A 72,089-nucleotide genomic window follows, 5' to 3' on the forward strand; every position below is an offset into this window, starting at 1 on the left:
CAGATGATTCGGAGCTATGGCAAACCATGAATCTACCCTTCGAGGAATCCACCAGTTGAACACCTAACCGGGCCAACCTATGTACATCGCGAACTAGTTCCTTCTTCTTATCTTCTACATGAGCCACACTACCCATAGTCATTTGACTTAAGGCATCGGCAACTACATTAGCTTTTCCAGGGTGGTAAAGGACACTCATATCATAATCTTTTAAAAGTTCCAACCACCTCCTCTACCGGAGATTTAAATCTCTCTGACTAAACACATATTGGAGACTCTTGTGGTCAGTGAACACATCAACATGGACCCCATATAGGTAGTGCCTCCAAATTTTCAAGGCAAAAACTACCGCCGCCAATTCTAGATCGTGGGTCGGATAATTCTTTTCATGAACTTTGAGTTGCCTTGAAGCATAGAAAATAACCTTGCCATTTTTCATAAGAACACATCCCAAACCCACTCGAGAAGCGTCGCAATATACTACAAACCCATCAGTACCCTCTGGTAAGGTCAACACTGGAGCGGTGGTGAGTCTGTTCTTTAACTCCTGGAAACTCTTCTCACAAGCCTCAGACCACTCGAATTTGGATTTCTCTTGAGTCAAGGCAGTTAACGAAGAAGCAATGGATGAGAAGCCTTCAACAAATCTTCTATAATACCCGACCAAGCCCAAAAAGCTTCGTATATATCAGTGGGACTTAGAGGTCTAGACCAATTCTTAACCGCATCGGTCTTCTTAGGATCAACCTATATACCCAGGCTTGACATTATATGACCGAGGAAAGCAACTGACCTTAGCCAAAACTCGCACTTGCTAAACTTAGCATACAATTGTTGGTCTGTAAGGATTTGCAAAACTATCCTTAATGATCCATGTGATCTCCCTCACTCTTAGAATAGATTAAGATATCGTCAATAAAAACGATCACGAATGAATCAAGATATTGTCAAAACACCCCATTCATAAGATCCATAAAAGTTGTCAGAGCATTGGTTATACCAAAAGACATCACTAAGAATTCAAAGTGACCATACCTAGTTTGGAAGGCTATTTTAGAAATATCAACATCTCTCACCCTAAGTTGGTGATAACCCGAACGTAAGTCAATCTTCGAAAATAACTCGCCCCTTGGAGTTGGTCAAATAAATCATCAATTCTAGGGAGTGGGTATTTATTCTTTATAGTGACCTTGTTCAGCTGGCGATAATCAACACACATCCTAAGGGACCCATCCTTCTTTTTCACAAATAAGACCAGTGCACCCCATGGAGATATGCTTGGTTGAATAAAACCCTTATCTAGCAAATCCTTGAGTTGAGCTTTTAATTCTTTCAATTCAGCTGGGGTCATTCGGTAAGGAGGAATAGATATGGGTTTTGTATCTGGTATAAGATCAATGCCAAAGTCTATTTCCCATTCTGGAGGAATACCGGGTAAGCCATCAAGAAAACCTCAGGAAACTTCCTCACTATAGGGACCGACTCTAAAGGAGGAGTCTCGAACTCAACGTCCTTAACCCTTACTATATGGTAGATACAACCCTTAGAATCATTTTACAAGACTTTAGACACGAAATGAATCGACCTCTAGGAATTGAATTTCCCCCTTTCCATTCAAAAATGGGCTCATCCGGAAACTAAAACTTTACTACCCGAGTTCTACAATTGATGGAGGCAAAACAAGTATGCAACCAATCCAACCCCAAGATGACATCAAAGTCCAACATAGCTAACTCTATCAAATCAACCAAGGTGGCTCTATGGGGTAAAGAAATAGGGCAATTCCTATAGACTATTTTTGCAACCACTGAGTCACCAACTGGGGTGGAAACTAAAAAAGGTTCTATTAGAGTTTTGGGGAGTACATCAAATTTCATAGCTACCAAAGGTGTAACAAATGATAGAGTAGAACCAGGGTCTAACAAAGCATAAATATCAATGGAAAATACTTGCAACATACCGGTAACAACATCTGGGGATCCCTCTTGATCACTTCGAGACTGAAGAGAATAAAAGCGACTCTTCTTCGGAGCATCCGAATTAGAACCACTTGGAGGGGATTGATTTCCCTCTCTTCCCTTGGCCGAACGGGTTGGACAATCTTTTAGTTGATGTTCCTCCTTTCCACATCTATAGCACACACCCTTACCTACAAGACATTTTCCCCCATATTTTTTACCACATTTGGCACATATAGGTCTTTTCACATAAGAACTACCTGCACTACCACCCTGGGTCTTAGGAGTAGGCACCCTTTCTTTGTTGACATTAAAAGCACTAGTGGTACCTTGATTAGAAAACCTCTTCTTCAACTTTGGTTTGCCTTGTACCTCAAATCTTCCCTTAGACGAATTGCTATCGTCTACTCTTGTCTCTTCACTTCTCTACCAGCCTGCCTGAGCTTTTCTTCCTCAATTTGTTCGGCATGAACCATAAGGCGTGAAATGTTCATGCTTGGAATGAGCATTGCCGAACGACACTCGTTCACCACCAAAGAAGATACCCCCATAACAAATTTGTTCATCTTGGCCCTCGAGTCTACCACTAAGGTTGGAGCATATTTAGACAATTGTGTGAACTTAAGGCCATATTCTTTAACACTCATACCCCCTTGGCGAAGGTTGATGAATTCATGCATCTTTCTCTCTCTCTCAATTCTAGTGGGAAGAACCTAACAAAGAAAGCCGATATGAATTCTTCCCAATCAATCGGGCCCTCTCTCACAGTGCTCTCCCATTTCCACTGTTCATACCAAACCTGAGCTACATCCTTCAGCTAGTTCCTATCAAATTCATCATCTTATTATTATTAGGGAATATTAGCCCTAACTGACATAGACCATGTGAGCTATATGGAATCTGGTCTCATATAACCCCACACTGAAAGAAGGCGTTATTACTTGCCGAAGGTAGAACTAATCATATTTAGCTTCTAAGTGGATCCACTAGCTCAGTCCTATGTTTGGCACATAGTTGTAGGATAGGGAGATTGCAACTAGAAACCCAACCTATTGCATTAGCGGAGGAGCTTCCATCTCATGAGTTTACTATAGATGACCTAACCTATTGCATTAATGGAGAGGCCTTTTCCTCATTGTCCATATCCACTCGGTACTAAGCATTATTTCCCCATTATAAATAATTAGTATGGAATTGTATCTACATGTGTGAAGTCCTACTTTAATCTTCGTTTAATACAACTTACTAAATAACTCATAGATTCATTTAAGTGAGAACTACCTTTCACCTTAGAATCAACATATTAGGGTGAGTAATTTTCAACTCATTATTCATAGTGCTTTAATGAGAACTAACCCTTTAATCAGCACAACCACATCATCCTAGACAATTTATACATAAACATGTGTAAGGATAAGGGAAATTAGTCTTCCAACAACACCTCAATTCACACAATAGGCATAGGATTCTCACCTTTCAAATGAGTTCAAAAGTTCATCAATAACTATCAACAATCATGAACAATCCTTCACAATTTACCCCTTGCAAGGTCATGAACCAAGTCTCACACTTACATTTAGGATATACTATCATCAACTTGAATAAGGCAAGGTTTCATAACCAAATTTACATGACCACAATACATAATAGAAATCACTTTGCATCAATACCTTCATTTCATGAAATTGGGGTCATGGGGAAGTTCATGAGTTCATGGGGAGTTTTACTATAAAATCACCATTAAAACGTCAAATCATCCATAATATACAATCAAATAACATAATGAAAATGTTTTTAGCAAGAACCCATGACTAGAATGAAAACCTTAGTTTTAGAACAATAAAACCCATTTTCGAAATTGAGTTGAGAGGACTTCATGGAGGAAAGTATTCCATGAATCAAGGTTCCCATACCTTAATCGAAGCTTTCCCACGAAATTGGAGTGAAGAGTTTGGAACTTGAACCCTAACCTTGACCTTCTTCTTTGTTCTTCAATGGAGGAACTTCTTAGTGAGAAAAGAGAGGATTTGGGAATTTATTTTGAGAGTTTGAGTTAGGTCTTGAAAATAGATCAAAAAATGACTTAAGACCATATATAAACCCCCCCCTAAAATGCCCAAAACACCCCTCACTTCATTTGGACGAAAGTAGGAAATCATTTAAATGACCTTCGTTATATGATCCCGCCCAGGTGTCACACCCATCTTCACGGACCGTAGCAAGGACTATGAATCGTGGTCTTGCTCGTGAAGATAAGGAAGTGGCCTCCACATATGGCCCTCACAATTCCTTGCCCAAGTCATCTCCACGGGCCTATTCACGGCTCGTGAAGTAGACCACGGTTCGTGGCCACGCCCATGGAGTTTGAGGCAATGGCCTTGCCACTTTGAGGCCAACTTGGCCATTTTTCTAAGGCAACTTCACGAGAGCCTCCCTTGGTTCGTGGTCAAGACCACGGACCATGGTGATAGCCGTGAAATTGAGGCAGTGGCTAGGGAAGTTGGAGGCCAAATTTCCATGGCCAAGGCATAGCCACGCCCACCTTCACGAACCGTGGTGAGGACCACAACTTGTGGTCCTTCTCGTGAAGGCTGGGGCAGTAGCCAATGGCTAGGGGCTGCCTTGGCCTTTTGGTTTTGGCTTGACCCCTTCCTCCTTGGCACTAGTCCCATGGCCTTTACCCCTATACTCCCATTTCAAGACGTTCATCCCATCGTTAGGCTCTAGTGTAATCTAGCATTTTCCGGAATGTCACAACAACCCAACCTACAATGCAATGCATACAACCAAGGAGGAACTATCTTCTCCAAGCTAGGACATTCTCAAAATATCATTAAAGGGGTGAAACTAACTACATCAGTCCATTATGCATGAAATGCACATATATAAGGAGGAAACATCAACTCCAAGATAAACATACTTATATGCATCATAACGAAGTAGGAACTGCATCTAGCAACCCAATATGTATGAATTTTCAACATTACTCATTTTCAAAGAGGAACTACCTTCTCCAAGCTAAAAGCATGCTCAACACTATCTCATGGAGCTCATATGCAATTCGATCTCAAAATGCATAGCTAAAGCATGTTAATCAATTCATCTTATGAAGTCTATAGGCAACTCATACTCAATGCTCAACAACATGAGGAAAATCAATCATATAAACTCATTTTCTTTCAAAACACAAGTTTTCATGAAAATGCATCACATAAGGAAATCATGGAAACACTTAAAAGCACATGACTCCCCAAAACAAGAACAAACCAAGAGGAACTCATTACCTCAAGCTAGGATAGGAGTAGCAGGAAAGATATGAGGATATCAGGACATTATATCGGCCTTGGCCTCCCAAGTAGCACCCTCAACTAACTGATTCATCCACACTACTTTCAGGGAAGCTATTTCCTTGTTTCTCAACTTCTTAACTTGCCGGTCCATAATCTCAATCGGAACTTCCTCATAAGAAACACTTTCATCAACTCCCAACCTTTCTAGGAGAACTATGGATGTCGGATCTCCAACACATTTCTTAAGCATAGAGACATGGAAAATAGGATGCACTATTGCCAACACATTTGGCAAACCTAACTCATAAGCAACCTTATCAACACGCCTCAAAACCTGATATGGGCCTACATACCGAGGACTAAGCTTTCCCTTCTTACCAAACCTCATTACACCCTTTATGGGTGAGATTTTCAAGTAAACCCAATCATTAACATCAAACTCTAGATCCTTTCTTCTCACATCGGCATAAAACTTTTGCCGACTTTGGGCCATTTTCAACTTTTTCCCTTATAAGTTGAACTTTCTCCATGGCTTCTTGTACCAATTTGGGACCTATTAGGGAAACTCCACCCACCTCAAACCATCCTATATGAGACCTGCACCTCCTACCATATAAGGCCTCAAATGGAGTCATATCAATACTTGAGTGATAACTGTTATTGTAAGCAAACTCAATCAATGGCAAATGGTCATCCCAATTGCCCTTAAAATCAATCACACAAGCCCTTAACATATCTTCTAGAGTTTGCATAGTACGCTCCGCTTGCCGATTCCTTTGGGGATAAAAAGTCGTGCTAAGCTTAACCTTAGTGCCAAGCCCCTTTTGGAATGACTTACAAAATTGGAAATTGAATTGGGTACCACGATCGGAAATAATGGACAAAAGCACTCCATGTAACCTTACCATTTCTCTCAAGTACAACTGGGCATAGTCCTCCGTCGAATAAGAAACCTTGATGGGAAGGAAATAAGCCGATTTCATCATCTGATCTACTATCCCCCCCAATCATTTAAATCAATAATGAAAAGAACGTATGATAATTGAAGAAACCTAACACAATTGGGGAATTCTACCTTTTGAAATAGAGAAATTTGGGAACTCCATGGATAAAAGGAATCCATGGATGAAAACTATCATACCTTGAATAAAAAAGCTAGCCTTCAATGGAGAAATTGAGACCTTCACTTGAAACCATAGGTTGAATCTTCTTATTCTTCAAGTTTCTAGAGAGAGAAATATTTGGAGAAGAGATTTTGTTTTCTTTTGCGAATTTGGAAGAATGAAGTGATGGGTTATTTTAGGGGTTGAAAAATCTTATATAGGTATTTTAGTAAAGAGAAAAATGATGTAGTATAGGAACTAATTAATTAGGAAAAGGCCTAACTACCCCTAAACTAACTGTCAGATGTCACTGACCTACCAACCAAAGGACCCAGTCGATGGACCGTATTCTGACCCACGGCTCGTCCTGGTGGACCATGGATGATGGTCAGAGACTTTTGGTCGACCTACGGACCCCAGGAACACGGACTGTGGACCCACCGATAGTCTGTAGGTCCAGTAGTGGTTCCCACCCATGACAATTTTTGAGTGGCCAATCCACGGACCCACCTAGGGTCCGTGGTTCAATCCACGGGCCGTGGTTGGCCATCATGGATGGCACCTGGAAATGCTGAAATTTGATATGGTGCCCTCATTCGGATTTGGGGTGTTACAATTGGCTTGAGCCATCATGGCTTGAGCCAACACTTGGAAAGCAGGCCTAAATTACGAATTGGTCACTTGTTTGGCGAAAGGGTCGACCGGGACTTGAGGAGCTTCTTGAGGGGCTTGAGGAGCTTCTCGTTCCATATTCTCATTTACATTCCTCCTGATGTATGCTCTTCGAGGGGCCATATCCTGAAAAGCATTGAATAAGGGTTAGGGATAGAGACATATAGAGTTACACTCTATCACACGACTATAGTGTAATGAAAGAAATGGAGTTTCCTAAACATCTTATAACTTCTCATTCAAAAATGTGGTGTGCTTCACACTTATGAAAAAAATACTTGAAAACATTACTCAATGTTTTAGAAACTCATTTGAGGAAAATCATTTCGAAAAGGGACTCAAAAACAGTTTGCTATCGCCATTTTACTAAGTTCTTGGGTTCTTGAAGATAACCCAAATTTCTCATTTCAAAAGCTTGATTTGAACACATAAATCCATAAATAATAATGGGTAATTGAAGATTTAGAGTTAAGAATCGTTAGCCAAAAAATTTTCCTCAAAAACCTAATTCAAATCGCCACCCTAAAGCTCCCAAAACACAAAAATGATGAAAAGAGGTTTATGGCAGGCAAAAACCCTCATAGATGTCGCAAAAGTTCCCCGCTAAAAGCACATCTCTAAAAAATGTGAAGACTTCTTTGATGCTGCAAAGCTCGCTTAAGCAAATAGTCTCTCACTTAAGCGATTGGTCTTTGCAAAACCGAGGCCTGCAGACTCCAGCAACTCAACCAACTCTCAAAACATCTAAAGGACCCTCGAGATTCATTCGGAACCCCGTACACACAAACCACATATGATAATCAATTATACTCAACGTTTTGGACTCATTGGAACTACTAACATATGAATTTGATGTCTCCTTGACTCGAGTTTCGTGAAAATCATAAGAAACTAACACAACGCCTAAAGAGGCTAAAAAAAAGCTAGAGGCCTCTTAAAAATCAACCAAGACCTTAACTAGGCCTAAAATAATCCCCCAAATCCAACGGAGCTCTCGGAATTCTTATTTGAGCATCTTATACCCAAATGTTTACCAAAGTCAACCCGAAGGTTAAATTTTCACAAATTCACTACTTAGGACCTCAAATCCTCAAAAAGAAGCTGAATCAACCAACCGACAACTCTCACTGATCAATTTTCATCTTTCGGGACTGATGGAATCGGCGAAATTCCATTCCACACTCGAAACTCTAATAGACTCTAAAAACCACTTTTAAGCAACTTAGCCTTTCAAAAACGCAAGCTTACCAAATTCTCAACTCTTAATTTAAAGTTCAAAACCAACTTTTCAAAACTCAAACATAGAAGACTAGGGGTTCATATTGTGACGGAAAAACGATAAATTTCAAGAAAAACAAAAAATGACCAATCGGGTCATTACAAGTACCCCCCCCCCCCCTTTTAGTTTTTTCTTTTTATTAAATTTCCTTTATAAAAGTTTTTTTTTTCTACTTCATCTCAGCCCCCCCCCCCCCAAATAATAATTTACATATTAATTTATTTTTAAAAAAATAATTCTACCCCACTCCACCTAACTCTCCACTTCCATTTTTTCGTTTTATGTTAGATTTATACATATCTTTTTTAAAAAGTATTTTTTACTTGCCGTCACAGGATATTTTTTAAATTAAATTTTATTTATTTATTTTACATTCAGTACACAAGTAGAAAAAAATCCTAAAAATATATGTAAATATCCAACAAAAAATGAGGAAAAAAGAAAAAAAAATTAGGAGCGGAGGATTGAATGGGATGGGGTAGAATTTTTATTTTTTGAAAATAAAATAATATCAATTTTTTGGGGAAAGTGGGTGGTTGGGGAGGGGGTAGGGGGGAGGGAGAGGGTGAAGAACGAATTTTTAAAAAAAATTATAAAAGAAATTTTAAAAAATAAAAGGACGAAGGATTGTCCGGGGGAGGGTGGTATGAGGAGGAGGTGGAGTGTGGTAAGAAATATTGTAACACCCGGTATCCGAAACATACCAAAAATGCAGATCTTGAAAAATTGCAGGTGCAACCCACGGTTGCCATCCACGGACCGTAGATCAGACCACGGCCCGTGCTAGTGGTCTGTGGTTCACCACTGCAACCCCTCCCCAGACCCAGCTCAGAAAATCGGCTAAGTCTCGACCCACGGACAAACCCACGGTCCGTAGGTCAAACCACGGTCCATGGTCTGTGTCCATGGATCGAGGACCCCTTTACCCAGCCTCTGACGCAAATGACGGCCGACCAGCAAGGACCGTCGTTCGATCCACGGTCCGTAGGTCTGACCATAGGTGAGGGTCAGCAGCCAGTTAGAGGAAAATTGTTGATTGGGTCAATTTCAAATGGACATAACTCTTACAACAACAGGAATTATGTGTCCTATGACATATGATATGATAGATAATTGAATCCTCTTTCCAACGCCACCGAGTTTGCTTAAATACAACCTCAAAGTAAAAAGTTATGCTCGTTTTGGTAAAGCTATGTCGGGCAGACATGACCTACGACCCCAATCTACGGACCGTAGATTGACCTACGGCCCGTAGGTCCTGTCCATCGATCACTGCGATAGCAATTAAGTTAAGGGTCTGTCGATCTTTTCCTATTTCCTTGGACCCCTAAGCTACGTCATTTAGACCCTAAATTATGAGGTTTTAGTCAGTTTTAAGCCTAGAAACATAACTAGAACTTACCTAAGTCAAATCATTAATCAAAACTTAGAAAAATTAGAGCGTAACAGGAGAAGAGAAGTGAAGAACCCTAGTTCAAGAACGCAGCAAGGTTCCATCAGTTCCAGCCCCGAAATCTAAAGATTTCTCCATGGAATTCGTCACCAGGTATGTGGCATTTCACTAGTGGGTTCCTTTCAACAATTAGGTCCCTAGTTTTTAGTCAATTTCTTGATTCCCTTATTATGACTAGACCTAGGGTTTCTTGAATGTTAGAATTGTTGGGTTCTTAGCTGTCAGAATGATCCAAATCAGATTAGTATGTTAATATTAAGTTTATTGCATAAATTCCAGAACCCTAGCTATGTATTTCTTTAATTCTTGAATTACACATGCTAGGTCAGATATTTTAGTTATTCAGTAATACATGCCTCAGTTATTAATGCATCAATATCAGTTTAATTGTTGCATTCTCAGTTTGCATGTTCAGTTTGAGTTATCCAGTAACTTACATAGATTCAGTCATAATGCGTTCATTACTTAATCCATTGGGAGTAGTATAATACCCAGTTGGAATAGGGTTCAGAGTACCCATATAGTCCTAGAACTACGAGCCACGTAGGTGTAAGTCCCCTCTGTGGGCAATATCAGTTAGTGATCACGCCAGTCATGCCTCTATACCTTTAATCGGGTATATTGGGTCCTCTCGATGGGGCGTATACATCGGACTCCATATTTAGCTCATGTGGTTTTATTGTCGGTTATTAGTAGATCCCACAGTTCACTCAGATTGTATTGAATTGACCTCATTTACAGTACAGTTAGTATTCAGTTTCAGCATGTTATAAATTTGGTCATTGCATTCAATTAACTTAGTATTCAGCATCTATATCATGTTCAAATTATTTCATTGTTGTATTGCTTTATTCAGTTATATGTTATTTCATTGCTTTATTGTTTTATTAAGTTATATGTTATTTCAGCTTTACTCTATCATGCATGCTCAGTACCTTCCAAGTACTAACACATACGTGCGCTACATCTTCTCGTGATGTAGGTTCAGGTTCTCAACATCCAGATCACGCTTAGATTGGTTCCCGATCTTCAGTTCAACAGAATCAATGGTGAGTGCTCATTCTTCGAGGAAAATAGTCATGAGTTTCTTTTCAATATTTCTAGTCCTTTAGTTTCAATTTTGCTAGATCTAGTTGGGGCATGTCTCAACATTTCTAGTCAGTTTAGAGACTTATTTCAGACATAGTCAGATTCAACTTAGAATTGAGTTAATATCTTCTTTGTATTAAACTCATCAGTTTTCATTTATCTCAGTTATAGTATATGGGTATTCCCCATCTTTTCATTTTATTTATGATTTAGCTTCTGCATCAGTTTATTAACTATAGTATGCTTGTGATCATACCAGCAAGGTTAGCTTGGGTTCACTTGTGGTCTTAGGTCCCGTGTCCGCGTCCAGGGGGTAACCTCGAGGAGTGACAAACTTGGTATCAGAGCATTAGGTTTAAGAGTCCTAGGATGTCTGAAAAGCCGCACTAAGTAGAGTCCTTTTCATGGGTGTGAAGTGCTCCACATCTAATGAGAAGGAGGCTATGAAGTGTTTTAGGAAAACTTCACTTTCTTGATATTCTTATCGTGCTTTAGTATGATGTCCTTTCTAATCCATTGTTATGCGCTTAAGAGCATGCCTCATCGTAGAGCTTACACAAGGAATGCTAATGCACGCAATGCTAACGCAGTTCCTTTAGTCCTAGATCAGGAAGTTTCTAATACAGAATTTAGGAACGCCAATTCAGCTTTTGGCTTAGATATAACCAACAAGAACAATCAGCAGGTTCCAGTTCCTACTAATAGAAATGGTGGATCAGTGGCAGCTAGAGTTCAAGATTTTGTTAGGATGAATCCGCCTAAGTTTTTAGGGTTGCAAGTTGGTGAGGATCCACAAAACTTCATTGATGAGGTTAAGAAAATCTTTGGAGTGATGCAAGTGACTGGTAATGGTAGGGTTGAGTTGGCATCCTACCAGCTTAAGGATGTGGCTCACATATGGTACACTCAGTGGAAAGATCCAGAGGCTACTCTTACCTTTGTAACTCTCTTTATGGTAGTAATCTTAGGTGTCAGTTTAGAAACTCTCTCAGAACCCTTCTCAGTCTCTATTCCAGACGGTGACCCAGTTATATCTAGACGGGTATACATAAATTGCCCTGTCACAGTCTCCCAGAAAGTCACCTCAGCAGATCTTGTAGAGTTAGAAATGGTAGACTTCGATGTCATTCTAGGCATGGATTGGTTACATTTTTGTTATGCCTCAGTCAATTGTAGAACTAGGGTTGTTTGTTTTCAGTTTCCATATGAACCAATCTTAAAATGGAAGGGTAGTAGCTTAGCGCCTATGGGTCGATTCATTTCTTACCTTAAGGCCAGAAAGATAATCTCTAAGGGTTATCTCTATCATCTAGTTCGGGTTAAGTATTCTAGCTCTGAATCTCCGACTATTGAGTCAGTCCCTGTAGTCAATGAGTTTTCAGAAGTGTTTCCAGACGATCTTCCCGGAGTTCCTCCCGAAAAGAAAATCGATTTTGGAATTGATCTCCTTCCAGATACCCAGCCTATCTCTATTCCTCCTTACAAAATGGCTCCAGCTGAGCTTAAGGAATTGAAGGAGCAGTTGAAAGACCTTCTAGATAAGGGCTTCATCAGACCTAGTATTTTCGCCATGGGGTGCACCAGTGTTGTTCGTAAAGAAGAAAGATGGTTCTCTCAGAATGTGCATTACCTATAGGCAATTGAACAAAGTCACAATCAAGAATAGGTATCCCATCCCCAGGATTGATGACTTGTTCGACCAACTTCAGGGTGCTAGTCATTTCTCAAATATAGACCTCAGATCATGTTATCATTAGCTTAGAGTCAGAGATAGTGACTTTACAAAGACAACCTTTAGAACTCGGTATGGTCATTACGAATTTGTAGTTATGTCATTTGGACTAACCAATGCTCCTGCAGCTTTCATGGATTTGATGAACAGAGTGTTCAAGAAGTACCTGAACTTGTTCGTTATCGTCTTTATTGATGATATCCTCATTTACTCTAGGAATGAGGAAGAACATGCGAGTCATTTGAGAGTTGTTCTGCAAACTCTCAAAGATTGCTAGTTATTTGTAAAATTTAACAAGTGCGAGTTTTGGTTACAATCAGTTATTTTCCTATGGCATATTGTGTCTAGTGAAGGAATTCATGTAGATTCCCAGAAGATAGAAGTAGTGAAATAATGGCCCAGACCTACCTCTACTACAGATATCAGAAGTTTCTTGGGTCTAGCGGGATATTACAGACGGTTCGTGGAAGGATTGTCATCCGTAGCCTCACCATTGACTAGGTTGACTCAGAAGATGGTCAAGTTTTGATGGTCAGATGATTATGAGAAAAGATTCGCAGAATTGAAAACTAGGTTGACTACAACTCCTGTCTTGACTCTACCAGAGGGTTCAGATGGTTATGTGATCTATTGTGATGCATCCAAAGTCAGCCTAGGTTATGTGTTGATGCAACAAGGTAAGGTTATAACTTATGCTTCTAAACAACTTAAGGTACATGAGAAGAATTATCTAACTCAGGACCTTGATCTTGCAGCAGTGGTGTTTGCACTCAAGATTTGGAGACACTACTTGTATGGTGTTCATGTAGATGTGTCCACAAACCATAAGAGACTCCAGTATGTGTTCACCCAGAAAGAGTTGAATCTTCGCCAGAGAATGTGACTTGAGTTCCTCAAAGATTATGATATGAGCGTGCATTACCATCCAGGTAAGGCAAATGTAGTAGCAGATGCTCTTAGCAGATTATTCATGGGTAGTGTAGCACATGTTGAGGAAGAAAGAAGAGAGCTAGAAAAGGATGTTCACAGACTTGTTCGCCTAGGAGTTCGTCTTATGAGCATATTAGATTGTGGTGTAATAGTTCAAAATAGGGCAGAATCTTCTTTGGTAGTGGAAGTTAAGGAAAAGCAAGACAGCGATCTGTTATTACTTGAACTCAAGGGTGCAGTCCACCAACAGAGAGTTGAGGTTTTCTCCCAAGGGGGTGATGGTGTGCTTCGCTACCAGGGTCGATTATGTGTTCCTAATGTGGGCGAGTTGAGATAGCATATTCTTGCAGAAGCCCCATAATTCCAGATATTCTCTTCATCCAGGTGCCACTAAGATGTACCATGATCTGCGAGAAGTCTATTGGTGGAATGGTATGAAAAAAGATATAGTAGATTTTGTGGCTAAGTGCCCCAATTGCCAGCAAGTCAAGGTAGAACATCAGAAACCAGGAGGTATGACTCAAGAGATTAACATTCCTACTTTGAAGTGGGAAGTGATCAATATGGACTTCATCACAGGTTTACCTCGTACAAGCAGACATCATGACTCCATTTGGGTGATTGTTGATAGGGTTATTAAGTCTTATCGCTTTTTGGCGGTCAAGACTACAGATTCGGCGGAGGATTACACCAAGCTTTACATTAATGAGATTGTGAGATTGCATGGGGTTCCTTAGTCTATCATCTCAGATATAGGTCCTTAATTTACCTCTTATTTCTGGAAGTCATTTCAGAAGGGTCTTGGTACTCAGGTTAACCTTAGCACAACATTTCATCCACAGACGGATGGTCAGGCAGAGCGTACCATTCAGACCTTAGAGGACATGTTGAGAGCTTGTGTGATCAACTTCAAGGGTAGTTGGGATGATCACCTTCCTCTTATTGAGTTCGCCTACAATAATAGTTACAATTCCAGCATTCAGATAGCCCCTTATGAGGCATTGTATGGGCATAGATGTAGATCTCCAGTTGGTTGGTTTGAAGTAGGTGAAGCAGCCTTGATAGGACCAGATTCAGTCCTTTATGCTATGGAGAAAGTGCAACTCATTAGAGATAGACTTAAGACAGCCCAGAGTCGCCAGAAGTCTTATGCAAATGTGAGAAGAAGGGAACTAGAGTTCCAAGTTGATGATTGGGTTTTTCTGAAAGTGTCACCTATGAAGGGGGTGATGAGATTTGGCAAGAAAGGGAAGCTCAGTCCCAGATACTAGGCACTTACTGTATCTTGAAAAGGATTGGTAAAGTGTCTTATGAGCTAGAGTTGCCAACAGATTTAGCAATAGTGCATCCAGTCTTTCACATTTCACTATTGAAGAAGTATGTGGGTGATCCAGCATCCGTGATGCCATTAGAGAGCGTGGCTGTAAAAGATAGCCTTTCTTATGAGGATGTACCAGTTTAGATTCTTAATCGTCAGGTTAGAAGGTTGAGAAACAAAGAAGTCGCTTCAGTCAAGGTTTTGTGGAGGAGTCAGTCCGTAGAGGGAGCTACTTGGGAAGCAGAAGCAGCCATGAAGTCCAAGTAGCCTCACCTTTTTCCTTCCGATTCCATTCCAGCTTGAGGTAATAGTTCCTCTTCAGTTTTTCATTCATTCATGCGTTAATTCAGTCTTAGTATTTTGTTCCTTCAGTTAGCTTTGCATTTTCAGCGTATTTGCATGTTCTTGGAACTCAGTTCAGTCAGAAATCAGTTTCTAGTACTTAGTGGTAGGGATTGCAGCTTCTTCCCTCCATACTCAGCTAGTTTTGTCTTCATTCGAGGACGAATGGTCCCAAGGGGGAGATAATGTAACACTCCGGTATCTGAAACAGACCAAAAATGCAGATCTTGAGAAGTTGTAGGTGAAACCCACGGTTTCCATCCACGGACCGTAAGTCAGACCGGGACCCATGCTAGTGGTCCGTGGTTCACCACTGCAAACCCTCCCCAGACCCAGCTCAGAAAATTGGCTAAGTCTCGACCCATGGACTGACCCACAGTCCGTAGGTCAGACCACAGTTCGTTGTCTGTGTCCATGGATCGAGTCCCCCTTTACCCAGCCTCTGACACACAAGCGAAGGCCGACCAGCACGAACTGTCGTTTGATCCACTGTCCATAAGTCTAACCGTAGGTGAGGGTCAGCAGCCAGTTAGAGGAAAATTGCTGATTGGGTCAACTTAAAATAGCCATAAATCTTAGCACAAAAGTAATTATGTGTCCCATGAACTATGATATGATAGATAATTGAATCCTCTTTCCAACGCCATCGAGTTTGCTAAAATCCAACCTCTGAGTAAAATGTTATGCTCGTTTTAGTTAAGCCATGTCGGGCAGACTTGACCTACGACCCCAATCTATGGACCTATATTGACCTACTACCCGTAGGTCCCGTCCGTCGTTCACTCCGACAGCAGTTAAGTCAGGGGTCTGTTTGTCTTTTCCTATTTCGTTAGACCCCTAAGCTACGTCGTTTAGACCCTAAATTATGAGGTTTTAGTCAGTTTAAGCCTAGAGACATAACTAGAACTAAGTCAAATCATTAATCAAAACTTAGAAAAATTAGAGCGTAACAGGAGAAGAGAAGTGAAGAACCCTAGTTCAAGAACGCAGCAAGGTTCCATCAGTTTCAGCCCCGAAATCTAAAGATTTCTCCGTGGAATTCGTCAGCAGGTATGTGGCATTTCACTAGTGGGTTCCTTTCACCCATTAGATCCTTAGTTTTCAGTCAGTGTCTTGATTCCCTTATTATGACTAGACCTAGGGTTTCTTGAATGTTAGAATTGTTGGGTTCTTAGCTGTCAGAATGATCCAAATCAGATTAGTACGTTAATATTAAGTTTATTGCATAAATTCCAGAACCCTAGCTATGTATTTCTTTAGGTCTTGAAGTACACATGCTAGGTCAGATATTTCAGTTATTCAGTTATACATGCCTCAGTTATTAATGCATCAATATCAATTTAATTGTTGCATTCTCAGTTTGCATGTTCAGTTTGAGCTATCCATTAACTTACATAAATTCAGTCATAATGCGTTCATTATTTAATCCATTGGGAGTAGCATAATATCGAGTTGGACTAGGGTTCAGCGTACCCATATAGTCCCAGAACTACGAGCCACGTAGGTGTAAGTCCCCTCTGTGGGCAATATCAGTTAGTGATCACGCCAGTCATGCCTCTATACATTTGGCCGGGTATATTGGGTGCTATCGATGGGGCATATACATCGGACTCCATATTTAGCTCATGTGTTTTTATTGTCGGTTATTAGTAGCTCCCACAGCTCACTCAGATTCTATTGCATTGACCTCATTTATAGTACAGTCAGTATTCAGTTTCAGCATGTTATAAATTTGGTCATTGCATTCAGTTAACTCAGTATTCAGCATCTATATCATGTTCAGATTATTTCATTGTTTTATTGCTTTGTTCAGTTATATGTTATTTTAGCTTTACTCTATTCTTCATGCTCAGTACTTTCAAGTACTGACGCATACGTGAGCTTCATCTTCTCGTGATGTAGGTTCAGGTGCTCAGCATCCAGATCACGCTTAGATCGGTTCCCGATCTTCAGTTCAGCAGAATCAATGGTGAGTCCTCATTCTTCGAGGACAATAGTCATGAGTTTCTTTTCAGTATTTTTAGTCCTTTAGTTTCAGTTTTGCTAGATCTATTTGGGCATGTCCCAACATTTCTAGTCAGTTTAGAGGCATATTTCAAACATAGTCAGATTCAACTTAGTATTGAGTTAATATCTTCTTTGTATTAAACTCATTAGTTTTCATTTATCTCGGTTATAGTATATGGGTATTCCCTATCTTTTCATTTTATTTATGATTTAGCTTCCACATTAGTTTATTATCTTTAGTATGCTCGTGATCATGCCAATAGGGTTAGGTTGGGATCACTTGTGGTCCTAGGTCCCGTGTCTGCGTCCAGGGGGTAGCCTCAGGGCGTGACAAAAATAATTTAAATTTTATTTTTTTTATATAATTTGTTTTGGAGATAGTAATACTTTAGTCTTTAATTTTTAATTAATATTAATAGTTTATTATTTAATTTTGGCTTAAGTCATCCACATCCCCTTAACGTTGTCCACATATTTCACTTAGATACCCCAAGCCAATATTTTACCTATTGAATACTTTTAGCTTTACAAAATTTGTTCCTATTAAACACATTTTGATAATTAGCAAAAAAAATGTAAAAAGTGTGTAATGCACTTGCCATGACATGAAAGTTTAACTAATTAAATAATGATATGTGGCTTTGGTCCCAATATAAATATAATTAAGAAATTAAACTAAAATCCTAAACTATGTTGCCGCCTCCGACCTGCGCCGCCACTTCATCTCCACCCCCCCCCCCCCCCTTTTTTTAGAACTTAAATTTCTTAGATTTATTTTTCATTCTTAAGTATAGATTTGAGTTATGTTTGAGTTGATTTGGCAGAAAGAAAGAGTTGTATGGTGACTGTTTATCGACGAACAAACTAAGGGGGCAAATGTAAAAGTTGTGATTGATTGTTTGAAATTCTATGGAGAAAGAAAGATATTGATGACGATAGATTTGGAGAAAAATAAGGTGGTGTTGATTGTGGGGTGGGAGGGGGGGCGATGACTATAAAAATGGGAACACGACGATGGCCTGAAGAAGAACAAAAAGGGAAGAAGATGGGAAGTATGGGTATGGTGATGAAAGATCCGATAAAATTAAGGTTGCGTGGAGAAGAAGAATGACTGTAGCTCAACAAAAAAAAAAAGAGGAATGAGCTTCAATGGTGGTGACACCGACAATTGCAATAGCAGAAAGGTGGTGGCAATGGTGGTTGAGTCAAAGAAGAAGAAGAGACAATAATTTATTTTTATTTTTTACAAAAGGTAAATCTTTTTATATGCCTTTCACACTCTTCTCATGTGTGTATTACACACATATAGCCATGTCAACAAAAAAATATTTAATAGGTACAAATATCTTGTAGTGTAGGTGTTCAATAGGTATAAGGTTGAATTGGGGTGTCTAAGTGAATATGCGGACAACTTTAAGAGGTTGTGGATGACTTAGGCCTTTAATTTTATCCATTTGAAATGTCATGTGTCAAAGCTTTTTTCAAATAAAAGAGAGTACATTACACACTCCACTGAGGTGTGTTTGCCAAACTAATAAGTGGAGTCCGAAGTCAAAACGATAACTTTTTTCCTCAAAAAAACAAAAATGGTATATCAAAAAAAAATTAAACCAAAAGGGCGCGATGTCTTTTGAACAAAATTAACACCGTTTGTGCCATTAAAAAATTCGATTAATATCGCTGCTTCGACAGCATTGTTCCTCAATTTTTTTAAAAGAAAAAACTAAAATCACTGCATGGGCAGCAATTTCCTCAAATATTTTTCTTTTTGATTATGCATGTAGTGTTGGTAAAGTTTGCAGTTCTGATGATCAACTAGGTGGCAAAATACAATGAGATTCATTACAAAGGAGGGGAAAATCATGTAAATTTTATTTGAACTTTTCTTTGATAAATCAATAAGCAACAATTAAAAAAATTTGAGGAAAATCGCTGCAATTTCAGTTTTTCAAAAAACAAATTGAGGAAAAACGCTGCCCATGCAGCGATTTAAGTTTTTTCAAAAATAAAAAAGAAAATTTATTGACAAAATTGCTGCTCCATCAGAGATTTTAATCGAGTTTTTTAACAGTGTTTATTTTGTTCGAAATACTTCACTCCCTCAAGTGCGATTTTACCCTCTTGATTAAATTTTTTTGATATACCGTTAAAGCATTTTTAAGGAAAAAAGTTATTGTTTTGGCTCCGGACTCATAATAAGTGATAGTTAGGTATAAAACTCACTCCCAATAGTTTAGGTATGACACTAAAAAGAATATGGATAATTTAGGTATGTTTTTGACACTTATCTCTAAAAAAAACTATTACTTTAAAAAAAAAAAAAAACGAACCAAACCAACGTTATTTTTTTGTTTAGTTTGGTTTGGTTTTAAAATTTAAAAACCAACTAAATTGATTTGGTTTTGGTTTTAACCAACAACCGATCCAAACCAAATCATGAACACCCCTTAATAATTATGGTAGTAATGGTTGGTGGTGACAGTTGACTATGGTGATTGACGGTGGTGATGGTTGTGGTAGTTGATAATTGTTTCATCCACAGCTTCACCTCCTCAGGTTTTTCATACTATTCTTTGTAAAGCAAGTTGCCAAATGAAACTCAACAGGATTGATAAACGCTATACATCAGTATTAAGCTTCACCCCAGAAATACAAAACTATATCAGACGAATAAAAACATAATGGCAAGCCATTTCCAAATGCTTCAACAATATCTTTGTTTGGGAAGATACGTTTGAATGTATACAATCTATATAGCTAAACAAATTTCCTATAGGTTTGTCTAGTGAACTGGTGTTGTACAACCACAACTTTGATAATTTACAGAATGAACGCATGGAACTGCATTTAGTGATACAACCTGAAAAAGAAAAAGAAAAACGTTTGGAGCATTTCGGAGCTTAAATCACAGAGTTTCTTAGCATGTGTACATAAATGACAACTTATACATTATTAAGAAGGACCAAATATATCTGATGTCTGTATCTATTTTCTCGTTGCTGACTCCCCGGATTTCAGCTCTTTCTCCAACTCATCAAATTCCCAGTCACCAATCTCTTCTGCAGAGTAATTGCGATTTATCTGACCAAATTCAGATTCTAGCTTTGCTAACTCTGCTTCAGGGTCGAGGACCTCCTCGGTTTTGGCAGATGGTGTCTCATTTTCCTTTTTTTCCCCAGCTAGAACAGTTTCTATGTCCTGCTCCGAAGGTTGTGATATATCATCATCTACCCTTTCATGAGAAGAAGAGTTTCCCTCTTCAACAGGGATTTCCATTTCTAGGTTTGGTCTTTCAACAGATTCGAATTCCTGTCTAAGCTTCTCAATGTTTTCAAATAGCTCTTTTATTTTTGGATCATCTTTCCTAAAGAAAACGGCAGACAGTAATTTACTTTATGGAGCTTGGTATCCAACAAAAGATACTCCTTCCGTTCACTTTTACTTGTCACATTTCGCTTTACAAGAGTCAATTTGACTAAATCCTCGGAGGTCAATTGAACCAGATTAATTCAAATTTTAAATTCTAAATTCGGCTGTTCGAAAATTATATAAAAAATACTATAAATTGCAATCATTTTCTTACTTATACGATGAAAAAATACATTTTAAAATATTGGTCAAAATTCAACCAGTTTGACTCTCGAAAAGCTAAGCGTGACAAGTAAAAGTGAACGGAGGGAGTAATTAAAAGAAAACACCATAATGAATAGCCAAACCTGCAGATTTTCTCTTGTTGAGCGTAGAACTGCTCCCTCATATTGTCAACTACGCTAAAGGTGGTCACAATCTGCAGTTAGAAGAGATATACCTTGAGAATATCTAGGTTGCTTTTTACAAGGCACATGCAACAAAGCAAAAGGTAAGACCAATTCACCCAAAGATATGTTTGGACTGATTTTTAGAAGGTTTACTTATTAGATCGAAGTGGAAAAATTAGAAACACGAACAGATGAACATAGTGTAGGTTAGAGGTGACAATGATACAGTTTGATCAGTTATTTTTAAAATTTTCAGTTGATAAAGCAATTTTCAAATCATTTGAATGTACCAGTTTTTCTTCAAATTCTGTTTAGTTGGGGTAATTTTCTGCACAATGTTTCTGGAAAGATAAATAAGAAAGTCAATACTACTATGTCATCAAAAAAGAATGTCAATACTACTATGCTTTGGGAGGATATGGGCAACTAGGTTCAAGGGATTTCAGAAGACCAACAAATCTTTATACGGGAGATCTAAATGACCATGTAAGTAAAGACAACAATGACTTTGAACATGTACACGGGGGTAATGGTTATGGTACTTGAATAACGAAGGGGAGACTATATTAGAATTTGCTTTTGCTTATGAAGTACTGGTAGTTAACACATACTTAAAAATGAGAGATTCTCACTTTTTAACTTATAAGAGTGGGGGTAACAATAGTCAAATAGACTTTATCGTTATGAGAAGATGAGATAGAAGTACACACAAGGACTGTAAGGTTATTCCAGGAGAAGCTATTACCACCCAACATAGGTTAGTAGACTTAGATGCAAAGCTCAAGAGTACAGTGAAAAGGTGACGACATACAAACAACCATGAATTAGGTTGCGGTGAAGGGCACTAACTATTTACTGTTTCCAGAAAAAAAAAAAGGGGAGAAAGGAGCTTGGGACTTAAGAGGAAGACAGAAGGAAATGTCTAGTTGCATTAAAAAAGGTAACAACTGATGTATTACGTGTGTTAAAGGTCTAAGACCTCAACCATAGGAATCATGATGTTGGAACGAGAAGGTACAAAGAGGATTTTTTTTTTTGGTAATTAAAGTTTTTCATTTACCAAAATGGAGTCAAGTATCAAGTGTCTCAACGAAAACTGCAAATCTGGGCAGAAGGCCCCAGTTTGCAAAGAGGTACAATGAGTTACTAAAGCTAAAAGAGAGTGATTATAGGAAGTCGCCAAAAGTAGAGGGTGGGAGAATCCTCTGAATGATACAAGAAAGCTACAAGGGAAGCTAATAAGGTATTAGTAAAGCTCGAGGGGGAGCTCTAGATGACTTGCATCAAAATCTAGCGACACGAGAAGGGGAGAACAAAACTTATAAACTAGCATGACTGAGTGAGAAGAAGGATAAGGATTTAAACAAGGTGAAGTGTATCAAAAATGATTCTCAACAAGCGTTGACAGGGAATAAAGAGATCAAGGGATCAATAGCTCAACTCAAACCAAGAGAATAATATTTTAGACCTTCACAAGTTTGTAAATGATAGAACTTTAGCTATAATCCTAGAATTAGGCCGACAAAGGTAAAGGATGTCAACCAAAAGCTTGAACTATGACAAGCATTTCAGGGAGTAGTTTTTGGATACATAGAAGACTCAATACATGCATTGCATGTTTAGTCAGCATGAGAAGAGAAAAGTTGAGGTGAGACTAGATGGGATTACAACAACAAACCCTGTGAAATACCACAAGTGGGGTGAGACCAGATGAGATTGCGGTGCCAAAATGCAAACAATTTAGATGTCTAGGGTTGTTTCAAGAGAACGAAATGATAAATAAAGACGTTATAAGATTAAAACTTTGCAGAAGTGCTACAGGGGTGTCATGTGATAAATTGGAAGGCAAGTTCTATAGAATAACTACAAGACCGACAATGTTATGTGGTAATCAATGTTGGGCTGCTGAAGTCCAACATATCAACAAGATGAGTGTTGTAGAAATGCGGTGAGGATGTGTGGTCATACAAGATTAAAATGACCATATTGGCAGAAGGTGCAAGTAACACAAGTTGAGGATAAAATGTGAGTGGCCGCTTGAGATGGTTTCAGCATGCCCTGAGTCGACCTACAGATGGGCAGTTCATAGGTATGAAACTATAATAAATGAATATGTCAAAAGGGGACGGGGTAGATATAAAATCACATGAAAGGAAGTTGTCTTGAAAACCTACCAAACCTTGGTATCAATGAAGACTTGGCTAAAGATGGGCACAATGGAAGAGAACTTCTAATATTATTATTGTTGTTGATGATTGTCTTAATTAATTAGCATCATTTTAGAGGCAATTTTCCCTTTTCCCAGCATAATTACAGGAATAGAATATTTTTATTTTATTTTTTTGTAATTATTATCTTACCTTAACTAGTTATAGGACTCATTATATAGAGAGATTATGGATCAAAAAACCCCTAAGCTATCCCCTTTTTATTGGGATTTACAACAGTTGCATTTAAAAATGCATTTCTTCATGGAGAATTAGAATCCATTTGGATTAGCTAAAACAAAAAGTAGCTTTTAGGCACTTCAGCTTAAAAGCACTTTTTAAGTGCTGGATCTGAATTTAAAAAGTAGTTACATGTTTAGCTAAAAGTACTGAAGCAGAAAATAAGTAGCTGATGTGTTCAGTGAAAAAAGTGATGATAAGCACTACTTTCAGTCAAAATGACTAAAATGCCCTTAAAGCTGTTGTATTAACTGATTATTAAAAAATGTAATTCTAAATTAATATTAGTGAAAGTTAATTCATAGCTATTTCAAGTTCTCAATTTAATAAGATAAAGTTATTCTAATATATGAGTTTTTTTCCTTGAATCAGATTGTCATTGCACCGGCATATGTTCTCCAAGTGTAAACCTTATTTAATGAATTTTAAAATCGGATATAATTCCTGCAAGTCAAGCTAACATTATAAGTTCCTAAAATACCGATGTCTGCATGTCTCTAATGGGATACTATTTATGCTCTATAATGAAGACTTAAGAAGGAAGAAGTAGAATCTGGAGAAATAGAGAAGGAAGAAGTAGAAAAGGAAAAATCATTAAAAAATAGAGAAGTTCCATCTGTTATCAAATTTATAATTTATGCATTTTGATCTATTTTCTTTGAAAGCTCAATCTTTTTACTGGAATTCACAAAAAAGTTGCAGAGACTTTCGTCAAAATGAAGTAACCAAACCAGTGTTGTGAAAGGCAATTGCCTCGTCGCCAATGGCAAGAGGTGGCGAGGCTATCTTTAAAAGGTGACGCCATGGCGACAACGGCGAGAGGCGAGAAAGGAGAGAAAGTTGTCGCCTTTTGTATTTTCTTTTTAAAAAGGAAACCAATTCAGGGTTTTTAAAGTTCAAAGATAACTTTAGGATTTTCTGTCAAAATTTGAACAGTTGCACTCTTAGACTACGATTACAAATCCAATCAGACGACTCGACTAGACTTCTCTAGTGACTAGCCAAAGACTCCAAAGTCCAACCACTACGTATTTCTTCTTTTCTTCTTCTAATTTCTTCTTCTTTTCTTCTTCCTCTATTTCTTTTCATTTTCTTCTTCTTCTTCTTCTTCAGAATTCAAGAGTTACTTCTACCTCTGTTTTTTTTCTCACTGTTTTGGATGTTGTTCTACTTTTTTTCTCATTCAAGTTCTAGACTTTAGCATGTACTATCTATTATCAACTTTTGTTGTATTGATTGGCGCCGCACTTCAAAAAGGCGAGCACCTCACCGCTCGCCTCACCTTGTGGCGTGGCAGACCCTTATTGCCTTTTGTCGCCGTCCAAAACACTGAACCAAACCTACCAGACATGGACAGAGAGATAGGTGATTAAGACAACAATGTATTTTACTTGGTCAAACCTCAAGTGCTTTTACTCAAACTTATAGTTTTTGGCTCATTTCGAAATATTTTAGCTTAAGAGCGCTTTTTACGATTACCAAACACCAAAACAAGTCGGTTATTTTAAGCTGATTTGACCAACTTTTAAGCCAATCCAAACTCTTTTAAAGGAAGAGGTGTATATGGAGATCCCTCCTGCATTTGATACTAAACAAAGTCTTATAAAACTTGGTTTGACAGATTCTCCAAAGTGATGACCTATTTCAGTTACCAACAGAGCAATGTTGATCATACCCTCTTCAGATGACATCAAAAGGGTAAACTCACTCTTTTCACTATTTATGTTGATGACCCAGTAATGACAGGGCATGACAAAGAGGAGATGACCTGAATGAAGAAGTTGTTAGCAAAAGAATTTGAGAACAAGGATCTAAGGAAGTTGCAACATTTCTCAGGAATTGAGGTTGCAAGACCAAAAAGAGGAACCTTTGTTTCTCAAAGAAAGTTTATTTCAGATCACTTGAAAGAAGCTCAGATGATGGGTTGCAAGATAGCAGAATTGCCTATTGAAAGAAATCACAAGTTACAAATAGGAAGAGGGTCAGTTCATAATGAAAGATATCAGTGGTAGGCTGGAAAGCCCATTTATCTCTGTCACACTAGACAAGAATAATCTATTCAGCCAGATCATGCATAATCCCAGAGATCCTCATATGCAAGTTGTCTTTCACATTTTGTGGTATCTAAAATCTGCTAAAGGTTTGCTTTTCTCTAAACATGATCACCTCCGGATAAAGCTTTTACAGATGTGGATTCGGTTGGATCTTAGATGAAAGAAGATCTACATCTGATTACAGTTCCCTCATAGGAAGGAACCTAGTATTTGGAGAAGAGACAGAGTGTAGTTGTCCGATCTTGTGGGGAAGCAGAATGTAGAGCTATGGGCCAAACTGTCTGTGAGCTGTTTTGACTACAACAGATACTAGAAGATTGATATTGTGAAAAGGAAAACATTCCTTGTACTGCGACAACAAAACTATAATCAATGTAGATCACAATCTTGTTCAACATGAACAAACAAAGCAATATTGAAATTAATTAATAGGGTTTAGGGTTTAGGGTTTAGGGATTAATCAATATAGATCAGAATCTTTTTCAACATGAACCAGCAAAGCATATTGAAATTGATTGGCACTTCAACAAAGAGAAGGTTACTAGTGGTATCTTGAGTTCGCTTCATATACCGTCAGAAAAACAGCTAGTGGATGTAATTACAGACAGCCGCAGCAAAAGGACTTCTCATACATTGGTTTGCAGTTGGGCATGTGCGACATCACTGCTCCAACTTGAAGGGAGCATTGATTGTGTTAATTAATTAGCATGATTGTAGGAGACTTATATTTTTTCTTTTCCTGGCGTAATTGCAGGAATAAATATTTGCTTTATTGTAATTGATATTGTCTTTCCATAATTACTTATAGGATGCATTGTATATATACCTTCTTATGGGATGTAAAGACATTAAATATAAAGAAGTCTTTTCTTCATTCTGAAATTCTACAATAGTAATTGTTATTATTATATTTAACTTTTTTTTCACTTTTATTTTATTTAGTATGATAATGATTTGAAATGAGCTAAATGATGAAGTGGAGATTCATATAGCAACTATAACTTATTTGGGACAAAGGCATAGTTGTTGTAGTCAGGTTTGGTCCGATCAGTTTTGTTGATTCTAACAAATCCTTTAATGTCTCTATCATAACACTCTGGAAATCAGACAGCAACATAAAAGTGAAGGAATAACATGTAGTAATGTTTTTCTACCTTGGCTTCGTAGTCCAAGTATTCCTCCTCCAGATTTTTTCTAGGACTCAGTGATTTTGACCCACCAGATCCCACAGCAGAGCTGTCAGACAAAAGCAAAATAACCATAAGACTCTGCAACTATGTTGCTCGGACTCTTCAAAAATGCCAACGGGTACGTGTCGGATTCGCCAAAAGTAGTGTATATTTGAAGAATCCGAGACGGGTGCGGCATCAAAAGTGAAGAGTCCACGCAACTAAGCTCTGCAGTACATTATAGGCAACAGAACACAAAAAAAGAGGATCTTACCTGTCACCTAAAGTCTTCAAGTTTTCAACATATTTAGCAATGCGATCAATAGAAGGCCTCAATTCTTTCTGTGCAAGCGACAGATATGTTCAGAAAGATGTTCTGTGCTAACTGCTAAGCACAGGAAAAGAAACTATGATCATTTACCAATTTAATACCTCATAAAAAGAGAGGAGTTGCAATATCAAGTTCCCAAAATAAACCTCATGCTTTTCGAGTTCAACACTACAAAAGTAAGCACAAACCAAGAAGTCATTCAGGATAACATTTGACAAACTAAAACAGAGTTATACTTTAAGATTCTTCCGGTTCTGAAATCTGGAAGACTGATTGTGCAGTAAATCCAGTAACATACTTGACCTCTTTGTCTTTACTCTCTGTAAAGGAAGACTGAAGTGTCCATGTATCTTCCAAAAAATTAATCCATGTACTGAGGATATTTGCTTCAACTTTACAAGAGCCAATGGATTGTGTCAGCTCATCTTCCTACGAAGATGAAGAAATAGGTCATGGCAAGTGCAAGAATAAGGATAGGAGACACATAACAGGTATACACCGGAATAGGAAAAGCAAAGGAAACTAATGACAAAACAGATATTCAAATAAAAGACACACCCTGGTTTTCAAATGAGCAACAATCTGATCATTAGCTTCATAGAATTGGTCCCTCTCTTCTCGGACATTTTGAAGGCGTGCATTAGCTGCAGCCAGTGAGATATTGACCTGAAAGAAGAAACTCATTAGCCAGTACCAGAATGATGAACACTAGCACAAAAAAACAAAATGCTAATTCAAACAATTTGATCATTGAAACCAACCTTGAATCCCTTTCAAAACAACTCCAACTTGATAGAGATAGAGAACAGTAAACTAGCAAAAGTATTGCATCAACAGAGAGATGGTGCAGCCACTAATCATGCAAGTCATTAAGCTTGCGATTGCAATTCATGATTTCAAATCAGCATTTGGACATGCGATTTGGGATCGTGATTTGAAATCATGATTTCATATCCCAAATTCTCAAAAAAAAAAAAAAAAAACATGATTTGGGATTTTAAATCGTGATTTCAAGTGTTTTATAATACAAACTAGACACATAGTTTATATTTTGTAATAAATGATTCATAAATTGATAGATATATCATATATGGCACCTTCTCAGTACAAGACCATCTAAAGAAGACCCCATGTTTGATGCATGGGATGTAAATGATGCAATGGTGATGTCTTGGTTAGGGAACTCCATCCTTCCAAAACAGTGGTAGTGTTATGTTTCTAAGCAACGGTAAGGAAATCTGGGATGCAGGAAGGGGACGTAATCTAAAGTACATGATGCTATGATATTAAGACAACTTTCTGCAGCAAAACAGGGAGCTCGACCTGTCATTGAATTTTCTAAATTTTACAGGGATTATGGCAAGAAATGGACCTGTCATTGAATTTTCTAAATTTTACAGGGATTATGGCAAGAAATGGATCATTATCAATGCATTCAAATGGGTTGCAAAGATGATGCTGTGATTTCATTTTTTTTAAGCTGGTAACTTAAATGATGCTGTGATCATGAAGAGATTTATCGAAAAAGAAGGGATTTATAATTTTCTTGCAGGACTAAATGCAGAACTTGATGTCGTGCTAGTGTAAATCTTAGGAAAAGAAGACTTTCCATCATTAAACGAGACAATGGCCATTATATGGACAGAGGAGTGTTATGCTTGAAACTCAAATTAATGATCAATCAGTTCTTGTAGCAAAAGGGACAAGTTCAAGAAAATCTGGAGTTTTACAATGGGAGAGCATCATCAAGCCCGCATGTTCATTCAAACCGCCTATCAATATGTATCAATGGTACAATCTTTATTGCACCTAATGAAAATAAATATTGGTTCACCCGAGAGAGATGCTGGAAACTTAATGGTACTATGACAGACCTCCAAACAGAAATACTAGTGATGGAAACCAGGAAAACATAGCTATTAAGTGTGTTTTCATAGGATATTCTCCTTCTCAAAAAGGCTACAAGTGTTATCAACCATCATCAAAGAAATTCTTCGTTTCAGCTGATGTCACATTTGATGAGAGTGAATCCTTTTTTAATCATTCTTAGCATCATGGGGAGTCAATGAAGGAGAGGGACCTCTAGATCTATCACTATTTGATTTGTCTATTTCTAGTCGTGCCAAATCCTTACATGAGTCACTATTTCTTCAATCACCTGAGTCTCTAAATCCAAATGAACCCATTGAGTCTCCTAATCCGGATATAGATAATGGAATTCTAGAAAACAATCTACCATTGTACGTTTATGCCAAAAGAAAGAGGCTAGCTGATCAAAGTACTCATGAGTCATGTGCAATCATCTCCACAGGTTACTGCTCCTAATACCCATCCTGAACCTCTTGAACCATTAGAAATACCAAACAAAACGGATCATGAAGAAGCACCTAGCAAACCTATTGACCTCAACCTTCCCATTGCACTCAGAGAAGGAACCAAAACTTGCACAAAACCCTTTGAGCCTTTTCGTGACATATCAAAATATATTCTCAAGTCATAAAGCTTTTCTCTATAACCTCCACACAATTCCTATCCCCGAAAATTTGTATAAAGCATTAGACAACAGAGAATGAGAGAAAGCTGTGAAGATAGAAATTGAAACGTTGGAGAAAAACAAAACTTGGGAAATTGTGGAAATATTACCTAAAGGGAAAAAGTCGGTAGGCTGCAGATGGGTGCTTAGTGTGATACAAGTTAGCAAAAGGAGAATTAATCGCTGATGTGGGAAATTCTGTTAACAAGTCCAGAAGTTAGTTAGAACAGCTAGCACTGTTTTTTGTTTGATAAAAGAACAGCTAGCACTGTTAGATGGTTAAATTCTGTTATTACTGTAGCTGTGGATTTTAACTGTTTTAGCACTCTCTAGGAGTCTATAAAAGGATTGTATTAGATCATTGACATTCATTCAATTGATTGCTAATAAGATTGTTTTCTTCTATCTATATTTCTCTCTTTAGCTGAATTCTCGGGTTTAATCCCTGAACTCACTGTTCATATTCCTCGAGATTACTCCTGGAATTTGTTTCTTCCTGTAATTCTCTGTAATTGTATCAATTGGTATCAGAGCAAGCAATCCTTGGCATTGATTTGATGACGCGCAGCAAAAGTCAAGATGAAGCAGAGGACAAGCTTCACCAGATTCAGACCCAGTTACAGAAAGTGATGGAAGGAATGTCTATTATGAACGATCGCAATGCACAGGCTGATAAGGAATTGCTAGAAATCAGGGAAGCAATTGGGTATTTGAATCAGAAGGGGAAAGAAAAGGATCCAGCTAGGGCAGAATCTAATTCTGGTCGAGATTGTTTAGGAGAAACGCCGCAAGGAGCTCGATTCAATGATATGCATACCGGTAATGTTCCTAACTACAATAGTACGTTTTTCAATCGTTACTCTAGATTAGAATTCCCTCATTTTTCTGGTGGTGAGTTAAGAAGTTGGTTGTACAAAGTTGATCAATTCTTCTCCATGGATGAAATACCTTTTGAGCAGAGGGTGAAAGTGGCTTCTATCCACTTTGAAGGTGAAGCTATGGCATGGCACAGGTCCTACATTAGGTCTAGAAACTCGGTTTTAGATCCATCTTGGACTGAATTTGTGTTAGCATTGAATGAAAGGTTTGGAGAGGGTTTTGAAGATCCCATGGAAGCCCTAAAGAACTTGCAACAAACCAGTAGTGTGAGGGAGTATCAGGCTGAGTTTGATAGGTTATTAACTGGACTTAATCTCTCCAATGAAAATGCCATTAGTTGTTTTTTGGGAGGTCTGAAGAGGGAGTTGAACAAGTCTATTAGAATACATGCTCCAAAAACTTTGTTGCAAGCCTATAAGGTAGCTAGGTTGCAAGAGGAGGTGTTTGAAGCTCAAGCTCAATCTTGGGGAATCAAATCTTTTCCTAAAGTCCAAGGTCCTATATTACCCACGCCTAGCCATATTAAACCTCAATATTCCCAAAGAAATTCTTATTCCAATTCCACATTCACGAAACCCCTTGAATCTACACCTAATAGGATTAATAGATTCCCTAATAATGGTGTTACTAAAAGGCTATCGGCAGCAGAGATGGATGAAAGGAGATCCAAAGGGTTGTGTTTCTTTTGTGATGAAAAATATGTGAATGGACATAACTGCAGGGGAAGGAAGCAACTGTATCTGGTCGAAGTAGTTGAGGAAGAAGAATTAAATGTTGAAGTAAAAGAGGAACAGATAGAAGAGGTGTGGGAGAAGACGGATGAATTTATGGCTATATCATTACAGGCTTTTACAGGGGTCACTGGTTATCAAACCATAAGACTAACAGGATACCATGAAAAACAACCACTGCAAGTTTTGATTGATACTAGGAGCACTCACAACTTTATAGATAAACAAGTGGCTGCAAAGTTGGGTTGTCAGACTAGCTCTATTCAGGAACAATCTATAAGTGTGGCTGATGGTAGAGAAGTGCAAAGCGCTGCTATTTGCAAGAATCTTCACTGGCTATTACAGGGCACCACATTCTCTTCTGATTTTTTGCTTTTACCATTGGGAAATGTGGATATAGTCTTAGGAGTACAATGGTTGAATACATTGGGCAGAATTTTGTTTGATTTTAAACATAGGTCCATTGAGTTTGTTTACAAGGGCAAAAAACATGTATTAAGAGGGGCTAGCACTGGTCTGAAGTCTGTTAAAGCTAAGACCTTAGCTAAGGAGGGGCAGTTGTTCATGTTGTCACATGTACCTCAGACAGTAAAAGTATCGCAGTGTCACAGCATTCAAGTCATTCAAGGTGAGGGAATTTTACCATCATTTGCTGCATTAATTAGTCAGTACTCCTGCTTATTTGAATTGCCAACTACATTACCACCTCACAGAGGTTCTTTTGATCATAGAATTCCCTTCATTGACAAAGCAAATCCTGTTAACAAGAGACCTTATAGGTATCCGGGAATTAAAAAAGATGTCATTGAAAAATTAGTACAAGAAATGTTGGATCAAGGTGTGGTGCAACATAGTACTAGCCCTTATGCTTCTCCAGTAGTGTTAGTTGGTAAGAAAGATGGAAGTTGGAGACTCTGTGTTGATTATAGAGATTTGAATCAGATGACAATTAAGGATAAGTTTCCAATACCTATCATTGAAGACTTGTTGGATGAGTTAGGTGGAGCTGTGACTTTTTCTAAAATTGATCTCAGGGCAAGTTATCATCAATTAAGAATGGCTGAAGAGGATGCTTACAAAACAGCTTTTAAAACTCATGAAGGTCACTATGAATTTTTGGTTATGCCATTTGGCTTAACCAATGCACCTTCATCATTTCAGAGTTTGATGAATGCAGTCTTTAAATCATTGTTGAGGAAATCAGTATTGGTATTCTTTGATGATATTCTGATTTATAGCAAAGATATTAATGCTCATTTAGTTCATGTGGAAGTTGTATTTGATTTGATGAAACAATATCAGTTGTATGCAAAGATGTCAAAGTGTGCTTTTGCAGTGGATAAGGTGGAATATCTGGGGCATTTTATTAGTGCTGAGGGGGTGTCAACTAATCCCAAAAAGATTACGGCTGTGCAACATTGGCCAATACCAACTAATATCAAACTATTGAGAGGATTCTTGGGGCTTGCAGGATACTACAGGAGATTCATCCAAGGGTTTGGAAGCATATGTAGACCATTGCATGACTTATTAAAGAAGGAAGGGTTTGTGTGGACAGGTGATGCGACTACAGCTTTTGAGACACTGAAACAAGCTTTGATTTCTGCCCAGTACTTGCTATGCCAGATTTTTCCTTGCCTTTCGTAGTGGAGACAGATGCTAGTGGTCGAGGTATTGGAGTTGTGCTAATGCAACAGGGACACCCTATTGCCTACATTAGTAAATCCTTGGCACCGAGGCACCAGGCCTTGTCAGTGTATGATAGAGAGTTATTGGCACTTATTTTTGCTGTCACTAAGTGGTCTCACTACCTGTTGGGCAGATCCTTTGTGGTGAGGACAGATCAAAAGGCTTTGAAACATTTACTCCACCAACATATTCATACAGACTTTCAGGTGGTTGGCATATCAAAGTTGATGGCATTTGATTTTTCCATAGAGTACAAGAAGGGCTCTGAGAATGATCAAGGAAGCCTGATGCTGAGCTCTTAGCTATTTCACTTCTTAGTCCTAATGATACGTTGTACCAACAGATCAAGGACACTTGGACACAAGATGCTACATTGCGAGAGTTGATTATTAAGTTGTAGATTCGACCTTTCAAGTACTTTACTTGGTGCAATGACCAACTCAGATGGAAGGGTAGACTAGTAGTTGGACATGATACGCAGTTGAGGGATACCATCATTACCCTATGGCACACTACCCCTCAAGGTGGGCATTCTGGAATGGATGCAACTATCCAAAGAATTCAATCATTATTTTATTGGAAGTCTGTTGTTCAGGATATTAGAAACTTTATCCACAAGTGTGATGTTTGCCAACGGCACAAGTATGATGTTGCTGCTTACCCAAGGTTGTTACAACCCCTGCCCATTCCTGACGGGGTGTGGACTGATGTGTGTCTTGATTTTATTGAAGGTCTCCCTAAAGCTAAAGGCAAGGATGTGATATTAGTGGTTGTGGATCGGCTTAGTAAATATGGCCATTTCATGAGCTTGCAGCATCCTTATACTGCCCCAGATGTAGCTCAGTGTTACTTAGATCACGTTTTTAAACTCCATGGTATGCCTGTTACCTTGACGAGTGATAGGGATCCTGTTTTCCTCAGCTCATTTTGGAAGGAGTTGTTCACTCTACAAGGAGTTCAGTTGCAACGATCCACTGCATATCACCCCCAGACTGATGGGCAAACTGAAGTACTGAACAGAACTTTGGAAACCTATTTGAGGTGTTTTTGCTCAGACAAACCTCTGCTTTGGCCCTCTTATCTACCACTTGCAGAGTGGTGGTATAATATCACTTATCACACTGTTATCCGATGCACGCCCTTTGAAGTTCTTTATGGTCAAAAACCACCTATTCATCTCCCTTATTTGGTTGGAGAAGCTGCTAACGAGATGGTTGACAGGTCCTTGGAAGCAAGAGAGGCAATTATTGAGTTGCTTAAGTTTCACATCAGTCGGACACAACAAAGGATGAAGGACTTGGCTAACAAACATAGATCAGACAGGGTATTTGCAGTTGGTGACTGGGTGTATTTGAAGCTGCAACCTTATAGACAAGTTTCAGTGGCTGCTCGACCTTTCAACAAGCTCGCAGCAAAGTAATATGGCCCCTATCTTATTGACGCACGGGTTGGTGCAGTGGCCTATAAATTGTTGCTTCCTGTTGATGTGTTGATCCATCCTATTTTTCATGTTTCTCAGCTCAAGAGATGCCATGAGGTGCCTCGTGACATTTCTCATCCTCCAGTTCTACAGCTTTCCAAGAGAGGAGGTTGGTTAAGAAGGGTAACAAAGTTGTGTGTCAAGTGCTTGTCCAGTGGTTAGGTTTGGAAGCTGATCAGGCAACTTGGGAATATCTTTCTGAATTGCAGCATCGATTTCCCTCTTTTCAGCCTTGAGGACAAGTTTGTTCTTTACGGAGGGGTATTGATACAAGTTAGCAAAAGGAGAATTAATCGCTGATGTGGCAAATTCTGTTAACAAGTCCAGAAGTTAGTTAGAACAGTTAGCACTGTTAGATGGCTAAATTCTGTTATTACTGTAGCTGTGGATTTTAACTGTTTTATCACTCTCTAGGAGTCTATAAAAGGATTGTATTAGATCATTGACATTCATTCAATTGATTGCTAATAAGATTGTTTTCTTCTCTCTATATTTCTCTCTTTAGCTGAATACTCGGGTTTAATCCCTGAACTCGCTGTTCATATTCCTCGAGATTACTCCTGGAATTTGTTTCTTCTCTGTAATTCTCTGTAATTGTATCATAGTGTGAAATATAAGTCTGATGGGTCCATAGAAAGATTTAAAGCACATTTGGTAGCAAAGGTTTAAAGACAGACCTATATAATTGATTATTTGGAGACTTCTGCCCTAGTAGCAAAAATGAATACAGTGAGAATCTTATTACAATTGGCTGCGGTTTTTAATTGGAAACTACTACAATTTGATGTAAAAAAATGTTCTTTACATGGAGACTTAGATGAGAAGATCTATATGGAGGTGCCCCCTAGTTTTGAAAGCAAGAAGGGAATGGTGTGTAGATTGAAGAAGGCACTCTATGGATTAAAGTAATCACTTTGTGCATGGTTTGGAAAATTTACAAAGGTTATGATCAAGTTAGGGTATCGACAAAGTCAAGGAGACAACACCTTGTTCATACGACACTCAGAAAAGGAAAGGTGACAACATAATTAGCTAAGTAGCGCAGACTCTTCACTTTCGATGTCGCACCCGTGTCGGATTCTCCAAAAATACACTACTTTTGAAGAATTTGGCACGCATCCGTTTATATTTTTGAAGAGGTTGAGCAACATAAATTATTAGCTTATGTGGATGACATCATAGTATTTGGTGATGATTCAGAGGAGATACAACATTTGAAGATGTATTTACTCAAGGATTTTAACATCAAAGAGCTTGGGAAATTAAAGTATTTTTTGGGAATCAAAGTGGCACACTCAAAAATAAAGCATCTTTATTTCCCAAAAAAATGTGTTTGATTTGTTGAAACAAACATGAAAATTAGGGTGTAAACCAGTGGCTACACCAATTGAATATAATCATGGATGTGCAATGCTCCAGGAGATTCTGTGGTAGATAAAAGCTTGTATCAAAGGCTTGTAGGAAAATTGATCTACTTGTCGCACACACAAGGTCGGATATTGCCTTTGATGTAAGAATTGTTAGTCAATTTATGCATGATCCTAGAGAAATCCATCTTCAAGTTGTCGAGGATACTACAATATTTTAAAGGAAGTCCAGGAAAAGGAATAACATTCAAAAGAGGAGGAGACATGGTTTTAGAGGCTTATAATGATGTGGACTATGCTGGTTTATTAGTGGATCAAAGGTCAAGTTCTGGATATCGCATTTTCTTAGGAGGAAATTTGGTGACTTCGAGGAGTGAAAACAAAATGTAATAACCGGATCAAGTGCAGGATCTGAGTTCAGAACTATGGTTGTGGGAGTTTGTGAGTTCTTATGGTTAAACATAATTGTTGATGATTTGAAGATGAGATGGAAAGGACCTATGAGACTATATTGTGACAATAAATCAGCAATAAGTATAGTTCATAATCCTATACAACATGGTCGCTCTAAGCATATTGAGGTAGATAGACATTTCATCAAGGAGAAATTAGATAGCAGACCCATTTGCACGCCATTTGAATCTTGAAAAGATCAGGTAGCCGATGTTTTAACGAAAGGACTGCCGAACAATTTATGTACAGCCCCATATATGAATGTCTGCGTGAGATTATCACTATGAATGCAGAGCACAAGAGAAAATATTAGTGTTAGAGAGTAAAGGTAAAATGTGACCATTAAAGACACCTTTCATGATAAACCTGTACATGAAATGCACCAGCAAAAGAACTCATTCAATGCAAATTATAGTAACAATATCACCAAGGGAATGCCTTCTATCATCAACAAAGTACCTGTTTCAATTGAGCTTCAATCTCATCTCGTTGTTTCTTCAGTGTAGAAATCTCAGCCACTAATTCCTGAAAACACAAGCAAATGAACCCCAAACCTTTAGGCCAAGCAATCCCAGAAACCTATATTTGGCATATACTCTTCAACCACCACTGGTGCAAAAACACTTTGGTTATAACTTAACATCATGCAAAGATGTTACCTCCTCTATTTCACCAACTTCGCTAGTCTTCGCCACACGAAATTTTAGTGCCTCCTCTTTCTGTATTCTGTCAACAGCAAATAATTGTAATAAATCAAATCGCTATATAGATACACATTAAGAATTAAGTAGCAGCAAAAGCACTTCACCCAATTCATTATTAAGTGCTGTCATCATTCAACTTTTACTATCACTATTTCATAACTTTGATGTTATTTATCTTTAGTCAGAAATTTTCTCCTATCTATTAAAAAATAATCTTACCTTTAGTTAGAGATAATGTTCTAGTAATCTCCCTCTTCTGAGCATGAAAGGCATCAAAATTGATGAGAGAACAACCGAAACTAGAGTCTTCATACTCTCTAAGATCCTGGTATAAGTCTAGATAAATATCTTCCATGTTTCTCCAGATAACTAAATTCTTCCTTGAATGAGAATAGTATATTGAGATTAGTAGTACTAGTGATGTAAGCCTAGTTATAGGGCAAGCAGAAAAGTAATCAAAATCTGTTGTTTAATTATGAGGTAGAGATTCTGATTTTAATTTCAGTGGGAACTCGCGAGATACGACACAAGTATAAGAGGAGCAACTAGACATAAGCACAATCTTTCGAAATTTCAACATGTAGATTTACATGTATTTAAGCAACACCAGGAAATTAAGGTCTTAACTGATTATTCTTGAAATCAATCAGGATGAAGGTTGGACAGATATAGCAACAAAATCTTGAAGTTTATTCAGAAAGGGATTTACAGATCTATGATGGCAAAACCTGAAGAAAGATGAAGATGCACACAGGTGGAAACTACAGAAGAGAGGCCAATTAAGAAGGGTAGTCAAAAGAGAAATGCAAACAAAGCACCAAACCTCTGGTGGTGATTTAAGTGCAGAGCTCAATCAGGGTATGGACTTCAGCGAATAAAAGCATTAATGAGGAAAAACCAGAAAATATAAATGTAATGCAACAAAATGTAAATATTTAGACAAACAATAATTATTTGGACAAGAGAAAGAAAGAATTATAATTAAGCTATATAGATGCAATTAAATCATGTCAATGAAGTTCAGAAACCATCTTAAATTTGTTTATTTAGATGAAAAAAATGTATCTATAGGTTTTCTACTAAATTTTAAATTTCTTATTCTTAATCGCTAAAAGATCAACCGTGACGTTTAATTTAATTTATCACTTACTCAAAAATATGTTGTCTAGTGTTTCTCTTAAAGATTTGAGCCTATCAGTGAAGATGTGCACGATTTACCACCTTGATTCCTAATTAAAGGGCATACTAAGCGAAATGAAGCACAAAAAATGAGTTTCACAAAGTTTAGTAGTGATGTAAGCCTATTTTTAGGGCAACGAGAAAAGTAATCAAAATCCATTGTTCACAATTATGAGGCCGAGATGTAGCATTCTGATTTTAACTTCAGTGGGAACTGGCAAGATATGTCACAAGTGGAGGAGGAGCAACTAGACATAAACAAAATCTTCCAAAATTTCAACATGTAGATTAACATGTATTTAAGCAACACCGGGAAACTAAAGGTCTTAACTGATTATTCTTAAAATCAATCAGGATGAAGGTTGGACAGACATAGCAACAAAATCATGAAGTTTATTCAGAAAGGGATTTACACATCTATGAAGTGACCCTCATGGAAAATGTGGAAGTGAGGATTGATACACAAGTCATCTCCAAGAAAATAAGATTCAAGTATCTAGGGTCGATAATCCAAGAAAATTGGGAGACTGATGAGGATGTTACACATTGTATTGGAACAGGACAGATGAAAAGAAGGCACGCATCTGGTGTATTGTGAGATAAGATTATGATACCAAGCCTTAAAAGTAAGTTTTATAAAATGGTGGTCAGACCAGCTATGTTGTATGGGGCGGAATGTTGGCCAGTCAAGAACTCGCATGTCTAGAACATGAAAGTCATGGAATTGATAATGTTGAAAAGGATGTGTGAGCATATTAGGAGAGATATGATTAGGAACGAAGATATTAGAAACAAGGTGGGAATGGCCTCGTAGACAAAATGGGGGAGGTGAGGCAAAGATAGTTCGGGCATGTAAAAAGGAGATGCATAAATGCCCAGTGAGGAGGTGTGAGAGGTTGGTTATAGTGGGTGTGAGAAGAGGTAGAGGTAGGCCGACGAAGTATTGGGGAGAGATGATTATGACAGGACATGACACTAAGAGAAAATTTTGGAGGTCAAGATTAGCATAGAAGGTTAGTAGTTAGTCAAGCGTTGTCTAGTTTCCTTATCAGTATTTTTTTAGCACTCTCCTACTATCTTATTCTTCAATTTTGTTGTCTCCTTGGTTTCGGTTATCATATATCTGTTGTTTCTACTATTTTCTTCTCCATTATTTTCAGTATGACTTCTTCACTATTGTATTTGTTTTAGATAATTGATTTTTAATATGCTTCACTTAAGCCGAGAGTCTATCCGAAATAGTCTCTCTACCTTCTCAAGATAGGGGTAAGGTTGCGTACACACCACCCTCCCTAGACTTCAATTGTGGGATTACACTGGTATGTTGTTGTTGATATAAAAATTAAAGAGAGATGAAGATGCACACAGGTGGACACCATGGAAGATAAGTCGATCAAAAAGAGTAGGCAAACGAGAAAAATGCAAACAAAGCACCAAACTATGTTGGCGATTTATGTGCATAGCTTAACCAAAGTGTGGACTTCAGCGAAGAAAAGCATCATGAAGAAAAAACAAAAAATATAAAAGTAATGCAAGAAAATATAATATTGAGACAAACAATAATTATTTGGACAAGAGAATGGAAGAACTATAATTAAGCTATATAGATGCAATTAAATCATGTTAATCAAGTTGGGAAACCATTTTTAAAAAATATATATATTTAGATGAGAAAATGTAATTATAGGTTTTCAATGGCTAGCAATCTCATACTAAGTTTTAAATTTCTTTTTCTTAATTACTAAAGCACCACAGTTTTTACCTTTTTCAGGATTATATTCACAATAGAAAATGAGGGGTTGTTCTAAATGGAGTCATAAGACAATTTAAAATAAGACCTTAGAGAGAAACAATTAACTAACTATCTTGAGAACTTGCTCAAACATGAGTTTTTTTATATAACCTAGTCAATAGACAAATATAATATAATATAAAAAGCTTCCAGAATGTCTCATTGAAACAAGCAGAAATCATAATCTAATCCACCAGCAAGCCAAAAATGGTAACTCGACTAGGCTCTACTGTTAAACTGTTAGGGGTCGTTTGGTTGGGAATAAGTTATTCTGGGATTACTTATCCCGGGATAAGTTATTCCACCATGTATATGTGATAACTTATCTCATCAGTAAGGTAAAAATGGTGATATAAATAATCCAAGGATCACATAGTACCTCCAACCAAACACATGATAAAATAATCCTGCATTTTATCATGAGATTATTATATCATATACCTCACACCAAACGACTCCTTAAGAGTTCAAGCTGCAATTGGAGGGAATAAGTTCCCTTCTGTCATAAGTTGACAACTCACAAATCATTCAACCAAAAATAAAAAGCATTACTTTAAAGAACAATGGTGTTGATAAACTACTTTAGCCTAAATGAGCAACAAAATTGCATGTTATCTAGCAATAACCAGAGACGACAAATAATATGCCTGTCTTCTTGAAATACAGGATCAACCTTTTTGATTAAGCATTAAAAAGGTTGCACTTATATGTCCTATATATTTCAACGGAATTCATCTTTGTATAAGGAAGTGAAATCCAAACAACCCCCTCCCCCCAACTACACTATTTATTTTCCTTCTTTCCTTGGTTAAAGAATCAGCCTTTAGGCAGATTCCATTTTAATAACCTTTAATCCCATGACCAAACATGGGAATGAAACTATCATCTACAATCCCTCACAAAGATGATGCACTATCCCCCACCCTCCAAAAAAGAGGGTTGTTTGTAAACACAGTAAATTCTTGGGGTATAAAACTTTTTTTTTTTGATGAAATACTAAGAAATTTCATTGCTGGCATCAAGAAGATGCAGAATAGTACAAAAATTAGGAAGATAACAAAACTTCGTTAGCTCATTTACAAAAAAGACTAAACTAGTACCAGGAATCTAACAAAGTTCAAAAAGTTGTCAGATGAATATATGGGTGAAAGACTATGCCAACTACATAGATACATAAGACACCTAGCCTTAAGGGAGTGATTTGTAGTTGATAAACCTTCAGAACATCTGATGTGCCTGTCTGACCATATACGCCAAAAGATACTAGCAGGTATCATCTTCCAGATTGGCTTGATGGCCTTACCAACTCTCCAATTGCACCAGTATTCAAAGGCCTCTTTGGTGCTATGTGGCATTACCCAATTAATACCAAATATAGACAAAAACATTTTTGGTATATAAAACTTACAAGACACGGAAGTATAGCATATCTGGTTTGGGGAGACAACTCTAATAAAACTAACTTAGAAGCGAAGACCATACAGACCCTTAAAATAGACGCAGGTTTCCCTTTACCAAACGGAAACACAAATAAAATTGAAGATTGCAAGAAATGTAAACAAGGCCAAGATAATGATGCTCTTAGTGATGGGGCGAACAATTTGCCAATATACAAAAGAGACTTCCCTTTTTGGGTAAAATGTGCCACTTAAAAATGGTATTAACAAAGCACACGGACGCAGCAATTGAAATATTCACTTCCAACCTGTGGTCGGAGATCTTCTTTTCAGCTTTTCCGGTAGAGCTAGCAAGAGATTCAGACAAGACTTTCAGTTTATCAACCTGCAAAGAGTCAAATATTGCTTTAATCTTGCAAAAGATGCAACAAAAAATTGATATAAAAGAAGGGATGAACTTCGCTGAAAACAATGTGCCCTGTTACTCACTAATGTATTAGGGGATCCACCAATGTTCTTTCCACAAACAAATTTTTTATACCAAAACAAATTGCATGAAGCATGTTGCTTTCTAGAACTTAAAGGAATTATTAAGCTAAGCTGACCAAAATTATCTGTCAAAATAGGAATATAAGACAAGACGCAGCAAACAACCTAAGAAAATTAGTTGACACTGAAAAGATATGCTTGATACTCACCACAAAGAGAAAAGTCCCTAACAAATACACTGCCTATGTTTCATTTTATATTATACCGCTATCATTTGGGGAGTCAAGTAGTTTTTATTTGACTATGTCTCATTGCAATTCCGTTACTTCCTCATTGTACAAGCCCGTTACTTCCTCATTTTGCAAGCTCCCTTTATTATTTTTAATTTTTTCCATGACCGTGGTGTATGAGCTTGCTTTTGCGCACCTCAACTAATTACACACTGTACACCAAGACTAAAGATGGGAAGAATCACCTAGTGTTTTTTGTCTCTACTGAGTTCTGAAACCGAGACCTCGGGGTTCTCAACTACTTCATTGACCAATAGGCCACGCCCTTGGGTGCAGCTCCTTTTATTAGATTACCATCGAGATGATTTCCACTTAGGAATCGTATAAACTTTTCATAAACTCCTAAGTAAATGTGAGAATGTTCTTCAATAACCACCCTGAAAGGCATTGGCAAAGAAATCCTCCATTTCTTGAACTCTTTCAGGGGAATGGGGGTGTAAAATCTTGCTACGTGGCATTTTTACACTAGTTTGCAGGTGAATTTTTATTCATTCACGCGCCCCCAATACATAAGATACACCTGCTCTGCCAACGGGTTAAAATGGTGTATTTATAGTGATTGGAAATGGTTTCGTGGGAAAAACTTTAGGTGTCTACTTCAAAAAAAGGTCAAAATTTAGGCGGGAGTAAATGTATTTTCTCAAAAATTTATATTATTTTTAAAAAATTACGAGATCAATGTCTCATTGAGACAGCAAATTTATGGTTTGACCCTTGAACTCCAATCCCCTTAATCCTTCTTGAAAATGGGGAGTAAAAAGGATAGAATATGTTGAAGATGAAAAAAGTTCCACATTGGTGGTTAATGAAATGGGTGGTTTCACTTGGGCAATCCTCCTTCCTTTGAGCTAGCTTTTGGGGTGTGAGTTAAGGGTGGGCATAAGAATCGGAAAATCAAAAAATCAACCCAAACCGAAATTATTCGGTTTTTCGGTGTCGGTTCTTTGGTGTTTCAATTCAATGTCGGTTCTTTTTTTCGGAAAATTCAGTTCTTCAGTTCGGTGTAAGGGTCACCATTCCACGGTGCACCGAAGAATCAAAGTTTTATTAATTAAATATAAAATAATATTTTAAATAATATTAGTTATATATTTTGATTTTTTACCCAAAACAATTTAAGTTTGACCCAAACCATTTCAAAATTAAATAAATTTAAAATAATATTTTAATTTGATTTAATTGAAAAATATAGCCGTTGGCAGTGGCACACTGAATTTAGTAACCATACGAAATGCATTTCCTATGTATTCTTTTCCACTGACCTATTAACATGCATACAACCAAAATTAGAGATTAAGGTTTAGTATGGATATGGTATTTGCAAAGTTTGACCTCTACTTTTCCATTCTTGATGTTATTTGCTGAGCAAGCACAAGCATAAGTACTTTTAGGAAGTAGATAGATGGCTTGTCCCGCACTCCCGCTACGAAGAAATGGTGGAACTTAATACCCTCTTGTATATGGTGAACTATTTGGAGAGAAAGAAACAAGAGGTGTCTAGAAAATACTTCAGAATCAGTGCAAAAGATCAAATGGAATTGTATGAAGACTTTCTTTTTTTGGTGTAAAGAGGGTATAGAGGCTGCCGGACAGACTTTAGATTTTATTTCTTCTTTATAAGTTTAGTAGCAGCTTTCTTGAGTTGATTTCTTTTTTGGGGGGGTCACTGATGTAAATCTTTTTGGTGGTTGCCGGCATACCCTCATTGCTGAGGAATACAATTTTACCTTTATAAAAAAAAAGATAGTTGGCTTGTCCCGCTACAGTTTAAATTTTACAAGTTTACATAATTGTTGATTGTTGAATGTTGTTGTCTTGTAGTTGGCTGACTGTGGGTTTAAATTATTGATTTTGTTCTCATCTTATTTTTTATTTGCATCGAAAAATTGTTTTAGAAACACCGAATAAAACCGAACCTAAGTTGAAAAAACTGAACCGAACCAAACTAGGTATTCAGTGCACACTTTTTCAAAACCGAACTAAAATATGATAACACCAAACCGATCAACCGAACGCCCACCCCTAGACTATGAGTTAGGCCCAAGACCTAATTGTACATGGTATCAAAGCCGGACTCATCTCACCTGACATTGGGCCCTTAAATTAAATATGCCCACCCACCATATGTCCAGCCCTGGTCGTGAGATGGGGTGTTGAAAATTTAAAAAAATCCCACATTGGTGGTCAATGAGCTAGCTTTTGGAGTGTGAATTAGGCCGAAGCCCTTAAATTAAATATGCCCACCCACCACATTGTATCTTTATAAGGCTTGGGCAGTCCTCCTCTCTTTGAGCTAGCTTTTGGAGTGTGAATTAGGCCGAAGACCTAATTTTACAGAATAAAAGCAGCTAGTTGAAAAAATATAGTTGTATAAATAGAACACAAACCCCCACCGGAAAAAAGAATGGGTAAGACATAGAAAGGCATAAGATTCCTATGGAACTAAAAATCTTCATGAGAAAACAAATTTAACCGAAGGCATACACACCAATGGTCTAAAACTGACAATGTATGTCAGGAGAAATGATTTCAATGGAATCTAGATTGTACAAATATTGACATCACATATTATAGAGTGTTTGATTACCCGTCTGATGTAGCAATAACCAATAATATTTCAAATAAAAAGATGAGCATAATGCGATTTCCCACAAGATGGGAAACCATAGATCCTGTTTTTTTCAGAAAACTATATTTTAAAGTAACAGCTTAGAGTGGTGTACCTTCTGTACATGGACTTCAGGAGAGTCCCCATATTTAAGAGTTTTCTTCTTCAGTAAAAGCCCTTCTAATTTTGAGCAGACCCGAATATGTGCAAGTGCTTCTTTCAGAGCCTGTCAATAAAAAAGAACAGTCGTGTTAAATCACGTCTTCTATTTCTAATGACAAAACAAATCAGAAGTTTAACCTATTTAATGAAGTACTAAGTACTTTTTTCTAATTTAAGCCTCTTATCATGTCCATAGGAAAAAAACTCCTTAAATTAAGGCCATGGGAGAATTCTATGGTGATCTGAGAGTTGAGGCACAGGGGAAAGCTCTCTCTTGCAGTAACATCATATAAAATTATGAGACCTCATAAAGGTCTACAACTAAAACAAACCATGAATACTTTTTTTAATAAGTAAACCTAGTACCATGAAAACTTCATTTAAGTGAAGTGTTAACTTTTCCTTGAAAACAATAAAAGTGAGCAAAAAAGAGTTAAATCTGAAACCTGGAAAGGAGTTAAATCTGAAAACTAGAAAAGTGAGCTCAAATAGAGTAATGCAATACACGTATGTTATATCTCATGCATGTATGGCATCTAACTTACCACATTAGTAAAAGTCACAGACCATATTTGGAAATCTGAAATAGGAAGTATATTCGTGAAGAGGGTGTTAACAGACTCACAAGAGCCAGAACAGCAATGGAGGGGAACACCTGGATATCGCACACTTCCCTCTCATTAAAAAACAGGTCAATTTCATATATTTGCCCAATTACATTCTTCAAATACAGATTATGACAAGATAACCTATCTAAATTCATGAATTACATCCTCCAAGTAAACTTTCACAAGTTTCATAATATAAACTCATTTAACAATTCAATGTCAAATAGTTATACAATAATAGATTCTTTATAAAGTATACTACAACACTGGAGAGGAATACCTGAAAATCGTATACTTCCCTCTCCTTCAAAATCGTGTAATTTTCATATATAGACCAATTATATTCTTCAAATACAGATAGATATTTTTTAAAAGTATATATATGAAACGTTCACAAGTGTTAATAATGTAAACTCATTTAACCATTCAATATCAAATAATTGTATAATGACAGTTTCTGTAAAGTATGCTGCTATAATAACTTGCAATTCAAATTAACTTCTTCATGCCATGCTCAATTTGATTTTGCCACATAAAATGAAGTTGGAGAAAAGGAAACAACAGAACAGCAATAAGGTTGACCTCAAAAAAAAAAGAAAAAAAAAACTGGATAAATAAGCAATAAGGCTCACCTCTATTGAAGCAACACTCTCTTGAGACATCACTTCATGACCCTGACCATTTGGGTCCTTAGCTGCTTTTATTTCATCTAGTTTTTTCTTCAATGAGGAGACTTTCGCATCAATTCTGCAAGGAAGAAAGATGAATGATGCAATAATGTCACTTATAACCTCTTCCTGACATGTTTAAACATTTTTCAGAATGTATTCAGTTCAATGCTTATAAAAAGTTCACAAAAGAAGTTGGTTCTTTAACTGACTTCAGTTGTGAATTTCAAGTATGATATTTTTCAGATGTAAGTAGACCACAAACAAATGAAAAATCAGAAAATATATGAAACGGTTCCTTGTTCATGATTCAAGAAATTGACTATAACCACTATTCACAAATTGAAGACTTTCTTCCCTTTATGATTGACAATTTGAACACACTGATATGGCCATTTATTTTGGTATAAGCACTGATATTGCCAGTTACCCCAAAACAAATGCAAAATGGAATACCTTCAATTATTCGGTGTTCCATTTTCTTCATTTGCATTAATGGAAAAAGGAAGGGAACAAAAAGAAAAAAAGCAATAACTTAGAATGTTGTTTTTAACACATTATCATTTTCTCTATCATAAAGAACAAATGAGCATAAATCTTCCCCTCACCTAAGTAAGACCCTCTTTACTAATCGCATAAAACCACCAAATTGAAATCAAAGTTCATAATACATGGCATCTTTGTCTCAAAAATATTTGGCTCCTGATAGTTAAGTATCAAATACACAAAGATGTCAAGAAAAGAAGTGTCCTAACAAGAAATTACCTCCTAAGATCCGCATTAACTTTCAAGCCAGTGATAGCACTTTCTGCAAACTGGAGCAGCTCCTCTCGCTTTACCTGCCAAAAGAATATTATGTTTGCAAAGATAGTCAGACATGACAACAAGGATTAGTCTTTTAGATAACATTTTATTATAGAGATGTAAATATTGTTATAACATAGGAGACAATTTCAAAAAAGTTACATAAGTCAGAAAAGCAGATTAGGAAAAAGTGGACACTAGAAACAAGTGCAAAATTAGCTTTTGAGAAATGGAATGGAGAGGAGCAAATAGAACTGCATTAATTCCTTGAGACTGGTCAAGACTCAACAGCACATAAAAATATTTGCATATGGGCACAAGCAGATTGTACAACGAAGTATGACAAAGTCTGAAGATTCTGCTAGCGTTCCCACCCCTGTCAACTTTGATCCACAGACGGAAGTGACAGAAAGTGTGCTAGAAATGGGCAAATGAACCTGGAAGAGCCTAAGAATCTCAATGGCCTAGATGGAATACAAATAAAAACATTCAGAATGATCAACGGTGTGGTGAATGTAGGCATGCTAAGTAATGAACTTCAGACACCAAGACCATGGGGAAACTACAACATATCAGATAAATGGTCCATACAATGGCTGGCAAGAACTTCCTCAAATAGCCCTTATAATCAATAAAACAATACACAGAGGTTTCGAGGAGATCGAATTTTCCTTTTCCAGATGTCGAGTATTTGGTGTAACAGACATAAAGCTGGTAGAGATGTTATTTTTCGATGAAGTAAAAAGAGTTTTTTTGTGTTTGGGCGAAAACAGACGCAGATAGAGTACAAATAAAACATTCAGAATGCTCAAAGATGTGGAGAATGTAGGTATCCTAAGTAATGAACTTCAGACACCAAGACCATGGGGAAACTGCAAAATGTCAGACAAAGTGGCCATAAAGTGGCTGGAAAGAACTTCCATAAATAGTGCTTATAAGTATTGTGGGGCATCTATAATCAATAAAAGAATACACAGAGGTTTCAAGGAGACAGAATTTTCCCTTTCCACATGTCGAGTATTTGGTGAAACAGACAAAAAGCTGGTAGAGATTTTATTTTTTGATAAAGTAGTAGATTTTATTGATGTTTGGGCAAAACCAACCGCTTGTACAGATAAGGTATACCAAAGGTTGAAAATCTAGAAAAAGATGTGTTTTTTACAAAAGCCACCTGATCTTCTATACCTACATGGATCTCATGGGTGCACCAAAAACAATAAGGAAAAAGAGGCTACTCCTCGGCTGTACTGAATTCATCATCACCCCTTCAAAAGCTCTCCTATTTCTTTGTCTCCACACAACCCACATAAATGCTAATGGAGCTACATTTCCAACATTATGCCCTTCCTCCATCTGACACAATTCTTGTTGGACAGCATTACTTGGCATCACTTATTGCACTCCAAATCATATCAAACTTCCCACCATAATCTCGAGATAACCTGACAATGAAGAAGATGACCAACATCTTCACCTGAGCCCTTGCATATAAAATGCCAACTCACATAAGTGAACTTTCTCCTCCTTAAGTTCTCAATCGTCAAAGATCACCCCTCTAGTTGCTAACCAATTGAGAAAATACACCTTTCTCATAATTGTACGAATCCAAATCAAGCCATAAAGAAAGTCAATCTACTCCACAGTCCCTGGTCAACATCTTCTCACAAAGAGACTTGACAGAAAAAACTCCATTGTTCCCCAAACCCTATATCCACACATCATGTCCCTCCTGTGAGCATCCCTGTTTGTGTAGCAAATCTAACAAACTTAGGAACTCTGACTCCCCCAGTCTTGAAATTTTCACCTAAACAACATCAAATGAAAATTTCACCTAAACTTGGGGATGAAAATTTCACCTAAACTTGGGGGTTGTAACATTCTCCCACTGCCCCAAATGAAACTTCTTTCCCCATTAGCCAAATCCCTGAAAAAGTTCATTTGTGACCTTTCCAAAATTCCCACAACATTGGTTGGAGAATGAAACAAATACAAAAAGTTTGTGAGGATCAGTGTTATTGAAAGCACTCGCTTCAGCAGTTGTGTGAAGCGACGCGAGGCGAGGATCAGGCGCTTCAAAGAACTAAAGAGAGGCAAGTTAAAAAGCGCTCTCCTCAACAGAAGTAGCGTGGCGAATGTGAATGAAAAAAGCGAAATTTAAGGATTATTTTTAAAAAAAATTGCAACAGTCTTACATATTTTTTCAGTTCTTCCTGCTGCTGCTCTTCCCCAATTCTAGGGTTTCAAGGTAAGTTTTTCTCTTCTTTTATTCAATTTTCTCTTCTTCACTTTTTTAGACTTTTTTCTCTCTCTTTTCTCCTCTATTTCTGTTCCTTTTCTGTTCTCCTCTTTTTTTATTTTTTTTCTCCATTTCTTTTCTGTTCTGATTTTTTAATGATGTGTGTGTATTATGCGGGAAATCCCAAATTGGCAGTCAAAAAGGAAAAATCCGTGTGACTACCGAGTGAGAAGCACAAAAGGAAAAAGGAAGCAAGTTTAAATGAGGCATGGTCAACAGCAATTAAAAGACTTGATGATGATATAAATTTAAGGAAACAATATTCAAAGGACGATCTCAAATCTCGTCAACTAAGGAAGACATCGAGAATAATTGATACTGACATCAAAGTAGGAGGAGTCAAACGAATTTAGGAGGATTCAAACGAAAACTATCAAGAACTCTACAATCAAGGAAGAAGTCAAGAAGCAGCCTTCATTGATGGTCCTTCAATCTCGCCAGGAAAGAATCAAATCCAAAGCTGATCAACACCCAAAAGATTAAAAGTCAATCAAGACTTTACCTTATTCTTGGAAATAGGATTTCCCTTTCCTTTTCCAAGGATCAAATCTCTTGGGTTGCCTTTTCTTCTGAAGATCTCCAAATTAGATAAACATGTGCATCTATAAATGGCTCTAGAAGAACATAAGTATACAACACATCTGAACCATCTCACAAGCTCTGCTCTACTTTAGCAAACAATGTATTTTTGAGTGATCTACTGTGTACTTAAAAATAGAGAGGAGAGAAAAATATTGTTGGTGAGCTTTGTATCAAAAGATTGAAAAGAGAGAAAAAGAATTGAGTGTAGACTTAGGAGCTATACTATATAAGCACTTACAAGTTCAAGTTACTCAAAAGGTAGAAGAGTACACCCTTGCAACCCAAGGGGACTGGACTAACATCCATTCCGGATCCAACCAGTATAAAAAAAATTGGTGTCGTATTTACTTTCAGCACTTCCTTATCTGTCTGAAGTTATTTACTGCTTATCTATAAGATAGTTGACTGCTGAAAAAAGGAAGTCGAGAAGGAAAATATAAAAAAAAGTCAATTCACCTCCCCTCACCCCCCCCCCCCCCCCCCTCCTTCACTTTCAGTCAAAACTCAGGATGCAACCAGATTTTGAAGCTAGCCTCCTCATCTTCGATGACCATAGAATAGGTTCCTTGCCACCCTTCCTCACCATAATACTAGCTCTTGACAAATTATGCAAACTACACATAACATCTACAATTCTCCCACAAAGATTCTCCACCACTTCTTGAATAAGTCAAAACACCAAAGGTGAACCGGGAGACACACCAAATTCGCCACCAGTCCCCAGTTAATCATGGATCTTCGCACCAAATATGTTCTGCCTACCCTTCTACCTTTAAAAAACTGTCACCGGCTCTTAGCAAAACAGGTTGTTCTCACGCAGGATAACCGTATGAAGAAGGGCCTCGATTTGTGCTCCAGATGTTTTTTTTGTGAATGTGAGACAGAGACAATAAATCATCTCTTTTTACACTGTAAGGAGACAGAGACAATAAATCATCTCTTTTTACACTGTAAGGAGACAGTGAAACTTTGGCAAATTTTCATCAATAAAAGGGGCATCAGTTGGTCTATGCCAGGAAACATAAAGGAAGCTTTGGCATGTTGGAATCGGGATGGAAATCAGTCGGGGCACAGGGAGAGATGGAAGATTGTCCCAGCCTGCATTTGGTGGACTATTTGGCTGGAAAGGAATCAAAGATGTTTTGAGAACAAGAGCTGCTCTATGGAGAAGATGAAGCTGAAATGTTTAGCTCTTTTCTATTTTTGGTGTAAACATGAATATCCTCATGAAGATGAGGATATCACTAGTATGTTAGAATCCTTAAGGAGTTCATAGGAAAATAGCAACACTTTTGTATTTCTGATTGTAACTATTACTGGAATACATCCTGAGTATTCCTGTGTTTATAATACAAGTTACCTTTTCAAAAAAAAAAAAAAATTGTCACCTAACAATCCTCTACCCCCTTGAAGAACTTTTGCAGCTTGGCTCTTGTCTACAAAACGAAATAGGAACGGTGAATCACTGAACTGAGTGATCTTCAACCCATTAACTAGATCCCATACTGCAGCAACCCAGTTTCCTACTGCTTCTGTCGATGTCACCCATTTTGAGAAGGTCCCGACCAAGCAAGACTTCAAGAAACTCTTCCTTCTTTGAACATGTTTGCTTGATAGAGAGAACCAAGGTTCCTTTCCTGATTCTATCTTTCAGTATGTTTCCCCAACTCTAGAACTGGCCATTCTAGCATTTCTTTGAAGGACCTTTGCTCTAGCTTCCTTAATTCTAAAGGAGAAGTAGGAGCCCCTCTCTAGACATAACTCTTGACTCTGACTCATGCAAACTCTACACACTAAAATTCTCCAAGGAAAAGAATTCAAATCAAGTTACAAGATTTCTCATGTTCAAGAGGGAGAGGAGGCGAACTAATCCACAGAACTTCAATAACCTGGTTGAGATGTTATTAAGGAGATACAATTTCTTATCAAACCAAATGCAGAATGCCAGTACCCTCTAGGATAAAATGGCCTTCCATTTAGTTGGCATTATATTTTAGTTAACCAACCAACACCATATAATTTTAAATTATTAGATAAAGGGAGAAGGGTAAAAAATGCCCTTAAACTATGTGAAAGGAACAAAAATGCCCCTCGTTTATAGTTTGGCTCAAAAATGCCCTTACCGTCAATATTTTGGCTCAAAAATGCCCTTGCAGTCAATACTTTGGTCCAGAAATGCCCCTATAGTTACAAAATGGGTCAAAATGCCTTTTTCCGAATAAATATATATATTTTTTTCTTTTTAAACACATCTTCTTCCTAATTAATATATTATTAAGGAACACTATTTTTGTTTTCTTTCTTCTAAAATCACTTTAACAAATAAAAATGTAGGAAATATTTTTTTTCTTCTTAATCTCATTTTATCAATTAAAATAGAATAACTTCATGTACCCTTTCGACATATAATATATGTCATATATATAAGATTATAGTATATCCATCATTAATTTATATTTATATAACGATAAAAAATAATGACAATAAAATAAGAAATATTTTAATTTTTTATTTTTTTCTGAATTTAAGTAGGATAAACATTTGCTAATTTTAAAAAGAAAAAACATTATTAGAAAAAGAATGTGTTAAAAAATAATACTCCTATTTATTTGGAAAATGAGCATTTTGACTGTATTTAAGTGGAGAAGGGTAGAGAGGCGGGCCCATTATCCACCGAGTTTAGAAGGCTATGATTGGTCCAAAGGGCGGGTCACAGACCGATTTCTCGGTTATAAAAAAAAATAACATTAAGGGCATTTTTGGACCAAAGTATTGACGACAAGGGCATTTTTGGATGACACTACAAACAGATTGCATTTTTGTTCCTTTCGTATAGTTTAAGGGCATTTTTGAGCCAAAGTATTGACAGTAAGGGCATTTTTGAGCAAAACCATAAACGGAGGGCATTTTTGTTCCTTTCACATAGTTTAAGGGCATTTTTTACCCTTTTCCCTTAGATAAAAGATGTCTGAAATTGAACCACACAACAATTCTCAGCCTCAGCAAAACATAGTACTGCAGTGAAAAATATTGAACGTATACGAAGGCCCAACACTTCATCAAATGATTGTGGAATCAAAGTAGCACAGTCAAAGAGAGTAAAAAAAGTACATAGAGTTTCAATTACAGTTGTCTATTAATTTTATTTAAAATCAAGACGGTTTTCTATTGCTAAAAGATAGAAAGGACTGTTTGACTTTACCAATACTTCATCTTTGTAGCTTGAGAAAACTTTTGCCAGATCCTGGATACTGCTGACTATTGCATAGTGCACCTCTTTTCCTCCCGTGAGACAGAGTCTGCAGATAACTAAATACAGTTAATATCTTGACACTCAATGCCTATTCAACAGATACAACATAAGCCAGAATTTACTGAAGACACACTCATGGCCTGTGATACTGACTAAACTCACCCAAACAATTCAAGAAGGAGAGAGACTTCCTCTTCATTTGGCGCTTCAAGAATCTGAGTAACAGAAAAGAGTAAATTTGTCATTAACTCTCTTAATCAACAATTTCGAGAGCTAGATATCGACCAAATTATACATAAAAGAAAAGACCACAGACATTACAGAATCTGGAAGGATAAAACTAAAGACACCACTACTTTCCATAATAAAGCAGTTGTCTATATCTAAACTTTCATTATTTAAAAAGATGGATCAAACAACTACCAGAGGAATTAAAATTTGGAGAGATCACAGAAATGGAACTTGTGTGTGATCACTCGGTTCCACTTCACATTGCGTCAAATAGAGTTTTTCACAAGAGGGACCAATCACATAGAGATTAATTGACATTTTGTCAGAGAGAAGGAGCTCTTCGGAGACATCATCACAAAGTTTGTGCGGCCAAATAATCAACTGTAGATATATTCACAAAGTCCATTGCCGGTCCTAGCACCAGCTTGAGTATGAGGGTTAGGTCTCATGAGTACTCAGAATAAGAGTAAATATAGTATATTGCTTGATTTACTCATATTGTAATTATGTAGTGATTTTACTTCCTTTTTACAGCATGTATACATGGTTATTTAAACCCCAGTAGCTTGAGGGAAAAATTAAGCCATGTTTCTCTTTTATTTCTCTTCCTCTTCACACTTCGGAAAAAGGATGACATATACAGAATTGATAAATGAAACTAAACATGAATGAGCTTCTTTTGGCAAAACCAAGCAGGAACTGAAAAAATTTATTTACATACCATACATATTGATATGCCCTCCAAAGCTTGACTGTATAGAAAGACATCATGGAAGTTCATTGGCTCACCACCCATCTCCGTATCATAATAGAGAACCTATCAAATTGGAGACGGATTAGGCTAACTGTGTGAAACAAGTAAACTGGAGTGAAAAACCTTTCTGAAGGGTGAATCATGAGAATTCAATCAATAAATAAACAACAAATACCCATAAAAGAAAAAAATATTGTGATTGAGTTTACTCTCGATCTAAGCAACACAAGTACAAGAACCACATGCTAACTAAATAAGAGAGACAAGGTGACCACAATCAAAACAGTCTGAATTTAATTGGAATGATTGTTTTCACAACAAGTAGCATAATATATATAACATAAGGGTTTTCACTAAAACCAAACAAGAAAAGCAGAAACAATAAACAAATCACAACCAACAGAACTTGATATGCATTGTAAGACAACCAAAGACAATCTGATATCCATTCAAATTTGCGTCCAAAGGACACTTGTGGAATGTGGACAAAGAAGCTTTATCAAACATGCTCAGCTTCATCAATTTATGAGATGTCAGTCCTCATGGTCTGTGTACTTGATGCAATAAATATTACTGGATTGTATATGGTATAAGAATCATACTCCAGATAAAATCAGCTGATGAAGACATCCTAGAAGTATAAATAACAAACCAAGATCCAGTTGGTGATTTCGCAATCAAAAGCAGCATAAAGGATTGAAGGGAGTCTGACGCTCCTTGATATTTCTAAACCAGCAAAAGAGCCTTTTAGGGGACTAGTAGACGCACCATATCAAAAAGGAGATTAATTGACACAATGAACCAATTCCTGAACAGATTATTCCATGAGATAAACAGCACCAATGAATCTATGGCAAAACTACTTAAACGTACAATTATTTTACTTAATGCACATATAAATCCCAAACTGAAGAACAAACTAATTCTAGAATATTCAGATTTCCTTCTTACATGAAGACCAAACGGGAGAAATTATTTCTAGAAAGAGAAATTCCAAGTCCTGCTTCATCACAAAACAGAAAAGATAAAAGTGAAAGAGCTTGGAAGATCAATTTACTCACCAGAGATTGTTTTCTTGGATTCTCCTTTATTTCTTCGGAAGGATACTGCTGCTCGTTGATCTTTTCCTTATCTTCAGCAGAAACCTCAGTCCTCTTTTCAATTTCTTTAAGTACAGCTAACCACCTTTTCATCAATAGAATTCTCTCTGGTCCCCTACAAGAGACAGAAGCTTCTTCCAATCTTTTGACCGTCTGTTTGAAACTTTTGAAGTTCCTATTCCCCTGACATAAGCAAAAAATCATCTCATGAACTCTTTAGTTACACAGAAGAAAAACGCAAGCACAGGGAGCCCACGTATAAAACTTCACAGTTCCTGTAGTATTCCAGAAGTTCATAATGATGTTAAACTCCAATTTGAGCTCTGCTGTTTGTATTTACTTTTCTTAAGCAAACCTTAATTTTTAAAATTTCATTATACTTCAGCTATCATAATGATAAAAACAAGAGACAACTTGGTTTCCTTTTCTTTTGAGGACTATAATACAATAATCCTCTCTGCGGAAAAATAAAGCAGACAAGGATCGCTTAGAAAAACAAAATCATGGGAAGATTCTGATAATTGACGAGGTTATCGAAAGTCAAAAACAGAGAGAGGAGGAGAAAGATTTTTCAGACACTTTGGAAATCATGTACGTAGAGTCAGATCCAGTTCCACTCCAGATTGACATCAGTTCACAAGAGGAAGATATGGAAGCAAATGCAACTGAATGGGTTCAAGCGAACATGTTAAATTTGAGCCAGCTGTTTGGAGTTGATCTTAAGGGGTGTAGGAAGGAAGCACATGCTCTATTTATGAAACTTGATCAGAGGGAGAAGGAAAATGGGTCGGGGGAAAGTCAGAAAGTTACAAAGGAGAACAAATAGTTCCGAAAGAAATCAGAAATTTATTCTTCAATGTGAATTTCAAGGATGGATAGTGAGAAGTAGAGGTAGACCTAAGAAGTACTGGGAGAGGTGATTAAACAGAATATGGCGCAGTTGCAGCTTACCGAGAACATTACCTTAGCTAGAAAGGTGTAGAGGACTAGAATTATAATTGAAGGTTAGTATGTAGGAGTGATTTGTCTTGTTGCACTTACTAGTAGTCATAGGACTACTCTTCTAGTTTCTTGTTTGTCAATTTCTGTGACTATCTATTACTTGGTGTAGTATGTGTGTAGTAGTATTTTGTGGTAGTACTATTACGTTACCATCTGTTGTTTTGTTACTATCTATTGTATATTGTACTTCCATTATGTCTTTTCCTAGAGTGTTTTTGCCTTGAGCCGGGTCTATCGGAAACGGTCTCTCTCCCTCACCTCTGAGGTAGAGGTAAGGTTTGTGTACATTCTACCCTCCAGACCCCACTATGTGAGACTACACTAGTATGTTGTTTTTGTTGTCTTCTTATATCAGGTTTCCTCTATTCTTTGAGTTGTCATTAAAGTTAGATAATCTTCATAGATATTTATTTAGCCTGCTTTTGTTATACCCATGTACAATGAAAAGCTCTTTCCGCTGTCTTTCCTTATTTATTGCTACTGTGGAGTTACTACTTCAAAGGAGATACTCATTTCATTTGTATCATTGAGTTGATTTTTTAGCTAATCTGATTTTTCTTTTCAATAATGGCAGTGCCTGGCCAACTTGCACACACTCAACTAGTCTACTAGGTTATTGCTACCTCCCACTAGCACAAATACTAGGTGACTACCCAACAAGACTTAAACACATAGAAAGAGTTAACCTAGTGCCAGCTCTCCTACAACTTGAACCTTAGTTCACTCAGGTTATTGGTCCAACCTTTTACCAGTAGGCAACCATGTAGTAGCTGGAACGCTAGCTATTTAATTTATACTTCTTGTAATGTTGACAACATCAAGGTGAAATCTACATATAAATCAATAGTACTTACAAATAACTCTTGGATTAAATGCAATATCAAGTAGGACTAGAATTTTACTGATCTATACCGTTGCACGACATATTTTATAAGAAAAAACACTTTCAATCAAGAATCAAGCTTTGTTATATTGTTTTTCACAAGCGAGTGAACCCATCACCCTAATATCAGGACTTGCTTTTTGTTTTCCATTTTTGTTAAGTAGAGCAATTGATGAATGACAATTCATCAAATATTACTAAGCCTATTTTTTTAGATACACTTAGCTCTATTCTTGGGCAACATTAAACAATTCAAGTTTTAAGAAAAAAAATGAAACCAAAATGGAAATCAATGGTTCTACTAGTAAGCAACTTACACAATACATGGACGCACCTCTTTGTTTCCTCAAGCATCAACTTGAGCTTAGCTATCTAGCTCTCCATTCCCTGTTAATACTCAATAATTCCTTCACTTCAAAACGCCATTGTTAATGCCATGGTGTTATCTTTCAACTCAACCAACCCCTCCTCTTACTATCTCCCTCTTTCTTCACTATCTTAGATAGCTTCTTATGCAAAAAGCAGTCAAACAAGTACCCCTTCTCGCAGTCTTCCTCAAATCCTCCACAAAAACATTCATTGTAATAACCAGATTAAACTTACCCTTCCACTTCATTTAGGTAACCAAAGTTTGTCCTCCACGAATTTCTAGACACAATAACAACATACCCAGTGTAATCCCACAAGTGGAGTATGGGGAGGGTAGTGTGTACACAGACCTTACCTCTTCTTTAAAAAAGAAGTGTCTTCAATAGACCCCTAGACTAAGGAGCCTAAATTTGATTCTCTTCCTCTATCAATCTAACCCCTTAGACTTACAACCATCGTCCTCTCCATCCCTCATGCAACTCATGACGCTTCATCGTGCGGACTCACGTACCCACTACCAACCACAATTTAGGCTCCTCAATCAAGTCATTTGTGGAGAAGAAATGTGGGTCTAAATGATTATAAAGGAAAAGGGTGAGTTGAAATTAGTTATTCCAATGAATTTTCAATAGGAGGATTTGAAGAAGACTGCAAAAAAGAGTACTAGTTTGAGTGTGTTTTGCATAAGAAGTTATTCAAGAGAATGAAGAAAGAGGAGGATAGTGAGGAGAACTATTGATTGAGTTGAAAGGGAACAACATGAAATTATGAATGGTGCTTAAAAGTGAGATGTATTGTTGTTGATTGAACTCTATTGGATTCCACTTTTTGTTAGATCCTACAACAGTTGAAGATATAAAAATGGGTCTCCTTATATGATATCGAGCAAGCCTCACCTCATGAGCTAGCTTTTGGGATTTAGTCAGGCCGAAGGTCTATTTTATATCATGTTTTCAGAGCTCAAGTTCATCCCGATTTTTTGGTTTACTTGATGTTGGGCCCCTATGTCATTTTGTTCACGCTCCAAATTTCCAAGTCATGGGCATGCGGGGTCATTAGATCCCACATCGATGGGGAATTTTAAAACGGGTCTCCTCATATGGTTTTGGGTAATCATAACTTCAAAAGCTACATTTTGGAGTTGAGTTAGACCTGAAATTCATTTTCTGACTATTTGGCCTTAATTACTTCGGTAAAACTTGATTAGTTGCTCAAATATAGTTCTAAGCTTATTTATTTAAAAGAATTAAAAGAAAGCACTAAGGATAAAAACAAAAAATCCTTCTCAAAATATTATTCTTAGTGGAATTCCCCAAATGTTTAATTCACAAAATGTGTAAAACAAATAATCAAGTTCTGATATTAGGGACATGAGTACACACATCATTGAGTGAAAAATTAAAGAAAGTCGTATATCTGACTAGAACCTACATTTTTAAATTAGATAAAGGTCGCTTAGTTTAGATACAAGTTATGCAACGATTAGAAATACAGGAATTATTATAAAGGATTACTTATGAAGGGTTTAGTAATATAAGGATTGTTTTGCACGTATTAGTAATGCAAGTATTGTAATGTGAATTATTTCTTTGTTGAATATTTAGTTTGATTATCATATTAGTATATAGTATATATATTTAAAATACTTTAGTAAAATAAAATGCTTGTTAAGTTTAGGAGGTTTAGTTTTGTCATTTCAGTGTTTTAATCTAGGTATTATATAATGCACCTATTCTTACCCCACATAAAATGTACATAGATTCCTCATTAATTTACTAAGGTAAAGCTACCAAACAATGTATTTAGCTATACATGATTGTATGCCAAAATTAATTTCCTTAAAATGCAACCAAACAATGTACTATATTATGCTGATTTTCATAAACCCATTAACTCCATTGAAAGACAACCAATCGGCACCTAATTTGTGTTGTATAATTTCAAGACATCAACACAAAAGTATTAATAATATGGAGTGCTGGCTGTAAGGAAACAAAATTGGATAATGGAGAAATTACAATACGATCCTGGAGGAGTTTGGCGCCGTCTGCGACAGCTTGACCGGCTTGTTGAACAACGGAATCTGCGTAGTTCTTGACAGTGCGGGTGAGGTTGTTCTTGTTCCCAACCTCCACGGCTTTGCTCATGGCCGATTTGAACCACGACATTTTTTCAGTTTTGAACTCTGGTTATTCCAATTAGGGCTCTACAGAATATGATGCTACGGATGTCGATGGATCGCCAGAGAGAACAGAGACTAATGAAGCTAACTTTGTTCTGTTGTTGATATCCAATCTTATAGTGAAATGGAAAATTGGGAATGAAGATCGAGCACGGTGTTGCTCTTCTCTGCACAGCTTTGGGATAGGAAAACTGGCTTTGCTAAGACTGGACTTGGTACTTCTTCAGAGTCCACTATGGAAAATTCAATTTCTTCTGCAAATTACACTTCCACCACCTAAGTTCTTTTTTTATTATTATTTGCTTACCTAAGTTTAGAAAAATACACAAGTAAATTATTGTTTTAAAAAAAAAAGTGATATTGACTTGGTCAACTAAGATTACAACTTCAAGGTCTTAATCTTAATGGTTCAGATATTAGTCATTAAGTAGTTTAGTAGAGTGTATAAAAATAACGAAGAATATAGTGTATTATTAGTAACTAGGTAATTTACTCGCGCTTTGCGCGGGCATAAATATTTGTATGTTTTTGAACAATATTTCCAATAATCGATTGTTATTAGAAAAAAAAAAAGTAAATTATAGTTGGTTTTTAGAACATTTCAGAAGAAATTAAATGATTTTACATCATCACATATCTCAAGAATTGTATATATATAATTAATGATTAAAGATATCTTGATATGTAATCATTTTTATCTTTTACATAATTTATCATAATATTTGTTTGATGATATAATTGTCTTGTTAAAATTGAGTGATGTTTTTATGTAGCGATTAAACATCACTTTTTCTATTTTTTGTACATGAAAAATATAGAATTTGATAATTTTATGATTAGAATAACTCCTTGTAAAAAAAATTATGTGAAACTTTTCGATAATCAATATTAGTTATAAATAAGTTAAGATCGTTAAAAAATGTACACCACAACAACATAAATATTTTTTAGAGACAGTCTACTTGTCAGAGGTCATACATTCACCACTTTTCGTTATTGTTACTTTGTTACTGTAACAAAATTTATAGAAGGAGAAGAATAAATTTGAAACAACAGCAAAATAATCTTGTTGACCCTTTTAGAAATTCATTTTGCATTAAACTGTTGTTCTAAAGGCCTTTCTAAATGCTTCATCAATGCAACTTTATGATTTTTTTCAGAAATATCTATGTATAATTATCGCAGTATGGAAGTACAAGTAGATCAAAATGTTAGATTCTAGACTCATGTTAAAGAAATATTCTCGAACGTTAAAAAATTAAAAATGAGTCTAACCTAGATACCTCAAGCGCTCAGCAATGACTTGGGACATAAAGGACAACAAATGTATGTTAATAGACATATATTTTGTAGTTTAAGTTATTACTTTTATTTAGAGTATGTTTTGTTTCATATTGTTCAAATTAAGCTTGCCGAAAGTATTCATAACTCACATAAAAAATATTTAGAAGAGTCGAATGGGAAGGAAAAAAAGAAAAACATTAAACTAACAAAATGTCCTTCTTCATACTACTCCACCAATAGACTTCTCTCAAATTCCAATACATCTTTGTGGAACCCGGATGAATGGAGTATCTGGAGCTATGAGCTTCCTCCATAATCCTCTCTTGGAGTTCATCCACCATTGGCACACACAATCTACCTTGATATCTCAATACACCATCTCCCTCTTGTTCAAAAGCCATAACTTTCTGCTTATGAACATTTGCCTTCAATTCAAGAAAAATAGGATCTTGGTCTTGCTTTTATTTCACTTTTGACACTAAATATGATTCGGCCCCATTCATCACCACTACTCTTCCTTCTGTGGAATCCATTAGTCGGACTCCCAAGCGTGCAAGTCTATGCACATCTTTTGCTAAGTGGTACTACCCATAGATAACCTGCTCAAGGCATCAGCTACAACATTAGCCTTACATGGGTGATAAAGAATACTCATGTCATAATCCTTGAGTAACTCTAACCACCTTCGCTGTCTGAGATTAAGTTCTTTCTGGCTAAACACATACTGAAGACTCTTGTGATCAGTGAACACATCCACATAAACACCATAGAGATAATGACGCCATATTTTTAAAGCAAATACTACGGCAGCCAATTCTAGATCATGGGTTGGGTAATTCTTTTCATGAACTTTCAACTGTCTGGAGGCATGAGCTATAACTTTGTCATTCTGCATCAACACACAACCCAAACCAACTCTAGACGTATCACAATACACAACAAAGCCTTGGGTACCTTCTGGTAAGGTCAATACTGGGGCAGTAGTCAACCTCTTTTTCAATTCCTAAAAGCTTTTCTCACAAGCTTTAGACCATTGAAATTTCACTGTCTTCTGAGTTAACTAGGTCAAAGGGGATGAAATAGATGAGAACCCCTCTACAAACCTTCTATAATAGCCAGCCAAACCCAAGAAACTCCTTATGTCAGTTGGAGATGTCTAGGCTAATTCTGCACTGCCTCTATTTTCTTAGTATTAACTTTAATTCCCTCTCCAGACACAATGTGGCCTAAGAAAGCCACATACTCAAGCCAAAACTCGCACTTAGAGAACTTGACATACAATTCTCTATCTCTTAAAGTTTGGAGAGCTATTCTGAGGTGACTAACATGATCTTCTTCATTCCTCGAATAGATTAGTATGTCATCAATGAAGACGATAACAAACATATCTAAATAAGGCTTGAATACTCTATTCATAAGTTCCATGAATGTTGCAAGCGCATTGGTCAAACCAAAGGACATAACTAGGAACTCATAATAACTATAACGGGTCCTGAATGTTGTCTTTGGAATATCACATTCCCTTACCCTCAATTGATGGTAGCCTGATATGAGGTCTATCTTAGAGAAACAAGTAGCACCCTGAAGCTGATAAAAAAGATAATTTATTCTCGAAGGAGGATACTTGTTCTTGATGGTAACCTTGTTCAACTAGCGGTAATCAATACACATCGTAATGGAACCATCTTTCTTCCTCACAAATAAGACCGGAGCACCCCAAGGTGAGACACTTAGTCGAATAAAGCCCTTATCAAAGAGATCCTTCAACTGTTTTGTAAGCTCTTTCAACTCTGCTGGAGCCATTCTATATGGGGGAATAGATATAAGATGGGTATTTGGGAGAATGTCTATACTGAAGTCTATTTCTCTCTCAAGAAGGACTCCGGGTAGATCATATGGAAAGACTTCTGGAAATTCACTCACAACTGGAACTGACTCAATAGGAGGTGTCTCAACATTGGAATCCTTAACTAGAACGATAGACACAACCCTTGGAAACTAACTTTCTTGCCTTAAGGTACGAAATAAAACGACCCTTAGGCACTACTGAACTACTTTTCCACTCTAAGACTGGCTCATTAGGAATTTGGAACCTAACGACTCGAGTTCTATAATAAATGGAGGCATAACAGGCATGAAGCCAGTCCATACCTAGAATAACATAAAAATCTACCATGTCTAACTCAATTCAATCAGTCATGGTGTTCTTGTTATTGATGGAAGTGACACAAGCACGATATACTCACTCCCCAACAGGTGTTGAAACACAAAAGGGTTCACAGAGTTTCTCAGGAAGAACATCAAAATTATTTGCAACATAAGGGGTTACAAAAGATAAAGTTCTCCTGGGTCTAGCAAAACATAAACATCAAGAGTAAAGACTTTGATCAGACCAGTGACAATATCTGGAGAGTTCTCTTGCTCTTGGCGACTAGTGATCGCATAAAGGTGGTTTGCTCCTCCGCCAATACCGAAAGTAGCTCCTCTAGGTGCAGCCCTGTCTGGTGGAGCAACTAATGAAGATTGGGCTCTATTGCCCTGATTCCCATTACCTTGCCAGTTCTTGGGGCACTCTTTCATGAAATGACCCTCTTGTCCACACTTGAAACAACTTGTGGAGCCATCGCGACACTTACCCGAGTGGGTTCTACCACACTTAGCACATGCTGGAGCCCAATTACCTATTTGTGCCACACTACCCTGAGATTGGGCAGGTCTAGCCCTGAAGTGCTGTGAATTCTGACTATTGTACTCACATTTGTTTCTGGGTGCAGGTGCACTAGCAGACGATGGAGCAGGTCCCTTTTGCTTTTGCTGGAAAGAAGACCGGTTCACATTATTTTATTTGTTGCCCGGACTCATTCCCTGACATCTTAACCTTCTTATTTATGAATTCCTCCCTATCCCTCAGCTTCTCTTCCTCAACCCGTTGCACATAGACCATCAACCTTGCTATATCCATGTCACCTATTAGCATTGCAGCCTTACCTTCCTTACTCAACAGACGAGACAGCCCAGCAACAAACAAACTCATCCTACTCCTCATATCCGCAACCATCTCTGGAGCATAACGGGATAGTTGGGTGAACTTCAACCCATACTCATGAACACTTAGTGAATCTTGCTTAAGGGTAAGAAACTCTCGTACCTTGGACTATCTCAGTTCTCGGGGAAAGAAACGCCCCAAGAATGCCTCTTCAAACATGCCCAACTCGCGGGTGGTGCTCCCTCAGCTCTACCCTTCTTCCACTGGTCAAACCAAGTCCTAAAAACATTCTTCAATTGATATGCAGCTAGTTCAACTCGCTCAGTATCGGCAACGTGCATAACATCAAATACCTTTTGCAGTTCCTCAATAAAGTTTTATGGATCCTCGGTAGTGCTCGAACTAGTGAAACTTGAAGGGTTCATCCTCAAGAGCTCGCGGATCCTCGAAGTGTTAGCCTCTTCTTGTCGAGTCCCTTTTTGTTGCCCAAACTGGTTAGTCATAACTTGTCTTAACATTCGGATCGCTTCCCTGAACTCAACATTCGTGACTTCTCCTTGAGGTTGCACTTCAGGTGCATTGGGTACCCCTTGCTCCTCAATGTTCCTCCTAGAAGGACGACCTCAAACAACTCTTCATGGAGGCATGATTAACTGAAAACACACGCAAGCACAAATTAGAAAGAGACATTTATAGAGATGAACTCTATCGTATGAAATGAGTATGAAAGAAGTGAGAAAATTTCTTAAGTGTCGCAGCCTCCTAATTATAGATGTGGCGCGCTTCTCACTGATAACTAGGATTCTACGGACACAACTTCTCAATCCCTCTTTAGATTCAAATACCCAGTATATATACACAAGAATGTGACTCAAAACAACTCTTAAATCGACACGATTTCATCAAGAACTCCACAATCCCATCAAATCTCGAGAACTAAAACAATCTTCAAGAACATAATTCAAGAACATCATACTTTCAACTTTCTAGAAAACGAATTTCGCTGAAACAAACATGATTGGCTCGTGGGTGAACGAACCCAACGCTATGAAACTCTAACATTACTTGTAGGATTGAATCCTTGGCGAATTCCACAACCAAAATCGCAAGAACTTGACGAACCTTGTGCCTCTCTTCTCCTTTCTCCTCTTTTCTCTTCTCTCAAAGCCCTATCGTATTTCTTAATTGCATAAACTGAACTAACTCAGTTTAGACCCCACATAACTTACTAAAAATGAAATAATTTAATTGGGTAAGGAAAAGACTAAACTACCCTTAAAAAATCTGGATTAGACTTTCCTTATTTGAACAACCCAACTTCAAATGGGCATACCTCACTCATACGAACTCGGAATCACGAGCTAGGAGTTATGGTCGTTTGAAGTTGAGCAAAAAACCCAAACTTAACATAACTGTCCAGATTTTTCATTCTTTCCTAAAATGATTATTTCCAATTCTAACTCTTTCTAGTTCTTTCAATTAGCAAGATGTTACACATATTATAGAGGTTGATGAATGCTTAACTATGTCTCCTTTTTCAAAGCACAAGTGATTGTTTGCAAAACAGTACCCAACTTTAGAGTTAAGGGTTGAACCAAAAGAATTGGAAGATGGGATCACTCTCGATTGATTTCACAATTCAAAAGAAGTTGGCACAATAAATTCTCAACACGCATATATATATATATATGTAAAATGGGGGGTTTAAGGAAAACTATCAAGTAACAAAATACGGAATCAACACAAATATGAACTACTAAGTTTGGAAAAGACTAGGGGTGTGTGCCTTATGATTGGGGTTTCAACTCAAATAGGAAAAGATTAATCGTAACCAAATCGACTGATACATAGATAATGTTTGGTCTAGACTACATTCGATATTCTCTCGAACTATCAAACGCATATCCCTTGGATTCTCTTGAACTACACGACCTTTACCAATATAACACCAAACATTGCTTGAGTAGATAGACTATCCCAACTCATATCACTACATGAGAAATTACTCTAATTATCCCATTCTTCGCTCAAACCCATAGAGTAATTTCCACAAACCCTCATTATTGGTATTACCCAACTTCATTTTGTTTTCTCAAGAAAAAATAGTGTTAGAGAGCTCAAGCAATATTTGCAACCACTGATTTTAAGATTAAAACTTCAAAAAAACAATAGATTCATGTCATACTATCAATTTTAGAACCAATTAATCAATACTTATTTGGGGTTTTACACCCCTATCTCGCACACACGCCCATAGCTAAGGATTTTTGTAACGACCCTTAAAATAAAGTAGGATAAAATAGAGCCTCACATGGGTTTTATGCATTAATAACTTGTCAAAGTAATGAAAAATAGCTTTGTAAGTCAGTTTTAAAGAGTTTGGAAGTCAAACGTCAAGGGACGACCAAGACGTTCGGAAACTAGTTTTTTACGTGTTAGTGTGTTCTAGTATGTTGTTTATGTTTTTATGTGTTGTTTGAAGTCTAAAATCAGTGGAGGTGACCCTAGTATCTTAATAAATGTTTTTAGGGTCAAAACGTTCGGATACGACGCCCCGGGGGCCACCCTAAGGGTCCCCGAGGAGGACCCCAACCTTGGCCAAGCAAGCTGCCAAGGCAGCTTGAAGTTGTGCTTGGAGGGAGCATGTCTGCGTCGTGGACTAGCTCCACCAAGGGCCAAATGTTTGGTCCGTGTCGCGGACTCTACTGTCTCGAATTTAATTTCCAGAAAACCTGTGGGAACACCTCTGCGTCGCGAACTTGTTTCTCGACGAAATCTGCGAAAATAAAACTCAAGTTTGACTTATTTAAAAAGGTCCAACTAAGTGAGGGGTAGTTTGGGTACTTTGGGGAATTATTATAAACGGTTATTCTACCTATTTTAGGGTATTTTAAGTTGGTTAAAACCCCAAATCCTAAAATTAGACCCCATTCTTCAAATTGACCCTTCCCTTTCAAAATAGATTCTCTCAAAAACTCCATTGAAGACCTTGATGAAGCTCAAGCTAGAAGATGGGTTTTCAACTGATTTCTTCTTCAATTTCACGGGTCCTCAATAATTAAGGTATGGTGACTCTTGATTCTTGAATAACCTCTCATTCAAGGAGTTCTATCAAAGATTTTCAAAAGTGATTCAAAGAGCGAAATTCCCAATTTTCAATCTAAACATGGGTTCCTTGTCAAACAATTTTTTAAATCATTCTATTGATTAATTAATGTGGAATTAATGTTTTTAAGACAATATTCAAAGGAATTCTTGAAGAACCCATGATCCCTAAATTCTCAAAAATTGGCCTATGATGTGGGTCTTTGTGAATATGATCTCTATTGATGAAATTATATTTAGATTATATTGTATTGATGTTTCTTATGATTATCTATACTTATTCGTGTTGAATTGTTGGTATATTGATGAGTTGAGGATTATGGCCTTATCGGCAAAGTTATGGGTTGATCTCTTTGTTTAGGGAATTGTACTTAGACTATGTTTATGATATTGAATTACATTGTTGATTCCTATTACTATATATGTCAATTGATTATGAATTGTTAGGGATTGATCCATGGTGATCATATCTTGGAGAATTGGTAAGTTAACCTAACTACTAGTCTATAGCATGAGAATTGATGTTGTGTGTTTTGATCCACTTATGGTGGAGGTGTTCACTTCTTTTCTATCTATGCATGTTGAATCACGGCCTTGAAGGCAATAGATGTGAAGTGAATTGATGATTATAATGCATATGTGTATGAAGTTATGATATGAAGGTTATGTATGAAATCCTCAATGTTAGCATGATGTTTAAAGTGTGTTGATGATGATGAGTATAATGTGAATGATAATGTTAGGGATAAGGTGTGGTCTACATGATTTATTATGTTAGGTACTATTGTGGAATGACCCCTACCTATATGACCCCTATATGAATGTTTGATCATATACATGTTAGGAGTACCTATTCAATGTTGAATGTGTCCTTGTCTCCTATGATGAAGTGTGGGTGTGTGGTCTAAAATCCTTAAGGGCTTTATATGTGAATTGCTCATGAATTGGGGACATTGTGAATGTGTTGTGATCCCTTTAAAGGAAGATCACTCAATATCAACGTTGTTGCTAATATGTCACTATGAGGACCAATATGCGCGCACACACACTCTACATGTATAACTATGAATATGATGTGTTATGGTGTCTATTGAAAGGTTAACTCTTATATGCACCCTTACATCTTATTATGCATGCAAAATGTATGATTAGCAAGGTATGAATATGTGTTGTATAAGGGTGTTTATGTGAAAGGCTTTCTCACATATGTACACACACATGAATAAATGAATAAGGTTTATGATAATCTAGTGAAAGTGAGTCTCTTGAAAGGTTTCCTCAATTGTACTCTAAACTAGACTATGTTATGAATATGGTATGATTATGTGAAAGGTCATTCTCATCTTAGAAACCTTTGAGCTATATGATATGAGGCATTAAGTCCCTAAAGCCTATTTTATGAACAAATGTTAAATAAAGGCCTAAAGATGTTTAAAAAGGGAGTTGGAGCTTAGCATCGAGTGAACATGAAAAAATGAGAGTGGGGGCTTCACGTTTAGCAAGTCCGGCTTCCCACAAGAGAACCTTCACGTTTAGCAAGTCCGGGTTCCCAACATAGATGTTGTCTCATGAGATGGAAACCTCCATGCTTAGTAAGTCAAGGTTTTCTAGTAGCAATCTCCTTGTTCCATAACTACGTGCCCCCGTAGGTATTAGCTTAGTGGATCCACTAGATAGCTATTATGTATGTAGGTCCTACTTTGGCAAGTAGTACCCTTTCTTTTCAGTATGGTAGTAGAACACTGGATTCCATGTAGCTCACATGGTCTATGTCGGTTATGGCAATGTCTCCCGAAAGTTAATAAATGAACAAGATAAGAATATGAACTCTAGTCATGATTTCTTGAAGAGTTACTTAGTGTAGGTAGGACTATGGATCCTACTTATGCATTGCACAAGTGGACTCTAAGGGAGGTTATGATTAGGCTCTTTATGTAATGAAGACTATGGTCTATGTATGTTCATATGAAAGCATGTTAAGGTTGACTTTACTTATGTCAAGACATGAAGTATGCTTATGCATGTGAATTACACTTATGACTTCTTAATGGGTTTGCTTAGTATATGTGGGGGTATGGGACTCCATGTGTACATTGCACAAGTGAGCTTGTGAAGGGATTGTGAGGGTGGTTTACCTATGATATGAACTAAATGGGTTATGACTAATGATGTAGTAAAGGAATGCGTCCTTATATGATGTTATGAAGTATGTTGGTCTTATGTCTAATGTTAAATGAAGATGTTATGACTTGTTGAATATGATGTACCTAGTCTATGGTGGCTTCCTAGGAACACTTGGTGTGAGTAGTATTATGGGATGCTACTTGCACATTGCACTAGTGTGACTTGGGGGTTGTCTTAGGTGATGGTTCCTATGTGAAGACTATGTCTTATGGTGTGTCAGTACCTAAATGTTGCATTCTCAGTTAGCATGTCAGATTATTGAGCTATTATATTTCAGTTATGTTTTATTGTAGACTTTTACAATTGGTAGTAGGGTTGACACCGATTTGGACTGGTTCAGCGTACCCGTACAGTCCCAAAACTACATGCCCCCATGGGTTTATAACTCCCCTCTGTGGGCATCATATCTAGTGATCATGCCAGTCATGCCTTTATACCCCTGACAAGGTATATTGGGTCCTCTCGATGGGGCATATACATCGGACTCTGCGTTTAGCTCACATGGTTTTATGTTTGTTAGTAGTAGCTCCCACAGTTAGACTCTAGTGTATTTCACTAGATTTTCAGTTATATTTTAGTATTCAGTCTCAACATGTTGTGTACTTGGTCATTACATTCAGTTTATTTCATTTCTATATATTTCGGTATTTCCATCATGTTCAGATTATATCATTGCTCATTTATGCTTTGTTCAGCTTATATATTTGTTTAGATTTTATCATATCCTGCATGCTCATTACCTTTCAAGGACCCGCGCATACTCTACGCTACATCCTTTCATGATGTAGGTTCAAGTCCTTAGCATTCATATCACGCATAGATCGGTTCCTAATCCATACTCAGCAGCATTAGTGGTGAGTCATCATACTTCGAGGACATCAAACATGATTTTCGTTTTAGTCTTTTATTTCAGTTTCATTTTTGCTAGGGTTAGCTGGGGACATGTCCCAGCGACTCTAGTCAGGATAGAGGTTTTTTCAGACATAATATTAGATTCACCTTAAGTTTTGAGTGATTGTTCAGTATCACTTAGCTCTATCATATTATTTATATTCAAATTAGTTTTTGGTATTCCCCACATTCGGTTTTCTTATGTTTTAGCTTCCGCACTAGTTCATCTTTTCATAGATATGTTCAGTTTGCTTATGATTTGCCAGCTCAGGGTTAGCTTGGGATCACACGTAATCCTAGGTCCCGTGTTTACGTCAAGGGGGTAGCCTCAGGGCATGACAAGAAGATAATGGTACATAATTACACAAATTCTTATTCTATCCTTGGAGCCTTCTAAAGGAAACACTTTATTATTTGAGTGCATTTTTGCCCTTTAGCTGCCTCTCCTTGAGTTACCCTAGATTGGCGGAGCGCCGATCTGCAGTTGTGCAGTACCAATTCAATTGCCGCTTCTGACTTTGTTTTTTCAAAAACACTTACGATGGGGTTGGGGGAAATCCAATTAGAAATTATACCACGCCTATGAATTGTCGATGCTTAGACAATTTTTCTTTAGCCAAACTTGCATTTAGCTAGTGTGACATCAACTGGCTCCTGTGGGACACTGGTTCCTTCATCAATGTGATTCAGTGATTTTAAGCATCAAATCCATCAAATTTGACTTTTCCAAGGAATGTCTGCATACAAGAGAACTAGGGCCTAAAATCCACCCAATTAAGGTTGTCCATGCCATGTTCAAGTGGTAGAGGATGTCATTGGTCTAATGGGAGAAAGTTTCCCCCTAATGTATATAGGGTGCCCTATTGATCATGCAAGGAAGAGGAAAACTCATTTCAGTGAGTTGATGAGGTATGATCGTTTAAAGTTGGTCAGAGCAAAATCTTTTATCGAAACTCAATCAGTAAGGAAGCTTTCAATTCAATTTCGTATTATATGATTCTTATGACCTTAATTCATCTTCAAATATCTTTCCCCACTAAAGAATAGACCTTAACACCTATGCACAATTAAGAATTATATGATATGACCGTATACACATATGAAAAATGATTCGGGTCTTAGCTTAGAGATTTTTGGGGTGTTATAGTATCTCCCCTTGGAATCATTCGTTAATGATGGTCAAGTTGGACAAAAAGGAAATGAGTTACTCCTACTATCTTTGTGACTTTTGAACTTTCTCATTAACATAGATAGAACTGATTTATATTGAGAGTTTGAAACACAACTAGAAAACTCTTGGCATGAACGCTTGATGTGAGGCAAAAATACATATTTTTAATCATTATTTGCCTCACATTTATTATTTATATTTGTCCTTTTTGAGCATGGATTTTATGAATTGTGCTTAATAGTATATTTATTTGTAGGATTAAATTGGTGTGAAGATGAAGAAATTTGGAGCTAAAACTAATTAAATATGGAAGGTTAAAGAAGGAAATCAAGCAGACAACTTAATGGATGAAATTGAATATAATAATATATATTCTATAAAAGTTGCAAAGAATCAGAATTTGAATTGAAAACATACCGTTGTGCCACGTGTCAACATTTGCAGACACGCAACTGAAGCAGCGGAAATATGCACATTCTGCTTCACGCGGAATCCTTTTAGGTTTTGGGTTCCTAATTTGTTTTGGAACTCAATTATTTTATTCAGGTTTCTACTCTATAAATAGTCCATAAGAATAATTTTTAAGGGAGGAGGATACAATGTAGAAATTAACTTTTGATTTAGGGTTTCATCTTTTCTTCTCTTTTATTTATTTTACATCTTTTATTTGAATGATTCGTTGTAATTGCTCTATGTCTATGTGGAGTTAAACTTCTCGTTCTTGGATTATATTTACTTACAATATGATTGTTTAGTGATTTAATTTCAGCATGATTTGTTTATCATATTAGTTGTTCTTATATTCTTGTGATTACTATTTTGATGTTTGATCACCATTGAAATAAACATATTGTCCGAATTGAACTTGGGAGAGGAATAAGAGAATAGAACGTGGAGCATAAGGAGCATGGTTTTCTCTTAATAATTAGGGTTAATTTGTATCTAGGATAGGGATATACCTAGAAACCATGCTTGGTCACTACACAGGAAGAAATCGTAATGCTCGGTACTAGGTCCAATCTATCCCCGCTCAACGATGTAGTTAGGTTGT

General features: G+C 37.1%; 1 protein-coding gene across 2 annotated transcripts; it reads right to left on the reverse strand.

The window, feature by feature from the left end:
• Positions 1-19,865: 19,865 nt before the first annotated feature.
• Positions 19,866-59,612, reverse strand: LOC125833314 (uncharacterized). Of its 2 annotated transcripts, XR_007443300.1 has the most exons (20): positions 59,254-59,612; positions 54,943-55,164; positions 53,849-53,944; positions 53,059-53,111; positions 52,846-52,942; positions 46,727-46,800; positions 45,926-46,040; positions 44,639-44,749; positions 41,445-41,521; positions 36,724-36,790; positions 36,524-36,589; positions 27,491-27,598; positions 27,231-27,361; positions 27,034-27,100; positions 26,876-26,943; positions 26,587-26,668; positions 25,246-25,322; positions 25,087-25,146; positions 20,890-20,960; positions 20,487-20,537 (listed from the first exon to the last, which is right to left on the reverse strand). XR_007443300.1 is itself a non-coding variant. In XM_049512456.1 (18 exons), exons 1-18 carry the CDS (start codon positions 59,401-59,403, stop codon positions 20,159-20,161), a joined length of 2,034 nt encoding a protein of 677 aa, XP_049368413.1. In that variant the 5' UTR covers positions 59,404-59,612; the 3' UTR covers positions 19,866-20,158. The 2 variants fall into 2 exon arrangements, 1 of the variants encoding a protein (XP_049368413.1); XM_049512456.1 differs by lacking the exons at positions 25,087-25,146; positions 25,246-25,322 and having other exon boundaries at positions 19,866-20,537.
• Positions 59,613-72,089: the final 12,477 nt, after the last annotated feature.

This window comes from Solanum verrucosum, unplaced genomic scaffold, assembly GCF_900185275.1.
Source record: "Solanum verrucosum unplaced genomic scaffold, falcon-dt-bn FXZP01000274.1, whole genome shotgun sequence".
Lineage (NCBI taxonomy): Eukaryota > Viridiplantae > Streptophyta > Magnoliopsida > Solanales > Solanaceae > Solanum > Solanum verrucosum.

What these genes read in the sequence shown, in the direction of transcription:
- LOC125833314 (XM_049512456.1), bottom strand. Translation starts at nt 59,403, where the DNA reads ATGTCGTGGTTCAAATCGGCCATGAGCAAAGCCGTGGAGGTTGGGAAC. An exon ending in TTGAAGACTTTAGGTGACAG is followed by an intron (nt 26,669 to 26,875) that starts GTAAGATCCTCT and finishes TTTGTCTGACAG; the next exon opens with CTCTGCTGTGGGATCTGGTG. An exon ending in CAACAAGAGAAAATCTGCAG is followed by an intron (nt 20,538 to 20,889) that starts GTTTGGCTATTC and finishes CGTTTTCTTTAG; the next exon opens with GAAAGATGATCCAAAAATAA.